Source organism: Acipenser ruthenus, chromosome 32 (assembly GCF_902713425.1).
Source record: "Acipenser ruthenus chromosome 32, fAciRut3.2 maternal haplotype, whole genome shotgun sequence".
In the NCBI taxonomy this organism is placed as follows: Eukaryota; Metazoa; Chordata; class Actinopteri; order Acipenseriformes; family Acipenseridae; genus Acipenser; species Acipenser ruthenus.
Window position 1 is genome coordinate 3,906,192 of NC_081220.1, and position 71,385 is coordinate 3,977,576.

At 41.9% G+C, this 71,385-nt stretch overlaps 2 protein-coding genes across 4 annotated transcripts in view; one reads left to right on the plus strand and one right to left on the minus strand.

Moving 5' to 3' along the window:
• The window catches only part of LOC117395175 (ankyrin repeat and death domain-containing protein 1A-like), a 44,296-nt gene extending 38,730 nt beyond the window's left edge, over positions 1-5,566 (plus strand). Inside the window, exons 11-15 of the mRNA XM_059006195.1 lie at positions 1,351-1,449; positions 1,855-1,950; positions 2,471-2,663; positions 3,586-3,717; positions 5,208-5,566. Coding sequence (XP_058862178.1) covers positions 1,351-1,449; positions 1,855-1,950; positions 2,471-2,663; positions 3,586-3,717; positions 5,208-5,266 — 579 coding nt within the window. The 3' untranslated portion in view covers positions 5,267-5,566. The remainder of the gene's footprint in view (positions 1-1,350; positions 1,450-1,854; positions 1,951-2,470; positions 2,664-3,585; positions 3,718-5,207) is intronic.
• Positions 5,567-30,521: 24,955 nt separating this feature from the next.
• On the minus strand, positions 30,522-57,077 carry LOC117971916 (acidic leucine-rich nuclear phosphoprotein 32 family member E-like). 3 transcript variants are annotated; one of them, XR_009309682.1, is made up of 8 exons: positions 56,431-56,636; positions 52,845-52,994; positions 49,909-50,031; positions 45,603-45,777; positions 44,767-44,927; positions 32,410-32,470; positions 31,767-32,127; positions 30,522-31,671 (listed from the first exon to the last, which is right to left on the minus strand). XR_009309682.1 is itself a non-coding variant. In XM_059006053.1 (7 exons), the coding sequence occupies exons 1-7, from the start codon at positions 57,060-57,062 to the stop codon at positions 32,048-32,050; spliced, it is 756 nt and encodes a 251-aa protein (XP_058862036.1). In that variant the 5' UTR covers positions 57,063-57,077; the 3' UTR covers positions 30,522-32,047. The 3 variants fall into 3 exon arrangements, 2 of the variants coding, with proteins under 2 accessions (XP_058862036.1, XP_058862035.1); XM_059006053.1 differs by lacking the exon at positions 56,431-56,636 and adding an exon at positions 57,057-57,077 and having other exon boundaries at positions 30,522-32,127; XM_059006052.1 differs by having other exon boundaries at positions 30,522-32,127.
• Between the last annotated feature and the right edge of the window lie 14,308 nt (positions 57,078-71,385).

Here is a 71,385-nt window from a genome sequence, read left to right on the forward strand (position 1 = left end):
GGCCGCTAGAATGGCCACTGCCACCACCGCTGATGCCGGAGTGGCTGGAGCCGTTGCCACTGGAGAAGCTGGAACTGCCGTTGCCGGAGTGGCCGCCGTCTCCGCCTGCTGTTCCTGAGGGTCTGCCTGCTGTTTCAGAGGGTCTGCCTTCTCCACCTGCTGTTCCCGTGGGTCCGCCTGCTGTCCCTGAGGGTCCGCCATCTCCGCCTGCTGTCCCCGAGGGTCAGCCGTCTCCGCCTGCTGTTTCCGAGGGTCTGCCTGCTGTTTCAGAGGGTCTGCCGTCTCCACCTGCTGTTCCCGTGGGTCTGCCTGCTGTCCCCGAGGGTCCGCCATCTCCGCCTGCTGTCCCCGAGGGTCAGCCGTCTCCGCCTGCTGTTTCCGAGGGTCTGCCTGCTGTTCCCGAGGGTCCGCCATCTCTGCCTGCTGTTCCTGAGGGTCTGCCGTTCCCGCCTCCGCCACCAGAGGGAGATGGGCCGTCGTTCCCGCCTCCGCCACCAGAGGTGCCACCAGCGCTGCTCCTGCTGGAGGGTCCAGGTTCCCTGCCAGCGTTCGCGTGCTTTGAAGGTCCGGGGCCCCCGCCATTGAAGAAAGCTTGGGGGATCCAACATCAACCCCGCTCACCACCGCCCGCTGAAATAGCCCACCTAAGGGACATAAGGGGACTCTCGGGGGGGGGGGGGGGGGGGGGGGGAGGGCTTGGGTTCAAAGGGGGAGGGGGGGAGTTTGGCCGATTGCGGCCTGCATACTTTGTACATGGGGTGAGGTGTGTGGTAGAGCAGTGCTGGGATATTGGCAGGGATGGGGTTAAATTCTCCTCCCTGCCCTGATTTATTGTGTCAGGTGGGAGTAATTAACAATCAATTAGGACCCAGCCACCTGACATAAAAGGAGGCCTCAGCTCCTCAGGAGAGACAGGTAGCTGAGGAAGCAAGTGTGGGTTTTTTTTTTTGTAGATTTTGCAATCCAGTGAAGGCAAAGCTCAGCCTGGAAGCCTTTTTTCTGTAAGTTTTTACTTTATGTTTATTGTTTGTGTTTAAGAACCTTTTTGTTTTGCCCTTGTGCCTGTTTATTTTGTGTTTTCTATTTAATAAAAGTATTTTTATTTGAACTGCAGTCTGCCTCTGGGCCTCATCCCTGGTGCCACCCTGTCACACTCCTCTAATCAGTACTTTCTGTTTTCTACATGTTAACCACTCCCTAATCCATGTGCATGCATTTCCTTGAATCCCTACTGCGTTCAGTGTACATTTTAGTTGTTTCATTGTTTTGCAATGTGCTGTTCTGCCTGTAAGTTCGATTTGACTTGAGTAACGCTGTGTTCTCTGTGTGAATGTTGGAAATGCCCCTCAGAATGAGCAGACTGCCCTGCACATAGCGGTAGAGATGAGAAGACTGGTGATAGTAGAGCTGCTTTTGGTAGCCAATGTCAACATATATCTAAAAGACAAGGTAAGCCTCTTTACCTGGAAATATATACACAGATAAACCCATCCTCCGACTATCACTGTGAAGATAGTGCAACACTGCAGAGCGCTCTCGTAGTATAGGAAAGAACTCCCCTCTCAACACTGCAGAGCGCTCTAGTAGTATAGGAAAGAGAACTCCATTCAAAAAGTGGTATCTTGATCCACTGCAAAACACTGTAATTGAAAACTGTGTGTAAAAACTGTACACTTTGAAACAGACTTTGAAAATGTTTAGTTTACCCAGACAAAGTAAAAAAAAAAGTAATCTATTAAGCGTAGATTTACAGTATTTTTATTTGCGAAATGTACAAGCTTACAAAAATACAATACAAGAAGTACACTCACACAGTTCCTCTCATCTTCTTGTCCCACCATGTCTGCTCATCAGCAAAACAAGACGCCCTTGGATGTGGCGGTCAGAGGATACTACGCTAACATCGTGGACATGATCATTAAAGCCGAACGCTTCTACAGATGGCGCCAGGTAGGCTGTCTTTGTATCAAGCACTCCATGAGCGGTCAACAGGTAAAATGTATGAAAAAGAAAGTCTGAACCTCAATCAAACAGCTGAGACAAGATCATCTTTAATGTTTCAATGTGAACCAATTGCATCTCCTTCCAGTATCATACCCCTTTTATAAAAGCTTCCCCACAGTAAAATAGTAAATGCATAGTGTAGTGTAATAAAGCATAGTGAAATCGTGGGAAAGCATAGATGAACATTGTAAAGACCAGCGAGGGATGTTAATGCATGTTAATCAACATGGCAAACCAGTGTAAACTATGGTAAATGCATTATATAACAATGGGAAAAACATGGGGGAAAACTGCAAAAATACCGTGGTTAACTTTTATACTGCCTACTGCCTGCAGTGCTGCTTCTATGAGATATGCTGTGTGGATTGCTTTGCTGTTGCTATGCTGCTTGTCTTGTGGATTGCTTTGCATGTGGGTCATGGTGACCTGCTTCTTCATGGATTGGTACACCCTTCTGTGCTTTCAGGATATTGATTCCCAGCAGGCCTCGCAGATAGAGCTGGATTTCACTCTGGATCATGCACAGGAGCCCAAGCATGTGCGCTCAGTGCTGTGGAGACTGGCCACCAAATACCTGCCCCCCGGGGGGTGGAAGAAACTGGCCAATTACTGGCAATTCCCAGCCCAGCATGTCAAAGCAATTGAGGCTCAATGGACAGGTCAGAATTAATACATCATCTTCAGTGGCAGCACAGTACAGTGGTGGTACTACAATGGCAATGCAATGGTTACTGTCTCAAGGGGCAGTGATAGTACAAGGGCAGCAATAATGATATGTTATTGGTAAAATGACACGACAGTGGTAATATATTTATACATCATTTTGTAACCTGTATCAGGATCACTGTGCTATATTTTATTTCAAATCCAGTGTGTTGCCATTTCTATGGTCTGCTTATGGATCACTTTCCTTAACACACTTAACACACATGGTATAAAAAAGGAGCTGGAAAACCAGTTATTTTGTTCTAGTTCCAGCGAGCGTGCAGCCTCACTACTGTGTGTTGAGCCAGGGTGAGTGAATTGTGTAGCTATTAATTTAGGGGATTTTGATCCCACAACAGTTTATTTTAGTGTGTAACGGAGTAGGTTCTGGAGCGGGACATCCCTTTTAGTGGGAGCAGCGCTAAGCCTGTGTTTGGCAAACGTTTGTTTTGAGCTGTTTTCTCACTGTATTTTGTTTAGCATTTTTTGAGTTATTTTGATTACGTCCTCCTGCACTAGGGCTATCATTGCTGGTACCCTAGTAGTGGCTACCTGTCACTGCAACTTTCTGTTTATTTGAATAAAACCTGGACGCCTGAGTGGTGTTGTCAAGTGCATCCCTCTGTCTCTCTCGCTTGCTCATCAGCGGACACCCACAACAAAAATAGACCCCTGTTACAAGCAGGTTTCATGAAGCAAAATTAGTTAATTATATAGTGCGATGCAAAGCCTTTGGCTATAGCTGTACATTTGGATCTTAGCTGACAGTGCCACCAGTGGTCAGATGTGGTAACTGCAAATGACTTCATTCTACATTCACTTCTCAGGAGTCCTATTTCACCTACCGTGTTTATGAATGCTGTTGAATTCCTGCAGGAAACAAAAGCTACAAAGAACATGGCTACCGAATGCTGCTGGTCTGGCTTCATGGGATCAGCGTGGAAGGGAAGCACCCCATCAAGTGTCTGTACGAGAGTCTAGTGGAGACAGGGAACAGGGCGCTGGCAGGTAGGCTGCGCTGTGCTCACTCTCCACACTGTAAGGTAATGGGCTCTGTATCCTGTGATACGATAGTAGATACTGCTCAATATCAAGCATGTTAGTAACATACACCCACTTCCATGACTTACATCCACCATACTGTACATTATAAATCACATGTCACAAATTAACCAATCACAGTGCAGTATTTGCTAAAATTCCAATACCTCTTATGCTGGAGTGTGCACAGATGTCATCCCATGCATAGAACACCACACCTACGTTCAGTGTTCAAAAATACATAAAAAAAGCACACACACATACCCGCTACCTTTTGTAAAAATGGATCATCCTATTAACTGCACTCTTTAAATTTTGATGAACTTTTTTAAAAAACCTTTAAAAAGCCATGTTTCTCCAGCTGCAGTCTTATTTTTTTTTTTATAAATTTAGTCGTCGCCAATTATTTTTACCCCGGTTTTCACCCCAATTTAGCATGCCCAATTATTATCTGTATCCCCGGCTCACCGTTCGCAACCCCCCCGCCGACTCAGGAAACGGAGGCTGAAACACGCGTCCTCCGAAACGTGCTCCTTCCAAGCCGTCATTTTTCGCACTGCAGATCCACAGCAATGCTACCAGACCTATAGTGCCGGAGGACTACACAGATCTGGCGGCTCCGCTGCAGAGCCACAGGCGCCCTATCGGCCACAGGGGTCGCTGATGCGCGGTGAGCCGTGGATTCCCCTGCCGACCTAAGCCCTCCCTACCCGGGCAGCGCTCAGCCAATTGTGCGCCGCCCCCTAGGAACTCTCGGTCACGGTCAGCTGTGACATAGCCTGGATTCGAACCAGCGATCTCCAGGCTATAGGGCACATCCTGCGAGGAGCGCCTTTACTGGATGCACCACTCGGGAGCCCCTTGCAGTCTTATTTTTAATAAGACTGTAAGAGGCACCCTGCACACCACGGATCAACATATAAAGAAATGTAAATGTGACAGACGGAGAGGTTCATCTGCATAGCCACAGATTCTGAAACTCTCAATGAATGGTGGGAAATAATGCCCTCCGAAGAAAGTTTCATCATTGAATTATGTAAGTGTGAAATACATACATATAAAGACACTCTCGATAACTTGTGCTGAAGTTTCATCTCAATTGGATAAATGATTCTGTAGATTGATGACATCAAGAGAAAGACTTGTCAAAGACTGTTATAGTTTCTTTCATTAGTACTACAGAGATGCCTACACTATATTACAGAAATGCATGAAATAAGCCACTGGTTTGTAAGGCCATCCTCAGAGGTGTGGTAAAAGTCAGTATCACACAGCATATAATGTTGTATCTTGAATTAAAGACTACCTGTTTCCTGACTTCACCATTTTCCCATATTAATCCCCCAGTATAAAAGACCACTTTTTAGTGCGGTTTGCAGCTATTAAAAGCAGGTTTGACTATATACTGTATATCTGAGAGTGCAGTTACCAGCTTGATTATCACTGTTTCCCTGCAGAAAAGATGCGCAAGAAAGCAAATGAGGATGAGAGTACCAAGAAGTGCCCCTTGATGTGATCCAGGACCTCTACAGCAGAGAACAGAGCAGTGTGGTCCCCTGTGTCACAGAAAAGGAAGCAGACGCAGCTTGTGGCTTTGCTTAGTTAACCCATTTGATCTGGGACACGACAGCAGGAGTGCCGGAATACAACTCGGGGCATTATCACTTAAGACAGCAGCTGTTTTTGCTGGACTGGTCAGCCATCTGGATAAGGTCTGGTACACCATAATATAATTAGTCAAATGTGTTACCAATTGAAAGGTAAGAAACAGCTCTGTGACATGAATGGGTTTGTTAAATAAACAATGTTACCTTAATCAACTCATTTTTGGAAGTTATTTAACACCTGTGCATGCACATACACAAAATCCTCATTATCAAGACAGGCAGGCAGGCAGGCAGGCAGGCAGACAGGTGGACAGGCAGGTGAATATGGCTCCCTATTTTTTGAGCGAGGACAATGCATTCGTACACACTTGCTCATTCAATTCAACTCATTTTTCAGGAAATGTGACAGAGTGACATTTCTACTGTTGGTTTTTCCTGTTTTTTATTCATATTAACATTCCAATCTAAAATATACATTAAAAGCACATAAAACATAAGGTACGCATATTTTCTGGTCCGAGACTTTTTACAACACCATAAAATCACTGTTGTTCTTTAGCAAACCCTCTGCCTCAGCATCCTCCAGTCTCACTTGAATTATTCTACACATTATCCTATATGTTTAATATCCTCCTTTTGTTTCTCATGCCTGGATATAGAACCCTCTTCTTGAGTGCTGTCAGTAACTCTTAAGTAAAGAATGTGCAGATGTACTTGAAGGTGCTTGGGTGCCTTGTTTATTATTCCATTCATTTGAGCAAAGATGACCTACCCTTCCTCTTTAGGCATTTTTTTTTAATCTCCTCTATGTTGAATTGTCTCCTGTTCTTTTGCTTTTGCTGTAAGTCTTTTGTTAGCATCAGTTTCGTCTCAGCAAACCTCTCCTGTGCTTTCCTCTAAATGTACACTTTGCATGCTTTAGTTACATTTCTCAAGTGCTCTTCTTTTTCTTCACTTATCATGTGGGCCTTCAATCCTGTATTTTTCTTTCGGTTGATGAATTTATCAAACACTTCACTTCTCTTCCTTCGGATATGGTTTTGGAAGTCTGTTGGTGAATCAACAAAATTAGGGTTCAGCTGACAGTTTTCATCAATTGCTTGATAAGAAATAACACTCTTAATAAACTCTGTGAAGCATGAGGTAGCTCTGGCAACTGGTTGACTGATGTTTTCTAATAATCAAATTCATCTTGTTTCTTTAACTCTTTACATAGAGGAGGATACTGAACATGTCCCCAAAGACTAGTTGTTTAAATATACATACAAGCTAATTCAAATTACATCACAATTAAAGTCCTTCAGATGGACTTGCTTAGACAATTGCAATAAGTTACAGATCTGTTAACTGGAAAAGCTTAAGCTAACCAGCTACCGTTACTGTAAAGTAATGAGAAACTACTATGTTGTAAGTTTTACCTTAGAACCTGTGCTTGAGTGTCTGAAGTTATGGATAGTGTGAAACTACAATATTGACCGCTATATATATATATATATATATATATATATATATATATATATATATATATAATTGGCTGCCTATGGTCAGTAAACTTGCTGACGTTTCAAACATTCCTTTCATTCCCTGAACGCAGGTGTAGTCTAGAAGCCAAAGCTATAAAAGTATGAGTTTGTGGTCCTCCTGGATTTTCCCCCCAAAAGTTAGACTAACCTTTATGGATTTCAGACAGTTCGTTGACACCCTCATTGTATACGAGTTAAAGCCAGTAACTGGTACACAGTACAGTACCCTATTAAAGCCAGTAACTGGTACACAGTATAGTACCCTATTATTATTATTTGTTTATTTAGCAGATGCCTTTATCCAAGGCGACTTACAGAGACTAGGGTGTGTGAACTATGCATCAGCAGCAGAGTCACTTACAACTACGTCTCACCCGAAAGACGGAGCACAAGGAGGTTAAGTGACTTGCTCAGGGTCACACAATGAGTCAGTGGCTGAGGTGGGATTTGAACCGGGGACCTTTTAGTTACAAGCCCTTTTCTTTAACCACTGGACCACACAGCCTATTAAAGCCAGTAACTGGTACACAGTACAGTACCCTATTAAAGCCAGTAACTGGTACACAGTACAGTACCCTATTAAAGCCAGTAACTGGTACACAGTACAGTACCCTATTAAAGCCAGTAACTGGTTGTCACAAAGACGGCCGGAGTGGGTGGCGTCAGACCAGATGCAGGAAATAAACAGACAGAGATTTGGGGTTTGGTGAAGCTGAGCGAATGCTTTCGCTCAGCATTTAATAACAGAACAGAAAATAAAAGGTTTGAAACAACAAAACACAGCACACGGCACTTGAGGCCAAAATAAATAGACGAACAAAACGGACTAGACAGACAAACAAACACGGTGAGCAGATAACAATATTTACGTTCTTTTATATTTACTTTACTCCTTCTCTCTCTCCCGTTCTCCACTCACGAACACCGAACCCCGAGTGAAAGAAAAGTGCATCTATATATACTGTTGTGCTGGGATTCAATTACTAATTAATTATTCACTTGAATCCCAGCACGTGAATTAATTCTGTGCAACCCCGTGCTCACATATTACATTTAACCAGCACGTGAAGTGATTTGTGCTCTCCTCGTGCCTAAATACAAATCTACACTTTTTAAATACACGTGAAACACAGACCCGTTTATATCCCGTGTACCAATGACTATACACCAACATTAACACACGCACGCAACATACAACACATAATAAGCACACAGGGGCGGGGCACATTGCCATATATACCCCCCCCCTGTGCAAAGCACAGATGGCCTCAACGGCCACCTCCCCCCTTAAAAACCCAGCAGTCCAGGACAAAGTCTCGGGCTGGGAAGGGAGGCTTCCAGGGGCCCACAGGTGGCAATGTTGCCAGTAGCCAGGCTGCTACTGGCCATGCTGTCAGCAGACGTGCTGACAGCTCCCAGACTGATTCCTTCAGCCGGGGCAGTCCTGGCAGCGGAAAGGCTGCTTGGGGGATGGTCTCCTGACCTCCCCTCTTCTTCGTAGCTGGCAGCTCCCTCTTCCGGGGCTCCGGCCACAGTCTCTTCTGCAGCACAAGTGCTGCAGTGGGAGCAGGTCTCCGGACCTCCCCCACGATCTCCGGCAGCGAAACTGCTGCAGTGGGAGCAGGTCTCCGGACCTCCCCCACGATCTCCGGTAGCGAAACTGCTGCTGGGGTTGGTGGTCTCCAGACCTCCTCCCCCTTCTTCGTGGCCGACAGCTCCCCTTTCTGGGGCTCCGGCCACCGTACTCCCACCGTTCTGCTTCTGGCAGTGGCGGAGGCAGAGGCAGCTCCTGCTCCTCTGCTCCTGGAAGTGGCAGAGGCAGCTCCTGCTCCTCTGCTCCTGGCGGTGGTGGTGGCGAAGGCAGAGGCAGCTCCTGCTGCTCTGTTCCTTCTGGTGGAGGTGGCGGAGGCAGAGGCAGCTCCTGCTGCTCTGTTCCTGCCGGTGGAAGTGGCGGAGGCAGAGGCAGCTCCGGCTGCTCTGCTCCTGCCGGTGAAGGTGGGAGCAGCGTGTAGTCTCCTGCCGATGGAGGTGGGAGCAGCGTGTAGTCTCCCCCTTTTCCAGGGGACTGGTGCTGCTCTGCCTCTCTTGCAGGGAACTGGTGCGGCTCCGCTTTTGATGGGGAAACCAGCAGGCATTCTCCCTCTGCTGGTGGAGGTGGAACCAGCAGGCATTCTCCCTCTGCTGGCAGCTAGAAGCCCCGACTTCCCTCTCTTCGGGCTGTGGACGCACCGACTCCTCCCTTTTGGGCTGTGGACGCACCGACTCCTCCCTTTTGGGCTGTGGACGCACCGACTCCTCCCTTTTGGGCTGTGGACGCACCGACTCCTCCCTTTTGGGCTGTGGACGCACCGACTCCCCCCTCTTGGGCTGTGGACATTCGGGCTCCCCCCACTCAGGCGTAGGACGTTCGGGCTCCCCCCACTCAGGCGTAGGACGGTCGGGCTCCTCCCACTCAGGCGTAGGACGTTCGGGCTCCTCCCACTTGGGCTGTGGACACTCAGGCTCCTCCCGCTTGGGCTGTGGACACTCAGGCTCCTCCCGCTTGGGCTGTGGACGCTCTGGCTCCTCCCGCTCGGGCTGTGGACGCTCTGGCTCCTCCCGCTCGAGCTGTGGACGCAAAACCAGCAGGCATTTTTCCTCTTCTGGTGGAGACGGGGACAGCAGGCATTCTTCCTCTGCTGGTGGACCTGCTACCTGGGCTGCTGTTCCACTTATAATTGCCTCCAGGTAGCTGAGGACCAACCCCACACCTTCCTCCCAGGTGCTTAGGGTCTGTTCCCTCGCATATGCCTCCCATCGCTCTCTGTCCATAAACCGCAGGAACCGGACGGCTACTGGGATAGACTGGGCCTCCAGCCCAGCATTCTCCAGAATCCAGTCCCGCAGTTTGATGGCGTCTTCTGCCATTTTTTTTTTGTTTGTTTGTTTTGTGTTTTTTTTTTTTTTTTTTTTTTTTTAATCCAAATATGCGGTTCCTGCTCTGGCCTGAGTCCTGGAGGCGCTGTAGATCCCACGCAGGACACCACGTGTCACAAAGACGGCCGGAGTGGGTGGCGTCAGACCAGATGCAGGAAATAAACAGACAGAGATTTGTGGTTTGGTGAAGCTGGTACACTGGTACACCTTACAGAACCCTATTAAAGCCAGTAACTGGTACATAGTACAGTACCCTATTAAAGCCAGTAACTGGTACACAGTACCATACAGCACAGCTGATCACACTGATGTAGACCTTCCATACAGCACAGCTGATCACACTGATGTAGACCTTCCATACAGCACAGCTGATCACACTGATGCAGACCTTCCATACAGCATAGCTGATCACACTGATGCAGACCTTCCATACAGCACAGCTGATCACACTGATGTAGACCTTCCATACAGCACAGCTGATCACACTGATGTAGACCTTCCATACAGCACAGCTGATCACACTGATGCAGACCCTCCATACAGCACAGCTGATCACACTGATGTAGACCTTCCATACAGCACAGCTGATCACACTGATGTAGACCTTCCATACAGCACAGCTGATCACACTGATGTAGACCTTCCATACAGCACAGCTGATCACACTGATGTAGACCTTCCATACAGCACAGCTGATCACACTGATGTAGACCTTCTATACAGCACAGCTGATCGATCATGTATGGATCATTGCATCAGGGTGTGTCTATTCCTAAACGTTCTGGCAACATCTTGGTCTTACACTTTACTGTGCTTTTACTGCAGTACATTTGTAGCGGAGAAGTTCTTAAAATAAATGTTGCCAAAAAAAAAAAAAAAAAGAAGCATTTAACTATGTGCTGGACTACACTATATAATAGATCCATTCACAACTTCAATAACACTCAGATACAAAGTATAATGTAGAAATCTGGCTAGCAGTGTGTATCTGAAACACTCTCTATGACTGTATGTGCTGGCTGATGTAAATCCTCTGACCTGGTGACATGTTACTATCTGTAAATTGCTTCTGGGGTCTTTGATATACCGAGGGTTCCTGAAACACATTAAAAAACATCAACAGTTAGATTATTAAGTATATAGTATAGCAGAACAAACTCCTCAAAACATTCCCAATGCAATGTGCTGTCTGTGTGGTGATTCTGATTTGAATCATGTGGGCTAATGTTGCTCCATTTATTGTACTTTCATTATTTCTGTGCAATTTTAACATTTAATACATGCCATCTGGGGCTGAATGCTGTAATTGCAGTTTCTGATTTCATGACTCGTGAAGAGAAAACCAAACCCAATCCATTTCAAACACATTGATATAGTGACAATAATAAGATTTTAAAAAAATATATTGATCAGCTTTTTTATTTTTGCTTTTGAAATCCTCTTAAACAACTGATGAGACTAATCTTATTGTGTAGTTTTTTTGTGTCCCAAAATATGTCTGGTGAAATATGATTGAAGTCTTTATAGCTATCCTGAGACAAGTCTTGTCAGAAACATTTTACCAACTACAACCTCAAACAGTAATGTAATATCCATTATGAAAGTTTAGCATAGTAAAATCATAGCAAAGTGTACTACAACATTAATGAAAGCCAGGTAGTCTGAGTAAGCATTGTAAATCCCAAAGAGGTATTGTAAAGTATTACAAAACATGGCAAGCCATGGTAAACTATGGTAAATCCACAATATAACCATGGGAAGAACATGGGAACAGTGCTCAATGAATGTGCACATGATTTTGGCTGGTAAACTCTAAAAGCAGTGTGCTGTTCCCCCTGTAACCCTGTAGCACTCCAGTTTCTTACCCTCAGACCCAGCTGGTGCAATGCTGGAGAGGAAGGCTGAGGGGATCCAGCAGGCAGAAGGGAGCCCAGAATCTCTCTCATCAGGAGGTGCTCTCCAGTTTCTTGTTTAGATGTGTGCAGTGCGGCAGATTGAGCTAAACAAAGATACAAAATGGGGGATTCATTTAAAAACAATATATCTGAGCACATCTGAACATATATTTCATTATTCGATTGATATTTGATCATTTGTTAACAGGGTAGGCGTTATATATTGAGATGCTGTGACTGGCTGTTTTTCAAATAAGGTTGGAAACTAGCTGCATTGATTTTGCCATTTTATTGTATCTCTATCTCTACACATCAGTAAATTCTGGAGTTTTCTTGTCACATACATACTAGTATATGGCTTTCCAATGAGAAGAGAGTGGTGTAAGGAGACAATAGCACTGTCATTGAGATACTTTGAATATAAGAACATGAGAAAATGTACAAACGATAGGAGGCCATTCAGCCTATCAGTGCTTGACTGTTCCTAATAGCTGATTGATCTCAAAACTCAGACCTCTGAGACTGATCATGAAGCAAGCATTGTTATTGGTTGATCTAGACGCATTTGTTCATGAAACACCAATCACAATGCATGAGAGATGCTTCTGAATATTGGTTACTGCTTTCTAAATGAACTGCATGATTTGCCTTTCTTTCTGTTACTGCAACACAAGGCCTATGTTTGTATTCTGTAAACAAAGTTGGTTTTGGTTTTACCTTTTCTACGTAGAACTATCACAATATCGGGCAGCTTGTCATCAGACTGGTTCTTAATATACCTATTTGTGTCTACTTTTGTTATCTGGAAGAAAAAACAAAACAGAAAAGAGGTTTGATGCTAATTTATTTGAACAGCAAGGTTGCACAGTCTAAACACAGGATACCGGTGTCCCAGGATATAAGTTGATCAGGAAATAAGTTGATCAAGCTCTAGAATTTAAAGGGAAGGTTCCATTGTTTCTAATGTAAACGAGCCTAGGCTAGGAAATAAGTAGTTCGAGCCAGGAAATAAGTTGATTGGATATATTAATGAACAATAAATAAATTAAAATTAATTTTATAAGTATAATTTATATCAATTAGTAGATCGGATTTATTCTGCAGTATGCTGCTAGATAAGATGATGTGAATATCGCTTTATATCCGATATATTAGCCTAACAATAATTTAAAATGACTTTTCTACGTATAATTTACATTAACATGCAGATCGGAAATATTCGACAGTATTACGCTAGATAAGGGAATGTGAATATCGCTATAATATATATATATATATATATATATATATATATATATATTAGCAGCAAATAAATAATTTAAAATGAATTGTATGATTGTATATTTCTGATTGTGTATTTTTGTTTGTGTAACAAACGTTAACTAGCAAAATGTGTTACATATTAACGTTATTTTGAATTTCTGGTGGTGTTTTTGTTTTGGGAAGCACTACAGTAAAATTAATTAGTTAAAAACTAAAGAGTTAATGTCTTTGCTAAACCTTGGTAAATACGTGTAGTTCAATACCAACCAAGGTAGCTATTGTAAGAAAGAGAGATCATACAGTATATGTAGGCTACTGTAGATCAGCATGATTTTAAAAATGGTAAGGCGTAATGAGCAATCATATCTACCATGGCATACGTTTTTCATTTCTGTATTTGTCCTATCAAGAGGATTTGACAGGGTCCTTTTTTTTAACATAGTACAGATCTTATCCCTCAGTAATACTATATATTACTGCAAGGAATACAATTGTCACGTTTACGAAGAATATGGCATTTATGTTAATGTATTGTGTGCAAACAACATGAGATATTTTTTTAAATTCCCAACCCAATTTAAAAACCACAACCCTAAACCTAGAACCTTTTTTAAATAAATATAATTGTATGTGTAACAATAAATGTTAATGCTTAAGACATGCAGACAAATCAAGGTCCTGTATATACTATTCATTTTTTTTTAACTCTCAGTGTAGGCCTACGTTTTGCCACGTCTAAACTGTAGTAAAGTTACAGCTATACTAATATTAAAATGTAAAAATACAACCTTGTCATACTAATATGATGGATGCAGCATGTCATCAGATTATATTACTGAAACATTTTAATTTCGATTAAAGATTGACAACATTTTGACGTGTAAAATCATTTAATATATAAATAAATCTCCGTGATCACACATAAACTACATCTGATTGACAACGATGTTATAGAAACATAAAAAGACAGGGGTTTAAAACAATTTACCATTGAAACAGTCGTCGATCGCACATTTTAAAGTTCATATGAAAAGACAGTGGCACGAACACGCACCAACATACACAGTCTAGTAAATAAAATGGCCAGATAAAAATAAAAAGTCATGCAGTGAACCTCCCCTTTAATCAAACTGTAGCCCCGCCTTACTTTTGTCTGACTGCGCTTGCACGATCAACTTATTTCCCGGTCAACTTATTTCCTATGACACCGGTATTCCCTGTTTTTACAAAGTCAGATGCTGTTTGTTAACTTTGTATTACAGTGTATGTTATCTTCGATGCAGTCCCCCTTTAATGATTATCAACTCTATTTCATTCCAGGTATTCTTGGATAAGGAAGAACCTGATGATTAAGGACAGGCTGTCAGCCCTCAACCAAAGTGTTCAGCTCTGCTAAACATGACTTGCAACAGGGAGATGCACATCTTTTATATATTACAAAGTTCATATCAGGTATAAAGTATAACCAGTCAAGTCATAGACGTGCAGCTTCTATTGCTGTGCAAATGCATGACTCCTCTGTTGACTGTGTAGCTTTGAGCGTAGGCAAACCACAGTGGTTAACCAACACAACCCCTTTCTATCATCCAATCTGACATGAGGCACACTGGAGTGTTCTTTGTTGCTTAATTTAAGTTTAAAGTGACTGACTCTCAATTGAAAGAAAATGTAACGCATCTGATGTCTGAACAGTGGAATCCGTTTTTTCATACCTTTACTCAATTACACACTTCATGACATGTTTACAGTTTCAAAAGGGACTCATATATAGTACATAGCTATGGATAGCTGTGTACTATATATGTGTACTATGGGGTCTGCTTTCCTGGTATTATTTTCTGAAATTATTTTCATAGTTTTTTGTACTGTAGGAAACTCAAACTAGCCCTGCAGTTAGTCCTGGGTTTAAGAACTTCCTTTGTTTAGTTATTTAAATAAATATGTTCTGCACTGATCACTCATCTCATCACAGCATGAATACATCTCATCTGTGTATGTGGGTTCCCTTTCAATTTGAAGACGACCACCAATGACATTACATATGGGATTTGCCTGCCCATTGGGTAGGTATCGCTGAGCTCTCTATACCAGAGCTGCCGATAAGCCCCATCCTGGGATGATGCACTCGGTCCTGCCCACCGAGGGAATAAAACTGTCATTCTGAGGAATTTTTATTTTTCCTTTTCCTTCTCTGTTGAGCTGAGCGTGTTGATAGAAAAGAGCTTCTCGAGTTGAATAGAGTCTATTGTATTTCCCTTGCATTCATGCTGAAAGCTGGTTCGCCGCTTTCCCGGAATCAACGACTTTGAAAAGACCGAGCCGTTTTTGCCTTTCTGTCTTTTCAGCGGCCTCCTCGCTTGCGTGGTAGGCCGCTCTTTGTTATCTGTCTGTCATGTGTGAGCGACGGCCTGTGCAGTAACCCAGCTGCGTAGACCCGCCCACCTCGGTGAGTTGGGCCTTTTAAACAAACAGTGTGCTCTCCCCTGTACTATCTATTCTACTGTGGTTTTTGCTGTCTGCTTTAACTTGCCGCGGCTTCAGCCCTTGTGTCCCCCTGGTGCACGCTACGTGCTGGCCAGGTGTGTGGGACCATGTGGTTAGGGTAGTCACAATTGTGTAGCGGCCCCCCCAGTGCTTCGGTACCACGGTGCACTCATAGCCCTTGGTACTTAGGTATCTCGGTGCGCAAAGTGCTCATTGCATACGGCACCGGTGCCCAGCGCTACAGCGTCAGTGCACAGTTACAGCGCTGCACAGTACGCACGGTGCTTGGTGCCAACTGCTACAGCGCTAGTGCACAAACGCACGGTGCTGCACGGCAGGCAGTCTTCCCAGCGACAGCGTGTGGAAGCGACATTGTGGGAGAAGTACAGTCGTGGACAAGTACAACACAGTTAGAAGCAGAAAGGAGGAATTGCATCTTTAAATTAAATCTGGAGTTGCTTTAATCAGAAAACATTGCAGCTTAAAGCCTTACAGCTGCGTGTATTTTTCTGATAACAAGCTGAAACTCGGGGCAGCTGATTCAAATTCCGCGGCGTTCTGAGACACGGGGGAGGGGCGGAGCCCGCAGCACAAACACAAACAAACAAAAGGCAGGCAGTCTTCCCAGCGACAGCGCGTGGAAGCGACATCGTGGGAGAAGTACAGTCGTGGACAAGTACAACGCAGTTAGAAGCATTTTGAAAGAAGGTTGACAGCTGCAGAAGCTAAACTAAACTTACACAAAAAGCCAGTAATCTGTGACAACTGCATGATGTGGGAAATCCGGGAAAACCCAACAGAGCTCAACCAAGTTTGTGTAAAGTGCCGTACGATCCAGGACTTGCTCCAACAAGTAAGTCTGCAAGAAAAGGAGCTGGAGGAAATGAGACAGCAACAGGAGTTTGAGGAGCTGACACACCCACAATTCATGGAAGTCTGCACCCCTAGCAGACTGAAAGCCACCACGGAGATTGAAGAGAGTTGAAACAGCTGGGTTCAGATAGGCAGAAGCAGGGAAAAAAAGAAACTTCGTCAAACACAACCACCAGAAATCCAGACATCCAACAAATTTGAGCCACTTCAACATTTAGATGACCAAAACCAACCTCAAGAGAATGAAAGAAACAACATCCAGGACCCTATAAACAGTGCTGACCAGGCAGCAAAAAGAAGGGAGGTCATGATTGTTGGGGACTCCATATAGAGAAACACAGCAAGTTCAATTCGCAGTTTGGACCCCCTTACTACAACAGTGTGCTGCCTTCCAGGAGCCTCTGTCAAGCACATCACTGAGAACATGGACAGGCTCCTAGAACAAACAGGAGACAACCCGGTAGTAGACGTCCACATCGGTACAAACAACATTGGAAGAGACAGACCAAGATCCCTGCAAAACAAATTCAGAGAGCTAGGAAGGAAATTAAAAGACAAGACCAAAACTGTGGTATTTTCTGGGATACTGCCGGCACTTTGCAAAGGACCATATGGACAGCTGGAAATACAAAATCAAAATGCATGGCTGAAATCGTGGTGCACACAGGAAGGCTTCACCTTTCTTCAAAATTGGAGCACGTTCTACAACAAGGACTATCTATACAGGTGGGACGGACTGCACTTAAACAGAAAGGGAACCAATCTACTCGGAGAAAGGATCCTTCAGGAGGTCCAGAAGCATTTAAACTAGAAAGGAAGGGGGGAGAAAACAAAAAAACAGAAGGGAGACCACATCAAAACAAGGGCAACAACTCAGGTAAGACAACTATTAAATGTATTTATCTTAATGCTAGAAGTCTCAGAAACAAAATGTTAGAACTTGAAGCTACTGCACTAACAAGTAACTACGATGTGATAGGTGTTACAGAAACTTGGGTGTCTGAGTGATGGAGACAATTATGTAACATTAGTGGGTACACACTGTATAGGAAAGACAGGCAGGACAGAAGAGGCAGAGGGGTAGCGCTATACATAAGAAATAGTCTTCAAGCCCAGGTGTTAAATCAGGACAAAGAAAACAATGCAGAATCAATATGGGTCAGAATAATGGACAAAAATTCAAAGGGCATAATAATAGGAGCATGCTATAGACCACCAAAATCAGACGCTGAGCAAAATAATCTGTTATACAATGACATTCGTAATGCGTGTAGAAAAGGAGAAGCCATACTAATGGGGGATTTCAACTTCCCCCGTATAAAATGGGAGAACCCGGTGGGGAGTACGAAGGACGAAATTGAAATGGTGGAAATGACAAATGACTGTTTCCTAACGCAATTTGTCAAGGCACCGACTAGAGGGGAGGCATGCCTTGATTTAGTCTTTTCAAATAATGAAGACAGAATAACTAAAACAGAGGTCAGAGAGCCATTGGAAAACTCAGACCACAACATGGTCTCATTTGAAGTATTTTTTAAAACCCCAAAAGTAATGTCTAAAGCTAAGGTTTACAATTTTAGAAAAGCAAACTATGAAGGTATGAAACAGAGACTAACAGAAGTAGATTGGAGTAAAATAGAGAAAACATCCACAGAAAAAGGATGGCTGTTTTTTAAAAATGTAGTACTTGATGCGCAAAACATCTGAAAAGTAGACAAATCTAAATCTAAAACAAAATGGCCAAAATGGTTTAATAGATCAATTAAAAAAAATATTCAGCAAAAAAAGGCACTTTACAGAGCATTTAAAAGGGACCAAAAACAAAGTACACAGAAAGAGTATTTGGAACTGCAAACACAAGTCAAAAAGGAAGTTAGAAAGGCCAAGAGAGAGATAGAAATCAATATTGCTAACGGGGCTAAAACCAATTCCAAAATATTTTTCCAATTTTATAACAGCAAGAGAACATTCAAAGAGGAGGTTAAATGTCTAAGAGACACAAATGGCAAAATCATAGATGAAGAAAAAAAAAATAGCAAATATATTAAATGATTACTTTTCCCAGGTTTTTACAAAGGTGGACACGGACAACATGCCCCACATGTCGAACTGTTCCTATCCAATTTTAAATAACTTCAGCATAACAGAGGCAGATGTGTTAAAGGGACTAGGAGCTCTTAAAATAAACAAATCCCCTGGGCCGGATGAGATCCTCCCAATAGTACTCAAAGAAATGAAAGAAGTTATTTATAAACCGCTAACCAAGATCATGCAACAGTCTCTTGACACAGGGGTTGTACCTACAGACTGGAAAATAGCAAACGTAATACCGATCCACAAAAAGGAAGACAAAACCGAATCAGGTAACTACAGACCAATAAGCCTGACTTCTATTATATGTAAACTTATGGAAACTATAATAAGATCCAAAATGGAAAATTACCTATATGGTAACAATATCCTGGGAGCGTCAGCATGGTTTTAGGAAAGGGAGATCCTGTCTAACTAACCTACTAGACTTTTTTGAGGATGCAACAATGAAAATGGATAATTGCAAAGCATACGACATGGTTTATTTAGATTTCCAGAAAGCTTTTGACAAAGTCCGGCATAAAAGATTAATTCTCAAACTGAACTGAGTATTAGGTCCTCTGCTACTACCTAATCTACATTAATGACTTAGATTCTGGTATAGTAAGCAAACTCGTTAAATTTACAGACGACACAAAAATAGAAGGACTGGCAAACACTGTTGCAGCAGCAAAGGTCATTTAAAATGATCTAGACAGCATTCAGAACTGGGCAGACACATGGCAAATCACATTTAATAGAGAAAAATGTAAAGTATTGCATGCAGGCAATAAAAATGTGCATTATAAATATCATATGGGAGATACTGAAATTGAAGAAGGGAACTATGAAAAAGACCTAGGATTTTATGTTGACTCAGAAATGTCTTCATCTAGACAATGTGGGGAAGCTATAAAAAAGGCCAACAAGATGCTCAGATATATTGTGAGGAGTGTTGAATTTAAATCAAGGGAAGTAATGTTAAAACTTTACAATGGTGGGCGGGACCGAGTGCATCATCCCAGGAAGGGGCCTATCGGCAGCTCTGGTATAGAGAGCTCAGCGATACCTACCCAATGGGCAGGCATATCCCATACGTAATGTCATTGGTGGTCGAATTCTCTTTCAGGGAAACAGGGTTAGGGTAAGCAACCAACGTTTATTAGTAGGAGTTGTTCATGCAGAAGGAAGGGGAAAACAATCTTTTTAAGATCAAACTCATGGGGTCAATTGCAGTGTACCAGTGATTTAGTCCACATCAAATCCTACAAATCTGTACTAACGTAATCCTGATTGCAGCGTACCAAACAGATGATCCTGGTAATTAGTTTAACTGATCGGAACATGTGGAACAAGTTAGACCGATAATGAGGACTAACCTACAGCTACGGTCAAAGTTTTGCATCACCCTATAAAATTAACACATTTTGCTTCATAAAGTGGAATCAAACCTGCTAAATAATGTTACGTTAACATATTGAATTAAACACCACTTTGCAGTTTTCCATATACCTAATAAAAAACTGACACATTGAAAAATTTGACATTTTGAAAATCTAAAACATGATACTACTATTATGGCTTCCAGTAGACTTTTGCGATATAATTTTGTAGTTTCTTTGATGTTAAATAAAAGATCTAAATTATGTTACGTTTTTTTAATTTTTTTAATGATGTCTAAATCCTAAAATTCTAGGTGGTTTAGCAGATGATCTACCTGTGATGATCAACTTCTGGTACGCTGCAATTGACTCATGGTGCCTGATCATTGAAATAATATATAATTGAAGGGTGATATGTGGATAATACTGTGTCTGCATAATTTCTTGTAATGAAAGCAGACGGAACCGGGAGGAAATTGAAGGAAACTTTCAGAAAGATGTTAGCCAGAATTTCAAAACATTTCAGTAACTTACACAACTGTAAACATTTGATGAAATTCACATTTGAATAAATTATTGTACTGCGATTAACAGGACAAATATCTATCTATCTATCTACAGTGCCGTGAAAAAGTATTTGCCCCCTGTCTGATTTTCTGCATTTTTGCATATTTTTGACACTGAATATTATCAGACCTTCAACCAAAACCTAATATTAGATAAAAGGGACCCTGAGTGTGTTTCGGATCATTGTCTTGCAGCATGACCCAGCTGCGCTTCAGCTTCAACTCACGGACGGATGGCCTGACATTCTCCTGTAGAATTCTCTGATACAGAGCAGAATTCATGGTTCCTTCAATGATGGCAAGGCGTCCAGGTCCTGATGCAGCAAAGCATCCCCAAACCATGACACTACCACCACCATGCTTGACCGTTGGTATGAGGTTCTTACTGTGGAATGCAGTGTTTGGTTTTCGCCAGACAACGGAGCCCACGTTGGCCAAAAACTTCCACTTTTGACTTATCTGTCCATAGAACATTGTTCCAGAACTCTTGAGGATCATTCAGGTGTTTTTTTGGCAAACTTGAGACGAGCATTCATGTTCTTCTTAGTGAGCAATGGTTTCTGCCTTGCTACTCTGCCATGAATCCCATTTTTGCCCAGTGTCTTTCTGATGGTGGAGTCATGAACACTGACCTTAGCCGAGGCGAGAGAGGCCTGCAGATCCCTGGATGTTGTTCTAGGGTTCTTTGTGACTTCCTGGACGATTTTACGGCTTGCTCTTGGAGAGATTTTGGCAGGACGGCCACTCCTGGGAAGATTCACTACTGTCCCAAACGTTCTCCATTTGGACAATATGGCTCTGACTGTGGTTCGGTGGAGCCCCAGAGCCTTAGAAATGGCTTTGTAACCCTTTCCAGACTGATAAGCATCAAAAACTTTTTTCCGGAGGTCTTCAGGAATTTTCTATATACTACTACAACCCACAAAAAAATCTGACCAAATACAATGTGAAACATGTGCAAAAATGCAGAAAATCAGACAGGGGGCAAATACTTTTTCATGGCACTCTATCTATCCATCTATCTATCTATCTATCTATCTATCTATCTATCTATCTATCTATCTATCTAAGTAATCTGACCTCAAGGTTACTATCCGGTATTCTAAAAATAAATAAATAAATGCTCTTACAATCGTGTTATCCATTGTATTCATAGCTGAAAGAGAGTAGACACAATTTACTTGTTTTAATGTTGTGCTTTATGACTTTAAAATATGTGAAATGTGAAACAATTCTAGACCTGCAGCTATGGCCAAAAGGTTTACATCACCTAGAATTTTAGGATTGAGACATAAAAAAATAATAATTTACATGTTTTATTTTACATCATGTAATCACATAAATTATAGAAAGATATTGCAAATGTCTACTGGAAGCCATAATAGTAGTACAGTATTTCATGTTAGATTTCGAAATGTCCAATTTAATGAGATTGTGAATAAAAGTAGAATTACATGTACCTGTTCGTCTCATGTCTGCAGTATTCTGCCTTTGCTTTATCCTATTCATTAAAGCATTAAAACCAAGTGCAAAAAAGAACAAATCCCGAATTAAAGCTGATTTTTTATTCCAAATCAATCTGACATAAATTGTTTCAAAGTGCAGTAAATATTAATCCAACATGCAAGAATCCCAACCTGAGTCTGTATTCCAAATCAACCCAACATGAAAAGTTCATCAGCTCCTCAATATGTATTTTTTTTTATTCAATTTTACTTTGCCGCATGGTTGCTGAACAAGCCAAAAAACAGAATGCTTTTTGACAACCAGTATTCACGACAGAGATATGCCTGCATTACTACTTTTTTCAAACTATAGTTTCCAGCTTTTGTTGCAACATAACATAATTTTCGTTTCGGAGGTTTCTTATCACAAGACTTAACTTCACTGCGGAGTTGGCATCCTGTGCGTACAGACCGGGATGTTGACAGTGTGTGTTGTGTATATTGTAACAAAAATCCTTAACGCTATAAGAATGAGCCTTCAGTCGATTCAGTCCAAACTCGATCTTATTACACTAATAAATGATCAAAGACAATCTGCTAATTGTTAACTAACAATTATAACACGTCGCTGTTGGCCACGACCTAAGCCGCTAAAATGAATTAATTTTTTAAAGGAATCTCAGGGTGGAACTATTCTGTCTCTACTTGTCACTGGTCTTTAGCCCCAGTTAGTCCCGCCTCATCCCACTCCACGGCCAATCACCAGCAGCTCCCCGTGGTCTGTACCTGTCGTCCATAGGCTGTTCGACCGATGTGACACCGCCCCTCCTACTCCAAACGTTCCTGCACTTCACAAAAAACCTCACATACACGGTACAGCGAGGGTGTACTATATGGAAAACTCCAAAGCTGTATCAGGGTTCCCACTCTTTTCAAGAAATAATTTTCCAGGACATTTCCAGGACATTTTCAATGACATTTTACGATAAATAATAGGGAGACATTACTCACTGAGTGGCGAAACACGCAATTACTATCAATGATTGGCTGCCACACAGCCTCAGTAGGTACCTCGTGTGTAAAAACACTGTCATGTCACACCTCTCCTCTGCACTCTCCACTGGCCTCCGGTGGCAGGGTGCATCAGATTCAAGACCCTGGTGCTTGCCTACAGGGCAACTAAGGGAACAGCTCTAGGCTATGGACTGTCCCTACACACACCAGCACCAAGTTGCTGCTAATCAATCTCTAAACCTATCAATGAACCCATTTTCAAACAGCAACATTGACCCTCCCTTTTCTTTACTACTTTAATATCTAAAGATTTACTAATAGGCTTGTGTTCTTCATGTTTTTAAACTTCAATATTGATCATCTTGTTTCTTTATTAGGCTACTTTAATATCTTCCACCCAGACTTTTCATTAGGTTAGTATTCTTCACTTCATGTCTTGAAGAGCTGCAGTGTGTGCAGGCTCTCTATACAGCCCACCATGAACACACCTGATCAATTAATCAGCAAGACGACCTTTGTCACCGAGACAAAATCTTGCACACACTGCACCTCTCCAGAACAAGGAGTGTAGAATAGTAGAAATATGAAAAGCACATCCAATGTCATAACTTGAACTGAAATGAAACAACCAACATAAGTACTTTAGGACAGATATGGAATATTATTTGTTTATTTAGCAGATGCCTTCATCCAAGGCGACTTACAGTGACTAGGCTGTGTGAACTATGCATCAGCTGCAGAGTCACTTACAACTACGTCTCACCCAAAAGACGGAGCACAAGGATGTTAAGTGACTTGCTCACAGGAATACTTTATTCACTTTCAGTCACTCAATATAACATATTTACAGCTATTTCTCGGTCAAAAACAAAAACAAAACACCTTTTAGTCTCTTTACTTCAATTGTTTCACTTTTTGTTTTAACTGTGCAAGACTGGTCCAGAGCTGTCACATCTGACTTCTTCTCTGTGACACTCTTCTGGTAGTCGTTTGACTTCGAGAGTAGTGCGAAACCTTGCTTCTTCTCTGCCTTTTCTGCCATTTCATCCGCCTCTCTCTGCATTACTTCAATGCTGTTGATCATCTTCTCCCTCTTCACTGTCTGGTGTGCTATGTCAGACATTAGCTCCTTTCTTTTCCTGTCATTCTCTGTTGCAACTTTTTTCTTCTTCTCATTCTCTAGGTACTGTACATATCTCATCCTTGCCGCCTTGGCATGTTGAACAAGGACCCTTGGAATGGCATCTTCCATGGGACGTACAGCTAGAGAATCCTGGACCAAGCGGAGTGAAATAAGAGTCCTCTCCTTTAGGTTCTCAACCAGCATGTCTTTGTTAACAGAGTATCCTTTTTCAACTGCTGCTTGCCCATGTGAGAGCGTGAAAAGGCACTTCAGCAAATCCCAGAGATTCTCAAACTCTGCTCTGCCACTTACAAATCTCCCAAGGAATTCATCAACCCTGCAGGAATCACCGTTGTGGACAAAATCCAGAAATTCAGCCTTGTTGTGCTGGATCATCTGTGAGAGGAAGTGTTTGTACTCTGAGAGGAGCAGGTCACACTGTGGAACGGTGCACCATTTTGCATTTAGAAGGAGTTGTAAGAGTTTTTCAAATTTGAATATTGAACTTTTCTCCTCAGTTACCATGGCCACTGGGTCAAGGGAGCTCAGGAGTCTTACCGCAGGATACATCAGAGGGCTTCTCTCCAGCAGCTTTTTGCTGGTTGTCACGAGGAAGGTGATGCATTCCTTCTTGAACTTTTGTCCCCTCAGTGCATTTGCTTGAAGTTTCTGTGATGCTTTATCCAGAGCTTGTTTGGTGGCTAAGCCGATGTCAAGCTGTTTGAGTGGTACATGCAGTGTTTTGTCCAGTGGGTCAAGTTTGAGCATCTGGAGGACTGTCTTTGTATTCTTCAGGATGTCTCTCTTGATGAAGCAAGACAGCAGGCTCATCAGAGCAGACTGCAGCTCTTCTGCCAAAAAGGGCACCATTGGTGCATCTGTCTGAAAGGTTTCCAGAAATGGTTTCAGCTGTCTTGCAACAAATGCAAAAAAAATGCAGTTTTGCTTCAAAGAGTGGGTCAGCAGCTGCCTCTTTCACCAAAGTGTAGGACATTGAGGTTGGAACTTTGCTTTTAGGAAGTTTCTTGTGGCTGTCAATATACTTGAGTACAGCTGGCCATATCTCAATTGCACACTCTGCAACTTGCAGATCTTCCACCCATCTGTGGGCACAAAACTTCGGATGAAAAGTTGATTTTGTCATGTCAGCAAAATCGTCTCTTCTGGCCGGTGTGTCGTGAAAGAGCTGCCACTGGGCTCTCACCGTTTCTCCCAGTTTCTCTTTCTCACCCTGTTGAAAACTGCCATGAACAACATGCAGATGTGGTAGATTTGGGTCCATTTGTCTTCTCTCCTCTTCAAATATTCGCAGAAACTTCCAGTTGATCTTTGGGCCATCTATGGAGATTTGAAGGAGCTTCTTGGGATCAAGAGGAGATAAAATTATTTTGATTTTATCAAGGAGTTGCTCTGCTTGAGTGTGTCCCAAAAACTCTGAGTCAAGATAATGCACCACAACCTTAAACTCTTCCTCACTCCAGTATCGAACGACCACATCCATCTGTTCTGTCTGTGTTACTTTGTTTAAGCATACATCAAAAGAGATAACATAGCACTTTGACAATCTTATGTCCTTGATTAGCTTCTCTTTGAAATACAGTGACAAACCAAAACATACAAGGTAGGCTGCTTTCGTTGCACCACACGGAAATTTCCTTGTCATTTCACTGTCTGGAAACATTTTTCCAAAAATATCAGCCTCATCTGTGCATTGAATTGAATTGAAGGAGTAGTGTGACATCACCATTTTGATAACCTAGCAGATCTCTGCTTCAAGTACAGCTTTGTTCGAAAAAAAAGTTGAAACTGAGGAAGACCGTTGTGGTCCTGAGCTTGTTCCCTCACCGGCACCTGCATTTGATGTTTGTAGTCCTGCTCTGCTTCCTCTCTGACTGACACTTTCCTCCTCTGCATTGGCCATTTGTGGTCCTGTGCTTCCTCCCTGACTGCCACTTGTCTCAACTGCTGCCTCAGATGGCCTTCTCATAAAATGTGTCATGCGAGGCTCGTTTTGTAACTGTCCTGCTACTTTCAGATGTCCTTGGCCTCGTGCATGGCTCTTGAGTGCTGAGATGCCCATATTACCGACATCAAAGGACTTCCTACAAAACTTGAAATATACCCTGTGCACATCTCCTGATACTTCCTCTATCCAGTCCCTGAATAGAGGCTCTTCTTTCTACACCATTTTAAACTTGCACTGCCTTCCTGACATCCTGACCTCCTCACTCATTCCTTTAATAATAAAACACAGCAAAGCATTAAATCACTTTTGCAAATGAGATTGAAAAGTGTCTAATGAATGTAACAATTAGCAAAGAGCCACCATATAGAGCTCTTAATTCATTCCAACTTGGGAGTGAGAGCTCTGTATGATTTTGCTCTGTATGATATCAAATCAATGAAAATTATAATGCACACTCAAAGTTGCCTGCTGAGGGATTTTTATTACTCAAGCTATCATATCAAATGAGGGTTTAGGTTCTAGCTTAATTGAACTACACAGTCAATGTCAGGAGAAGTCAGCTGCACGTGCACACACCCTTCAGTCACATACTGAGAAAAGAGACCAGCCTACCTATGGAGATCCACACACACAACCAAAAGTGCACGCATACGCGTGCACACACACACACACACACACACACACACGCACACACATACAAAGACAGTACAAGCACTTATAGGTGCATTCACACAGAGGTTTGAGTTTTTGAAAAAAGACTACACATAGAGATACACGTTAAGATATGCGTGCGTGCATTCGCGCACACACACACACACAGAAATACAATAACACAAGCACAGTGCACAGACACTCATAGGTGCATTCACACAGAGTTTTGAGTTTTTGATGAGACTTCACACATGTTGATACACGTTGTGTGCGCGCACGCACACACACACGTGTGACTGCAAGTCCGCTCTCATTCTCAATGCATTACCCGAAGTGAGCATAAATCCGTCAATGAGGAAGCACTGCACAACAGCTACTTTCATGTTGCATATTGTTTCCCAACAACAACATTAGCTAGCTACCAGTAGCCTACGTTTCTGAGAAAAGATTACCACAGCATCAGGATCACACTCACGCACCATCTCTCACCCCAACAAGGAGTTGACTAGCTTGGTAGCTTGCAATCGTTACTAAATGTGATTCCAGCTAGATTATAACATACAACAAAGTAATTTCAATTCAACATAACAACCAGTCTCAATGCATAATGTTAGCAACACAAATTGTCTTACTTCTCACCACATCGCAGTTTCTGTCCACAACGAGTTGAACCGAGAGCGCGGTCAAGCGGCGCAGTTATTGATGCTTTCAGTCTGCACTGAATTGACCTTCCCTGGACTCTGATGTTGCCGCCGCGCGCTAATACAAGCTACAGTATGCCCAAACACGTTTTGAATTGATGCAACTGCTCATTCGTTCGAGTTACTACGGCATCTGTAATCTTATTTTCCAGGACACTCAAAGTTTTCCAGGACATTTTATTTTTTTTCTTATTTTCCATGTGTTTTCCAGGCCTGGAAGACTAGTCTTTACTTTTCCAGGTTTTCCAGGACGTGTGGGAACCCTGTGTATGTAATTCAATATGTTAACGTAACATTATTCACCAGGTTTCATTCGACTTTATGAAGTAAAATGTTTTAATTCTATGGTAATGGCCAAGTCAAAATTAAAGCACATCAACAAACGGAAAGGAAAATCAAATGATCATGAATGTAAATTGTGTGGGTCTGGAACCAACTCCCCAGTAATGTCATTGAAGCTGACGTCCTGGGATCCTTCAAGAAGCTGCTTGATGAGATTCTGGGATCAATAAGCTACTGAATGGCCTCCTCTCGTTTGTAAACTTTCTTATGTTTAATGGCCGTTGTAACCAGTTTAGCATGATTGCGTTGCAGCTAGCTGTCAGTTGTTGAATATTTTGAAATACAGTACACCTTCGCTATAACACCCTTCATTATAATGAACCATCGGCTATTACGAACCTGGCCCCTGGACCCCCAAAAAATTAAATAAAAAGATAATATTGTAACATATACTATGTGAGGGGTCTGAGTGCAGGAACGCTTGGAGTAGGATCGGCTGTGTTTCACATCATGGAGGGACAGGCATGGACCACGGGAGCTGCAGGTGATTGGCTGTGAAGTGAGACGAGGCGGGACTAACTGGGTGAGACAGGGGGAGTGTTTGTTTGTTGCTGCTGCGAAACAGAGAGAGAAGCGAATAAGCGGCAGAATAGTTCCACCCTGAGATTCCTTTTAAAAATTAATTCGTTTTAGCGGCGTAGGTCGTGGCCCACAGCAACGTGTTAAGTGTTACTTAACAGTTGGCAGATTATCTTTCATCATTTATTAGTGTAATAAATACCGAGTTTGGCACTGAATCGACTGAAGGCCTATTCTTACAGCGTTAAGGATTTTGGTTACACTATACACACACTGTCAACATCTTGGTCTGTACGCAGGGGATGCCACCTCGCAGTGAAGTCAAGTATATGCTGTGAAATATATCAAATTCTATTTATCGATGTCCTTATTCAGGTTTTGGTTTAGAAAATTAAACGTCGCGTGTATTTATTGCAGGTCATAACAACACATTGTTATCTTTCTATTGCCATCTAATCAAAACATGTTAAATGTACATAAAGACAGATTAGAAAAAAAATACATAAACTATTACCATTTAAACATGTGATATATACACATAATCAGAATTACGGGTATTAAACAAATAATCCATATTATTGTTTATTTTATTTTTCAATGGCGATAACAACCTAATACATTACTTTAAGTTGCTCAGCACACACGGATAGTTTTGTACTTCACTTACTACTACTACTACTACTACTACTACTACTACTACTACTACTACTACTACTAATAATAATAATAATAATAATAATAATAATAATAATAATAATGTGGAGTGGAATGGATGTGGAAGCCAAAGCGCAACATAATGATAGGGATTCATTTAATTATTTTAAAAGCGTCTTTGCCATGCCGAGCACATTACACCACGAAGTGCATAAAACTATCCGGACATTAATTGTAGATAAATGTGTGAATGTACAGATGCATTGAAAAAATAAAAATAAAGTCAACAGCTTACCTATAGCAGCCATAGCCACACCGCTCAGCAAAGTGAGAAGGGTCGCGTTTTTGGGCACCATGTTCGCTTTCGGTCTCTTAGAAAGCCCCGTGTTCATTTTTATATCAAATACTATCTATTCTGCGACATGGCGTCGGTAGGAGTACAGGGGACCTGTGTGGTTGACCGTTGGAAATTGAAGATTCAAACTTCAAATGGAAATCCACAGAGGGCACGTGCGGTTCCCAGGGGCAGCGTGTCTGTCTGATTAAGGGGAAGAGCGGGTTATCGATGTCTGTTTGGACACAGTTTGAATTTTTTTTTCCCCAACTCCCTCTTTTTATTCTCCAACGGTAACATCAACGACACCCCCTCGCGTCAGATTCTGATCTTGTTATCTTACTAGTGTTATTATAACCTGAAAAATATAAAAAATATATTATCAAGGGATAGCGTGGAGAAAAGAGCACGGTACCAACGCAGTAATCATCATTGTGTGCTTGGTGTCAAACAAAACTCGTTTAACCCTAAAATGTATATAAAAAACACTTTATATATGTCCAAAGAAAGGCCCTGTGGCGAGTTTCATAAAGCGCAGTTAGCACTCAGCAGGCTGCTAGCAGCGATCTTATTATTTCGACCCGTTTAAAAAAAAAAACATTTTAATAACGATGAAGTTTAGTAGAAATCCACTCATTAAGTCTAATATGATTATAGAATAAAAACAATGTGTTATTTTAATTGAATTGGATTTAGCAGACTGCTACCTTGGACTGCTTTGTGAACTGCTGTCAGGACGCCTTGAAGAAATCGGCCACTTGGGTTTCCAGACAGTCGTTATGCATGAACATAACGAATATTAAAAGGGTGTATACATCGTTGTAGAATACTTTGACTCGGTTTGCAAATGGAAAACATGAACAAACCTCTGAATTGCAGTCCCTTCCTGACCTAGGAAACAAGTTGTGATGTTCTCAAAAAGCAGCTTTCCTGTGGTAGCTCCTCCAGACAAAGGGGTGAAAGGACATTTTCATGCCAGGAGCCTACCCCCTGGGTCGCATTGTAGTAGTGCAGTGAGACTACAGTCCAGTCTTCAGATCTTGCTCGAAGGCGCAAGATTTGTATCACCTCGAATGTTAGGATTGAGACTAACTATATATAAGACACGTAATCATAGAAACTACAAATTGATATTGCAAGTCTACAGTATTCGATGTTAGATTTGTGTCTGTTTTTTGTTAAGTATATGGAAAACTACAAAGCTGCATGTAATTCAATGTGTTAAGGTAACATTATTCAGCAGGGTGCATTGGACTTGAAGCAACATTCGTTACTTATATAAGGTGATGAAAACCTTTTGGCAGCAGCTGTATGTTTTGTTAGCCGATTAACATGTTAGTGTCATCAGTGGTCTCTTTGCTTGTGCTCAGCACTCCCTGTTCGGCAGCGTGTTGTACTGTTGAGAAGCAGGTTGTCAATTACAAAAGCAATCAATAAACCAGGTGTATTAAACCCATGATATTTTATTTAAAGCCTTTTTTTATTAACTTTTTTTATTATTTAAAAACCCTTAGTTTTACAGCACACAAAAATGCCAAAACATTAAATTCATCTGGAATAACATCCACAGACTTAAAACAAACTAAAGTGAGTGCCACAATCCCCCCACCCCCCAAAAAAAAAATTACTCCATGGCCTGTGCTTTTAATAAAAATACCTAAAAAGCAAGCCAAATTTATTTAAAACAGGATAGCGAAGAGGAGTTGGAATACTATATACATATTGCCAGAAGAACAGTAGAATACAGGGACATGTTGCTCTGTAAAATATAAAACCCTACCCACTGCAATGTGTCCATAGCTAAAAACACATACCCCCAAAAAATATAAACAAACTAAAACTGCAGAACCCGTACATATTGCATCCTTGCTGCCAGAACAAGATGTCACGATAAAGCTGAGGGAACACGAAGCAGTGGCTTGAAACCTGGTTTCACGCAGCTTTGCTGTATCAAACCCCAATTCTCCCCTGGTGTGCCGTGGCCTGAAACCTAGTCTCCTGAAACCAAGTTCCAAGTCACCAAGTGGCTTCGTGTTCCCTCTGCTTTATAGTACTTGTGCCGTCAGAGAAAAAAAAAAAGAACACACAACACACCACACAAAACAACTCAAAAAAGTCAGTCTGGCACCAGAATGTTATCCTGTGATTATATCGAAAGCTGAAACAGATCAGAACTGGCACTGCATCAAAGTCAGCTGTGGTGCGTAGGGTTCAACAATTGTGCAACTCGGATATCAAAAAACACTTTCCTGGTTTAAAGAAAAAAAAAAAAAAAAAAAGTGTTTAGGGACTACTGTTTTTGTTTTTTCAAACCATTGTTTTAAATTTGATATGTGAGTTGCAGGATTTCCTTTATTTTATTCTAAGCAAGTCAACCAGTCTGGAACATTATCATTTGGAGACCCAAAGGCAAATTGTTTTGGGCTGAATAAATTAAATTTGGCCTAGTCAGTGAAACAAGTGGATGTATATTTGTCAAGGGAAAGAAACTGGTAGACTGCCACCTGCTGTCCAATACCCACACTGCAGAATGGAAAGCCAGGGGAACAGAGCCACTTTTTCAGGAACAGCTTGAAAGCTGGTTCCAGGAGACCTAGTTTAAGGCTGCTGTATCAAACCCCAAAGTCTCCCCTGGTGTGCCATACAGCGGTCTGAAACCTAGTCTCCTGAAACCATGTTCCAAGCCACAAAGTGGTTTAGTGTTCCCTCAGCTCAAGAACCACATAACTGGTTGAGATGACCAGGGCTTGCAAAACTGTAACCCCCTTTCTCCAGTCCCAAATGTATGGGACTTGCTGGGAAGCACAAACGACTTGGAATGATTACAAATTAATCTTCATTAAAACCAAAACCTTTCTTTTTATATACATATCAAAAATAATACACACACACACCTAGAGTGCTAGCTATGCTCTACAAAGGAATTCTCTGCAATATCGTCACATGGTTTTGTGGCAGCCGGAAAAGGGCTAGTCATCCTCGTCGTCATCGTCTCCTTCGTCCTCAGGGTCTCGTTTCCGCTTCTCTCCTTGGACCCCCTCCTCGTCATCTGAGCAGAAACACAAACTCCTTACAGCACCGCTTCTCGAACCTGGCTAGCTGGAACCTCTTTAAAAGTGTTTTCTATCTCCTGTGACTCTTGCCTATATATATATATATATATATATATATATATATATATATAAAAATCTAGACTGCATAAACAGAATTCATGAATACAGTAAAATGACACTGGTGTTCCGACTCAATCTGCTTCCTGGTTAACAAAACTACACTGAGGTGTCTGTCGTGCCACAAGGCAGGATCAGGGACCACATTGACAGGGACTTACCGTCATCTACTTCCTCCTCCTCCTCTTCCTCCTCCACATAGTCATCATCATCTTCTTCATCCTGAAACACACACAAGCTTTATTCCTTTGTGCATCACCGGCCCGACTCGAATTGTGCTCGAGTCACGGTGCACTAAAGCTGGATGACGCCACTCTCTGTAGGGGTGTCCTCTCTCTCTCTCAAGGAGCTGTGCTGTCAGTGTCAGCTTACAGCATCAATAAACACAATCACCAGTGGCGGCGCCAGGCTCTCCGCGGTGAGGGAGTGGAGGGGGCTACACTGCACGTTGTGTGGGCACGTACAGCGTCAATGTTCTGATGTCTCACAAAACTTCAGTGTTATGGTGGAATATAATGCAGATTAAGTCCCTGTTATTATTATTATTATTATTATTATTATTATTATTATTATTATTATTAAATAAACAGACGTAGCATAGTTTACAAGTGTTACAGTGCAGTGTGAAGTGCGTGCTGTATAACAGGGCAGAGGTTGGGCGCGAACAGGCTGCCCCACACACCTCGAGAGCGTCCAATCGCTTCCATGTGAATGGGGCCTTAGAGCAAACGGACCAGTATCAAAACAAATAGGTGGCCTCGGCTTGTTTGGGCAAATCGACCCTGGTGCGGATCTATTACGTTTGCCCTGTGTGAATGCTAACCTGTCTGGGGGAGATCGTTTGTAATCACACCAGCCCAGGGCTCACGCAGCGTGTATGACCATATTTATTTAAACACTCTAGTCATCATACACTGTGAAGTTTCTGCTAGCTCCGAAATCAGATCTACTCTAAGGAGTCATTTGGTAATAAGTTTGATACCAACAGTAGTCCCCGTCCTTCATTCAACATTTTTTATTATTATTTTGAATTGAGTTTAAGCACACAGATTTAAAAGCAGACCAAGCAGATTGTAAAAGATACATGTACGCTGTTTGTTTAAGTTTGGTTTGGTACACAGTTATATACAAAGTTGCAATTTTCAACTCTGGTATTCTTGCATAATTGCTCCATTATACTGCTGTCTGTTGCAATTATACAAAAGCGTTTCAAAGTAGTAAAATCCTACAGACAATGTAATGTAACAAAACCGGCCAATTTCTTTGATAGAGAAGTGGCAGAAACACTAGTTTCCTATCTATTTTATTCAATGTTTTACATCTGAAGAACGTCTTGTTAAAGATGTGGTTGCAGGTAGTTTATAAACAGACATTTCACTGCGCAGGGGAAACGTTGTTGGAAGGCAAATACTTTGAGCATCTTTTTTTCTCCTGTACTGAAAAGCTCCTTTTGAACTGTCTCTGTCATATCACTTTTACTGCCCACTTATGTCCCATATTGATACAATGTTGAAATAAAACCTTAAAAACCCAAATGACAGACATAATAAAAAACCAAAAATCCAAAACTTCATTGTTACTTGCCATTATTGACACATCGAAAAACGCAGTGCAGCATAAAAATCAACTGGGCATTCAATACCCCTGTGTGAATGGAAGGGAAACCACAATGCAAGAGAGCCAGGCTCGTTTGCAGTCATAGTTTGAACTTTTAACGTCACCTCTTCTCACCGACACAGGGCAGGACCTGTAACAGCAGTGTATCACACAACACTGCCTGTTACCGTTACACTGTCAAAATAAAGAGTCACGAAATGAACAAACTAACATTTCTAGATTATATTTGCGTTTAAGCAAGGGGTAGAAGTTGAAATTAGAAACGTTAAACAACACTGACTGTTTACAACTGAAAGTAGAAGTAAATATAATGTTTAAAAGTGAACCAATAAGAGTTGCGAAATGTATGTTTTTTTTTTATTATTAGAAACTAGTAGGAACTTTGAAACACTGAAATGGAATCAACACAAGAGATTGTGACAGCATTTCCTGGAGGGAATGTTTAGTAGCAACGCAGTTCCCTCTTCAGCATGAAAGCGAGTAGCTTGTTGTCGGTGCTCACATAGAAAGTGCTCGGTCCCGAGTTCATGTTGAATGTCTGGACTGTATTGTTGGTCCCTGATTAAAGTCGACTGGAATGGTTTTCGATCTTTGAAACAAACATGAAGTCTCCGAAAAGTCTTATACAACTTTAGTCACGTCAATAAATCCTAATTTTTTGGTGGCGGGGCTAAGGTAAACTTTAGGGTGGCTTCAGCCCCTGTAAGCACCCCCTCCCCAAAACTCACAGTACTGAACCACACTGGATACTAGTTTTCACAAGAAGCTTGTTCCTTCTAGATTTGAATAACTATCCAACTCAACCAAGAACTATCTAATTCTGTATGGTGTCTCTTTACCTCTAACCACCACAGTAACACTTGGGAACAAACTTGGCTCCACTCCTTTTCTAAAGAAATGAACTCGTCTACTCAAGCTGATTCAGAGCTACTGTGCAAGGGGGCAGTCTCTCTGGGGACAGCAGTAGCACAGCACTGTAGAGGCCAACGCCTCATGACAGCCGAGCACTGGCATATCCTCATCACTCACGATTTTTAATATTAAATTTAGCCATTTAAAAACAAAACACGCAGTCTGTGGGAACTCCAAGTTGCCCTGCCAAAACTTTGGTGAAATAAAAAGATGTATGCATTATAAAATGGATAAGATTAGAAACTTAACATGGTACAATTATACTTGGGGGTCATTTTTGACCCTAGTTTAACCTTTGAGCCGCATGTTCGGAATATTGCCAAGTTGTCCTTTTTCCATCTAAAGAACACTGCTTGGCTCCGCCCTGTCTTGTCGCTGTCTGCTGCAGAAAAGCTTGTACATGCGTTTGTATCCTCCAGGCTTGACTATTGTAATGCCTTACTTACTGGAGTGTCAAAGAATACCCTTCAAAAGCACCAGTATGTTCAGAATTCTGCAGCTAGGGTGCTGACGAGGTCTCGCTCTGGTGGTCACATAACCCCCATACTGAAATCATTACACTGGTTACCGGTCAAATACCGCATTGACTACAAAGTACTGCTGTTGACTTTTAAAGCCAATAGGGGTATCTCTCCCTCTTACATTTCTGAGTTCGTTACCATCTACACTCCTAGTCGTGCTTTGCGGTCCTCCGATGCCAGCCTTATGGTTGTCCCCCTGACTAAATTGCGTACAGTGGGTGACAGGGCTTTTTCCTCCTATGCTCCTAGGCTTTGGAACACACTTCCTTCTGAGATCCGTGATTCTGAGTCTCTTTCTATTTTTAAATCTCCTCAAAACTCACTTATTTATATTGGCATTCTTATGATTTATTGTCATTGTATTTTTAAATTCTGTTTTAATATATTGTGTTTGTTTTATTTTCTGTTTTTCACTTTTGTCAAGCGCTTTGTGATAGTGATAGAAGGCTGTGTGGTCCAGAGGTTAAAGAAAAGGGCTTGTAACCAGGAGGTCCCCGGTTCAAATCCCACCTCAGCCACTGACTCATTGTGTGACCCTGTGCAAGTCACTTAACCTCCTTGTGCTCCGTCTTTCGGGTGAGACGTAATTGTAAGTGACTCTGCAGCTGATGCATAGTTCACACACCCTAGTCTCCAAGTTGCCTTGGATAAAGGCTTCTGCTAAATAAAACAATATTTATGAAAGGCGCTATATAAAATTAAAGATTATAATTATTATTATAATACATGCATTTGGGGAGGGCGATACACCTCCAAAAATATCATGATATTTTAGATGTGCCACGACAATATATAAAATCACTGTATAGTTAACATTCTGCTCAAGGTTTTTTTTCTGCAATTGTACATTAATATAGAATTAGAAGCACTTTTAAAAGCTGCTTTTATAGAATCAGGGTTTCCCCTGGGTTCTAGATTTTTGTAGTCACTAGTGACTAATACTTTCTAAAAACATTAGTCACTCCAGATATTCAGTAGTCACTACTGGCGCACAGCTCAAGTCTTCAAGGGTGTTATGAGTCCTGATTTTATTTTATACCTTAAATCACTGTATTGACCAAAACAATAATTTAATTTAAACCGTTTTAATAATGCTATAGTTTAAATAAATTGGTAGCAATTCCCATGCTACATAATGTGGGTGTAAGTCTCACCCACCTGTCCCTTTAATTAGGGTCAGTAGCCTGGCCAGGTCAAAACTTCATTTCCCATAGTTCCTTGCAACCACCCTCTGTTCATCCTCTCTCCCCATTGGCTCATTCAGATTTCCACCCCTCCAATCTCAGAGCTCCTTAGTAGCCAGCACTTGTATTAAAGCTGGCTAATCAGGCCTGAGGGAGACTCCCTTTCTCAGAGGATTCCATTTAACTACAGCATTTTCTCTACTTAAATTTCAGTGAATCCATTACCATCCTTAGATAATTCCAGTGCATCCGTTCATTTTCTTTTGTTGCTGCACTTTGTCTAAACTCCTCTTTTTGTTTTCACTGTTACTTGTTTAAGTTTAGCTGTTTTTTCTAGGTCTGTTTAGTGTTTGTTGTTTTATGTGTGACAGCCTCCATTTTTTCCTGATCCTCCTGATTTTTTCCAAACAACTGTTCACCATTCAACTCAACACTACTGGACAGTAGGGATGTGCACGACAAATATTTTGACTATCGATAATTCCACAGCTGTTGAGGTCGACTAATCGAATAGTCGCCCCCCCCCCCTCCCATTCAAAATGAGACGTACATTAAATGCGAAATAATGCAAAGTGACAATTATTGCAATTGCAATAAATTCTGAACTTTATTTTAAAATACTTAGCTAACTTTGTTAAATAAACATTAGGCTATGTAAAAAATACCTTCCTATTAGGAAACATACAGAAATGCCATAACAGCAGCAATAACATAAGCATACCGTCAACTCTCGTGTGAGACTCTCGTATTTTGCAAGCAAGTGTTATTTTTTTTACCGATATTGTCACAAGCTTTTCCGTTAATTACAATTTCAAATGAACTATAAAGGTTGTGACAATTAAAAAAAAAAAAGTATAATTTTTATTCAATTATTAATTTAATTTTCATTCAATAATAGTTTAGCAATGTGAGCTGCGAGGCAAACGCCTTAACATTAGCATCCTTGTGGCAATAATGTTTTCCGGTCATAACAGCGAAATACAAAATGTATTAGACTATCTAGCTAGCTAATTTATACAATCCACTTAACTAAACGATTTACTTTTCCTACGTTTTCAAACCACACACAACATGCAGACTACCGGTCTACGTTAAACCAGATCGGAAACATACCTGTGCGTTCGAGTTCCAGTGAATAAAAAATAAATAGCCTGTATAGGCAACAGCTTGCTATGTATGTAGCTAGCTTAATAATATTAATAAATAAATGAATTAACAAAAAGGCCTGAGTGGCATTAACGCACTAGCCTTCCATGGAAGCAAAAAAAAAATCCTAACTAAAACTTTAGGAATAGTTAGGCTAGCAATGTCCATTATTATCATCATGTTCACTTATTCTTGTTTAAAAAAATCAGCATGTCCATCAGGTCCGGCAATACTGCAGCAGACGGTGCTCAGGCAGAGTTGTTTGTTTTTGTTTCCACTTCAGAGCCTCAGTAGCTATTGCACTGTGATGAAAATGCGACACAAGACGGCTGGCCGCACCGACTACATTATGTATGGCACCAAGTTTAAAGCCATCGTTGATGGCGAGCTGCAGAGTGTGTGCAAAGCACAAATTCGAGACCCATTCAACAAACTCCGAAGATGATGTTGCTGGCATTGTCGTGAACACAGGCAGTGATTTCCCCCCCTAGTTAAACCCGAATGGTCTACAGCGGTGTTAACACATTTGCGAGATTCTCTGCTGTATGCCTCTCTGGCGTGGCGCGAGTCTGTAGAACTACGTTTTTCATTTCCCAATCCTCGATGAAATGACAGGTTATTATGACGTACGACTCGGTATTCAGTGCAGTCCACGCATCTGTAGTAATCACCACCTTCTCAGCCTTTGACAAGTTTCTGCGGACAGACGCTGCGGAATCGGCATGCATTTTTTTCGAGTCGAGTGGTAATTGTTTTAGTGCAGGATTTTTCGTGCATGGATTGTGTATTCAGGTTCCACAAATTTCATCAACTCCCGAAATCCCTCACCTTCAACAAAACGTATGGGAAGCATGTCCTTTGCCACCATATTAGCAATAAGGGCTGATGTTTTTCAGCACGTACGACGTTGTCACACTGACGAGGCCTCACCGCAAAGGATGCAATGGCGGTTTGTTGCGGTCCTCTTTTCTTTTCTGTCGTTGCTAGCGTCACAGAACGGTGTTTGGCTTTTAGGTGGGTTAACATACCAGTTGTAGATTTGTGGTAGTTTAATTGCACTGCACATATTTTACACTTAACAGTGTTTTCATTTACTTTGTCAGAGTATTTCCATGCTGAACTTTTCTGTGAGTAAGCCATCGTTAGCCGAGGTACGTTCTAGTTTAGCCAATCACAGACAAGAAATAACAAATCCCACCCTCCAGTCAATCTTCATTACCGCTACATAGAGAGCCAATCAGCAGTACAGCCTTTAAAATAAAATCAATATATACATTTTTTTTTTTTTTTTAGCTTTCGAATGTTGGATTCACTTGTCGATAGGTGCCATCGTTATCGAATAGTCGAATGTTCGACTATTCGGTCTCACCCCTACTGGACAGTCTCAACAATTTCAACGTACTCAATGTTTTCAACCTTCTACAATCACCATCATTTCGGGACACTTTGCTGGACTGCCTTATTTGTGGGTGAGATCATTTCTTTTTTGTTTGGATTTTTTCTACTTTAATTTGATACTTTGTTTCCTGTATTTTTGTTATTTTGCTACTTTGTATGGATTTCAATTACCCTGCTATTACTGGACTTGTTGGGCCTACCTGTCATTCTCCCACCATCTTTTGTCTATCTGTGTGTGTTGTGTTTGTGAGTGTGGGTTTATTGGAGACCCTCCGGACACTACATTAATTTCTGTTTGGTGATACTGTTCAGCCTTCTGTTTGTCCCTACATCTGTACCAGCTTTATTCTTACCTGTTACCTGCAATTATTTGAATTCCTTTTTTATCATTATTCATTTCATTCATTTTTTCATTTGTTGACATTATTGTTCACAATAATAAACTGATTGTTCGTGAAATTGACACCTCTGACGTCCCTGCTTTTGCTGTCTGTCACTCTTGCTGACTTATTTAGCTATAGGAATAGGGCCAGTAGTCTCTCCTTAGGGAGGACAGTGCAACTGCTTCTCAGTTGTGCAGAGTGATCGTTACAAATGTACAGTTGTAAAGTTTTAGAACATTAAAACTCAAGATCCAGATTTTTTTGCCCTGAAAAGCTACATACAGACACAGAATGCATTATGAATTACTTATACCATGTATGTCTTTTTACAATAAAAAGAAAGAAAAAAAAAACAGTGTTAGAATATTATATACAACCCATGGAAACAGAGTTTTCCAATAAGGCTGAAACTTTGCTGATTGTTTTCTTTTTTGTTATCTGACGCTTGTGAGATTAGTTTGTTCTTTTTTTTCTGCTGTTCCGAATCCAAGTCTTCATTTTCTACAACTTGCTGTTCTGTTTGTTCCGTTTCACTCTGCTGTGGCCGCGCTGAAAAAACGAGTGGGTTTTCTTCTGCGACATTTTACAGTATTGGCTAACAGTTTTGTTTTTTAATTCGCGCGCAGAAGTTTACCGCAATCATGTATTTATAGTGATGATAAAGTTATAGAAAAGAAGGCAAAGTTCACTATCCACGCATCTCTACAGCTGGCCTCAATACGAAAACATATTACTGGCATTTTTTAATTATTGGTGACTAAAACGTACAGTACTGATGCCAATTAAAAAACAACAATAAAACGCTTACCTAGTATCAGTGTGATGGATGTCCCTGCTTGTTACCACACAAATCACTGATAATGGCAGGGAAATTGGAGAGAGCTTCAGTCGCAAGACATTTTTGGCGTTTTTAATCTTTGATGGTATTTCGTCTTGATCGCCATTTGCTAGTAATGTACTGGTATTGAGCAAACAATCCACATTTCTTCACTGGATTGAAAGCTAAAACTACTCACACCAGATGTAACGGCTTGTCAAATTAGACCGCATGACAATACTTTGGTTTCTGATTGGCCATACATTCTGTATTTTGAAATGTAGTACTTAAGTTACAATAAACTTTAATCGGGTCATTGAAAAGAATAAAATATCGATTTGCAGGCACGAACGCACAGGAAATAAAATGAGTTAAAGACTAGGCTTAGTTTTTTAAAATGTCTTTTTTGTATCCCAGACAAACTGCAGTAACCGCCCAACTGTTTATATTACATTTAAACAACAGGGCTTATTTAAAATGTACCTATTTAATATGTAAATTAACCATGTGTGCACTCAACGCTGTCACAGTGCGTCAGTCTGGTGTTAGCGATTAAACGCTGATTACGTGACAAAAGTTTGCAATAGATTGGCAAGTGGTACTAAATAAAATGCGTTGTCTGCCATTTCAGAATTTTTCTCGAGTACCCCAGTTTGAAAACTGCTAGAAGAAACCACATTACCAACAGATACAGTTTAAAAGTAGTAGTATTTAAATGCCGTTGTCCTCACTGGTAAATTCTTCCAGCTTCCCCTTTTATTTTGACAATTTCCATATAAAAAATGACATTTTTATCTTGACATTTTCATTCTTAGCCACCAAGTAAATATTTTGGACAGTTTTCAAAACAATTGTTGCTTTATTTTTACACGTTGGTGTTGATAATATGATAAACGCGTATATCTGCTTCAGGTTAAACGATGGCCCGTGTTACACAGAACACTACAAATAAAATGTCACATATACACTGTGTATTTCGTTGGTTTTGTGGATTTGCTATGTTTTTAACTTATTTTAATACTGCACATAATTATATAGTTTAGTAAATGATACTTACCAAAACCATGCTGCACGTGAACTGTATTACATTAATAATAATTTCCTTTATTCCGATTCCAGTGGTGTTTTCTCAATGCAAGATGTATTGTAGGCATATATACAGTGCCGTATAAAACCACATACACTGTATATATACAATTTTATCATGCTCGATACGCCTACTGGCGAAATGGTCAAGAGACAGTTGGTGCTTAACACATACGGAATAATTTTGGCCCTGAAATTTAGCATTTTTGGTCATAGAAAAAGACACATTTCACATATTTTATAACGTTACCGTAGGCTACTTTTTTTCTTTTTTTAGGTAATGATGCGTGTTCGTTTCACAAATCTTCTGCAGACAGTATTTTTAAGCACAACTATAATAACCTATATTTCAACAGTCCCTGCCGAAGCTTATTACTTATTCTTCCAGAAGTAATGGTCGGGTGTAACAGGGATACAAGGTTATATTTGCACCGGGCTATGTTGTCAACAAGCCTGATGTTGTCGTCCAGGCTTTACTGTGAAACTGACTGTAACCAGGGAGGGTGTGTGATCGCATGCTACTGGACTGGAGAATAAAAACACGGGAGTTTAATTATGAAAACGCAAGTGTAAAGAAACAAGTAAAAAGATTAGCCTGTCGTCAGACATGTCATGGTAATACAAAATGCATTCATTTACTCCGTATCGGTATTGATTACGTCTGGTCAGGGAAGGAGGATGTGTGGTCCAGTGGTTAAAGAAAAGGGCTTGTAACCAGGAGGTCCCCGGTTCAAATCCCACCTCAGCCACTGACTCATTGTGTGACCCTGAGCAAGTCACTTTACCTCCTTGTGCTCCGTCTTTCGGGTGAGACGTAGTTGTAAGTGACTCTGCAGCTGATGCAGAGTTCATACACCCTAGTCTCTGTAAGTCGCCTTGGATAAAGGCGTCTGCTAAATAAACAAAAAAAAAAAAAAAAAAAGAAGGGGGACACACGGGCGCGTTAAGAGAATTTCAGCGCGTTAAGAGAATTTCAGCGGGGCATTTTTTATTTCAGCGGGGCATTGGCGCAATGGCGCTAACACTGCGGATGCAAAGGTTTGAGCAGAACTCTCTGTAATCGTGAAAGCGCAGCAGCAGAAGCTGTCAGGTTGCAAAGAATAATGCGAGGCTGAAAGCTACAGCAGCACCGAGCACAGCCTCATAAAGCGGTATGGTAACTGACACGCAACATGAAACTGAGGCGCTGATTGGCTGACTGCATTTACATCCTCTACCACGGGATGAGAACTTTGCAGAGTCAATGAATCGATGAGGCCGAGGCGCTGATCTGATCAGCAGCAGTAACTATGGTTTAGCGATCCCTTCTTTTGAAGAACGAGACGTTGTGTGTGACTTTAACAAAGAGATTTTTTTTTAATAGTACAAACAGAAACGATCGTCACTAGTGACGATTCCACTTTTTTTTTTGTCGTCACTTTCAAAAAACATTCGCAAATTACGAGAGTGACGAGCGACAGCGAAACCCCTGTATAGAACACAGGCCCAAAACGCTTCCAATACTGTACATTAATAACTTGCAAAACAGAACGTGCTTTCCTTTAAGATTTCATGTATTAAGACCATAAATGAGGGATAATAAATATATATTCTACATTTAAATATATAGCTAGTGTAATGCGACTCACCCTAGTAGGGCAAGAGACAGCGAAACACAGGGCACTGGTCTGTAGGCTACTTTACCACAGTGGAATAGCAACACTAGTTAAAACACAAAGACAGGTGCATTCACATTGTTACTAAAATAAGGTATATGACTTGCCAACAGCAAGGTGAAGCCTGTGACCAAAACACTGGAGTCTATACATCGGACAATTTAAAAGTAACCTTTTAAAAAGTTTAACGTGACACCCGATTGATTACATGGTTGACTTGACATTCAATAAAATAGGAGTTCTGTAACTAAAGAAACTGAACTACACACTCTGTACTACCTAGTGACCTCCCTATGATGTTCAAATGGATCAGTCAAAAGCTTAATGCTCTCGGTTCACGTTACGCACAAGATAAGGGTGGACCAAAAAAATGGAACGATATTATTTGACGATATTTTTATTGTCAATACTATATAGGTGCATCTCCCAACCCTAGCACGCAGAGACTGAAGGGGATATGCATCGCTCCAGCTGAACAGTCTGCACTCACTGATCCCCTGTAAACAGCAGGGTTCTCCTATGAATTTTAAAGCCGCAATAGCACCACCACAGCGGTATATTTTACCTGCGATCTGGTTATTGAAAGGAACATTTCTAACAGGAGCACTTTTGCATTTAATAAGAGAAACCTTGTCTGCGTCGACTCCAGCAGATAACCGTCATAACGAAGGCTGGATTTATTACACAGATTTTACCCATTGCTGTGTAATATGTAGTTAGTTCCCTTTGAAAATACCCCATTTCAATGTCAATAAACATTTACCACATAATAAATCCAGCAAACATTTGCCTGATTGATACACTACAGTCAGGAAGCTGGCAGTGGGGTTAGTTTACTTCCGGTAATGATTGAACACACTGCATAGAACTGCACGATCTTCAATGAGAGAAACACCAGCTGCATCAAACGTGGGAAATATTCCTGCTAAAGATCGCTCTGTTTAGTACATGGGGACATTTCACATTATTTTTATATTTTTGTTTATTAAGTTTGATAATTCACCAATGGTGAAAATAGAATGTCTTTAAAAAGGTGGACATAAGTTGATATTCTACAATTTAGCATTTACATTTTAGGAATATTTGTTGTAAGAATGATCAATTTTGAATTTGACTTTTTCTGCCTTAATAAATAATGCTTAAAATCATGACATTTTCAGACCGTGAAATAAGCCATTTACCGGCAAATACACTGCCCTAGTCATAACCTGAGGCTGCAGATAGAATAAAATGTGTGCCACTCCAAACCACAGCAGAGATTGATGTTTAGTGAGAAACCATTTCACCCGCTCCCAAAAAAAACCACCATTTCCAGCACAGGCCTTACAAAAGAACTTTGAAAAGGCCACCGTGCCCAAGAGTATATCTCCCCCTCCACATTAAAACAATCTCTGGATGCGATGCAGAATTAAATAAATAAAGTAATTTAGAAAAGGGCAAAGGAAGACTAAACAAGTGCTGAGAATATGGGGTCCACTATTACAGGGTCCCAACTGCGTTACAGATTTGAACGCACAGTGTACCCCCCCAGGCATTGCAACTGGGGTAGATGGAACTGTTTAGATGAAATATAAAAAACTAGTGATGCATGAAACAATTATTTGGATACGCACTCCACAGGTGAGGGTAATTGGTGTTTATCGGGCTAATTTACCATTCAGTCTGAAGAAACAGCAATCCACACAAACCCAAGCATCTGTTTCTTCACTTTGGATGTTAAATTAGCCCAGTCAACACCAGCGACCCTCACCTGTGAGAGAGAGAGAGAGGCAATCTGAATAGTATTGTGCAGCTCTCACCTGAATCTCCTCCTTCATGAGGTAGGAAAGGCCAACCTCTTCCACCCCTCCGTCTTCGTCCTCCTCGTCATCCTCCTCCTCCTCCTCGTCATCATCATCATCATCATCGTCATCGAAGACTCCCGTGGGGCCGGCGGACGCACCCTCCTCCTCCTCCTCCTCTGTACAGGTGAGGTGGGGGGGGGGGGGGGGGGGGTTAGTCTCACTTTAACCTCTTCAGGTACACAAGGAAGATGGGCAGCTGTTCAAACAGTTTTCTTAAAACGCATTTGAGTGCAACTCAAGTACCTTGAGAAGACTGGTTGTTTGAAATGACCATATCCAACCGTTAGTACATGTGAAATCCGGTTTGTGCACCTCATTGCAAAAATAAGAAAGTTAGCATCATTTTGTGGTTCACATGTGTGTCACCTGGACCTTACAGGGTTAACTCCCTAAACACTGAATCACATTAACACAAAAGAAGAATGTTTGTAACCAATCAGAAAAGCTGTGGAGAAGCCCCGAGTCACAGCTCCATGAATCACTGCAGCCTGCGTTAGTGTGGAGTGCAGGACTGGTGTGTACAGCATTAGACTGCATGTGGGAAACAGACTGAAGAAATATTCATGAACGTGGCTGAAGACTCTCCCCCTGCTCCATGAAGGCTCAGTGTATCCTCTACGCATTTACAAAATACAGCTTAAAAACAAAATAGCAGGCATCGGCTGTAATTTAACAGCGGCTCGATACATTTGCTGATGGTGGCCTGAACGTGGAAGATGACTTTACATTGCTGTCCTCAGGAGAAGTGTCCTAAAACTGAGGTTTCAATGTTGAGATTCAGAGACCCTCACCGTGATCCTCTGCCTCGCCCCCCTCCTCGGAGTCCGGGGCCTCGCTGTCCTCCTGGTCGAACCCGTCCAGGTAGCTGATCTGGGGCAGCAATTCAAAGACGCTCTCCCGGTACTCCTCCAGGCTGGTGATGTCACAGTTGAACAGATCCAGACTCTTAAGGTTCTTTAGACTGTGCTGCAGAGATGAGCACAGAGGAGAGGTCAGCAAAACAGCCACGAACACACTCACACAACAGCCTACAGCTACAAGCAACACCAAAAACACCGAACACAACCTACAGCTACGAGCAACACCGAACACAACCTGCAGCTACGAGCAACACCGAAAACACCGAACACAACCTACAGCTACGAGGAACACTGAAAACAACCTACAGCTACGAGCAACACCAAAAACACTGAAAACAACCTACAGCTACGAGCAACACCAAAAACACCTTGCACAACCTACAGCTACGAGCAACACCAAAAACACCTTGCACAACCTACAGCTACGAGCAACACCGAAAACACCGAACACAACCTACAGCTACGAGCAACACCGAAAACACCGAACACAACCTACAGCTATGAGGAACACTGAAAACAACCTACAGCTACGAGCAACACCAAAAACACTGAAAACAACCTACAGCTACGAGCAACACCAAAAACACCTTGCACAACCTACAGCTACGAGCAACACCAAAAACACCTTGCACAACCTACAGCTACGAGCAACACCGAAAACACCGAACACAACCTACAGCTACGAGCAACACCGAAAACACCGAACACAACCTACAGCTATGAGGAACACTGAAAACAACCTACAGCTACGAGCAACACCAAAAACACCTTGCACAACCTACAGCTACGAGCAACACCAAAAACACCTTGCACAACCTACAGCTACGAGCAACACCGAAAACACCGAACACAACCTACAGCTACGAGCAACACCGAAAACAACCTACAGCTACGAGCAACACCAAAAACACCGAACACAACCTACAGCTACGAGCAACACCGAAAACACCGAACACAACCTACAGCTACGAGCAACACCGAAAACATCGAACACAACCTACAGCTACGAGCAACACCGAAAACACCGAACACAACCTACAGCTACGAGCAACACCGAAAACACCGAACACAACCTACAGCTATGAGGAACACTGAAAACACCGAACACAACAACCTACAGCTATGAGGAACACTGAAAACACCGAACACAACAACCTACAGCTACGAGCAACACCGAAAACACCGAACACAACCTACAGCTACGAGCAACACCGAAAACACCGAACACAACCTACAGCTACGAGCAACACCAAAAACACCGAACACAACCTACAGCTACGAGCAACACCGAACACAACCTACAGCTACGAGCAACACCAAAAACACCGAACACAACCTACAGCTACAAGCAACACCGAAAACACCGAACACAACCTACAGCTACGAGCAACACCAAAAACACCGAACACAACCTACAGCTACGAGCAACACCAAAAACACCGAACACAACCTACAGCTACGAGCAACACCAAAAACACCGAACACAACCTACAGCTATGAGGAACACTGAAAACAACCTACAGCTACAAGCAACACCAAAAACACCTTACACAACAACCTACAGCTACGAGCAACACCAAAAACACCGAACACAACCTACAGCTACGAGCAACACCAAAAACACCGAACACAACCTACAGCTACGAGCAACACCGAAAACACCGAACACAACCTACAGCTACGAGCAACACCGAAAACACCGAACACAACCTACAGCTACGAGCAACACCGAAAACACCTCACACAACAACCTACAGCTACGAGCAACACCAAAAACACCGAACACAACCTACAGCTACGAGCAACACCAAAAACACCGAACACAACCTACAGCTACGAGCAACATCAAAAACACCGAACACAACCTACAGCTACGAGCAACACCAAAAACACCGAACACAACCTACAGCTACGAGCAACACCAAAAACACCGAACACAACCTACAGCTACGAGCAACACCGAAAACACCGAACACAACCTACAGCTACGAGCAACACCAAAAACACCGAACACAACCTACAGCTACGAGCAACACCAAAAACACCGAACACAACCTACAGCTATGAGGAACACTGAAAACAACCTACAGCTACAAGCAACACCAAAAACACCTTACACAACAACCTACAGCTACGAGCAACACCAAAAACACCTTACACAGCCTACAGCTACGAGCAACACCAAAAACACCGAACACAACCTACAGCTATGAGGAACACCAAAAACACCGAACACAACCTACAGCTACGAGCAACACCAAAAACACCGAACACAACCTACAGCTATGAGGAACACTGAAAACAACCTACAGCTACAAGCAACACCAAAAACACCTTACACAACAACCTACAGCTACGAGCAACACCAAAAACACCTTACACAGCCTACAGCTACGAGCAACACCAAAAACACCGAACACAACCTACAGCTATGAGGAACACTGAAAACACCTCACACAACAACCTACAGCTATGGGCAAACATTCTGCAGCACCGTATAAAATGAACTGATTCTGCTTCATAAAGCAGAATAAAACTTGCTGAATAATGCTACGTTAACATTTAATTACATACCACTTTGGAGTTTTCCCATCTACTTAATGAAAAACTGACAAATTGAAAAATGTGACACTGAAAATTTAACATGAAACACCACACTATGATTATGGCTTCCAGTAGACTTGTGATATCATTTTTGCAGCTTATTTTAATAACTGGTATGTCTCATTCCTACAATTCTAAGTGATGCTGCCCCCAATTTTTTCTTTTTTGCAAGGTTCCAAACTGTCAATTTCCTCCTTGTGATATTTGAGTCACAATGTGTTAAGAAATCGTGCCAATCAAACTGAACCGAGTGGGCATTACCCTTTACACCAGGGCTCCCCAGCCCTGGTCCTGAGGGACCCCCTGTGCCTGCTGGTTCATTTCAACTGAGCTCTCAATTACTTAACTAGACCCTTTAAATTAGAGCTTTGTAATTCTTCTTAACACCTAAAAAGTTGCAGAGTTCAAGTTACTTATAAAATGTTACAACTAACTTGAAATCTGCAACTGTTTAAGAGCTGAAAACAAGTAAAAAGCTCTAATTAAGCAACTTCTTAGTTCAATTAAGGGTTTAGTCAAGTAATTGAGAACTCAGTTGGAATGAAAACCAGAAGACACAGGGGTCCCTGGGACCAGGGTTGGGAAGCCCTGCTTTACACCACTGGCTAATCCACCGGTGTGGAGTTGCAAATCGATTACACTTGACTGCAAGCATAGCCACTTGTATCTGCATGAACACAGATGAGCAGCGCCAATCTCACATTTGTATGCAGTCACCTAAAAGGGTGTTAAAGGCTTCTTTAAATACTGGTTGATGTATCGTTGAAAGCCCTTTTAGGCAGACATGCTAAACCAGGGGTGGGCAATCCTGGTCCTGGAGGGCCAGTGTCCCTCCTGGCTTTTGTTCCAACTGTGCTCAAAATTACTTAATTAGACCAATAATTGGTAATAATCAGTACAATTAAGTAATTTAGAGCACAGTTGGAACAAAAGCCAGGAGGGACACCGGCCCTCCAGGACCAGGATTGCCCACCCCTGTGCTAAACACTAATGTGCATGTGTGCAGCTCTGTCACGTCTGATGAGACACGCCTGGTAAACACCCTTTATGAATACAGCCCGATATCCAAGCCCTTCACAACGCCATGCATTTGCTTTGTTGCAACTTACTATTTTGGGCTGGTCCCTAAATTGTGTTTCAATGTGAATTCGGAACAAAGAGTTTAGGTTACCCCAGTTAGTATAAACCCATATTTCCAAAACCCCAGTCGAGGGGTGTCCAATCAATCTCGGTCCTGGAGGGCCATTCATTCCGCTCCAGGTTTAACAGGTAACATGAGATCATGAACCACTCCAAGGTCTGCATGGAGGTTTAACCAGGGTTGGAACAAAGACCAGGAGTGGACAACCCTACCCTGGTCTCTAGCCCAGGGGTCTCCAACCCTGGCCCTAGAGAACTACAGTTTTCGTTAACCAAGCTCAGCTACTTAATTGAAGCAATTATTGTCCCAATTAGTCAAGATTAATACGTGTTCCAGATCTAGTCTTTTATGATGTTGACACCTATAAAAACCTGCAGGAATGGGGCTCTCCAGGACCAGGGTTGGAAACCCCTGCTGCAGCCAGGAGGTACAGATGTGCCCAGCAGTCAGGGGTCTGTCTGTGACACCACAGCCTCATGCTCTTGTTCTTACCAGCGCCTCCACGGTGCTCAGGTCCTGGATCTTGTTGCCGCTCAGGTTCAGGTATGTCAGGTTGGGACACTTCTCCGAGAGAGCCTCCAACCCGCTGGAAATGCTATTGTCGCTGAGTTCCAACTGCAAGGAGGTAAAAAACACAGCAGGTAGGGCTAGTTAGGGCAGCAGTGTGGAGTAGTGGTTAGGGCTCTGGGCTCTTGACCGGAGGGTCGTGGGTTCAATCCCAGGTGGGGGGGACACTGCTGCTGTACCCTTGAACAAGGTACTTTACCTAGATTGCTCAAGTAAAAACCCAACTGTGTAAGTGGGTAATTGTATGTAAAAATAATGTTTTATCTTGTAACAATTGTACGTCGCCCTGGATAAGGGTGTCTGCTAAGAAATAAACAATAATAATAATAATAATAATAATAATAATAATAATAATAATAATAATAATACTGATTTTCCATGATAGCGGAATCACGGAATTAGGCAATGGGAATGGAATTCTGCTTTGCAACTGCACCTTTAAAAAAAGTCTTATCGCTGTTATTCTCCTATAAAAGATAATGGATTTCTCTGAAAACTACACTAACCTGAAACCCAGGGATGACGCTTGTATAAAACTTTTTTTGTACGTTTATTTGGATCATTGAGTAACGAGAAAATAGGTGGTTTTGTGGACGTTACGCTGATGGACTGTCTGTCTCTGTTGTGGCTGCCTGTGTGCTGTGTGAGTCGAGTAGTTTAAAAAAGCAACTAGCTATTTTGTGAGAGTTTTATTCTGTGCAATCATTTTGGAGCTGTATATACTGAAAAAGTACCTAAAAAAAACCAGATAGTCAACCCCCTCCTCACCCGATTACAAAATAAACCCAAAAATTGAATTTATGTATTCATTTACTTAGTTATCACAAATCTGTTACTCTGTCACCCACTCAACACAAGGAAACAACACGGAGGTTGAGGTGAAACCTTTAGTTTTATAACGTATTATTTCTAATTTATAATTAACTCCTTTAATACTACGTACTCAGAACATAAACAAGTTTACAAATAAGAGGAGGCCATTCAGCCCATCTTGCTCGTTTGATTGTTAGTAGCTTATTGATCCCAGAATCTCATCAAGCAGCTTCTTGAAGGATCCCAGGGTGTCAGTTTCAACAAATTACTGGGGAGTTGGTTCCAGATCCTCAATTCTCTCTGTACAAAAAAGTGCCCCCTATTTTCTGTTCTGAATGCCCCTTTATCTAAATTTCCATTTGTGACCCCTGGTCCTTGTTTCTTTTTTCAGGTCGAAAAAGTCCCCTGGGTCGACATTGTCATTGTGTTGCTGTAACATGGCTCTCTCTACTATAGCTACTGTAGTAACAGAAAATGGTGAAAATTGTAGATTCAACAATGAGTGGACCAATAAATATTTATTTTACCAACTGTATCAAACGCAAAGCCAATGTGTTTACTGTGCAATGAATGTGTGCCAGTAGTTAAGGAACACAATGTGAAAAAACATTTTGAAACCAAACAAGGAGCTTTTGGAAATACATATCCAGAGGGCACAGAAGTTAGAAGCTCAAAAGTAGAAGCGCTGAACCAGAACAGGCATTCACAACCCAAAGAGACGAGAGCAGGAAACCAGAACAGGCATTCACAACCTCTAGAGACGAGAGCAGGAAACCAGAACAGGCATTCACAACCTCTAGAGACGAGAGCAGGAAACCAGAACAGGCATTCACAACCCAAAGAGACAAGAGCAGGAAACCAGAACAGGCATTCACAACCCGAAGAGACGAGAGCAGGAAACCAGAACAGGCATTCACAACCCGAAGAGACGAGAGCAGGAAACCAGAACAGGCATTCACAACACGAAGAGACGAGAGCAGGAAACCAGAACAGGCATTCACAACCCGAAGAGACGAGAGCAGGAAACCAGAACAGGCATTCACAACCTCTAGAGACGAGAGCAGGAAACCAGAACAGGCATTCACAACCCGAAGAGACGAGAGCAGGAAACCAGAACAGGCATTCACAACCTCTAGAGACGAGAGGAGGAAACCAGAACAGGCATTCACAACCTCTAGAGACGAGAGGAGGAAACCAGAACAGGCATTCACAACCTCTAGAGACGAGAGGAGGAAACCAGAACAGGCATTCACAACCCGAAGAGACGAGAGCAGGAAACCAGAACATGCATTCACAACCTGAAGAGACGAGAGGAGAAAACCAGAACAGGCATTCACAACCCGAAGAGACGAGAGCAGGAAACCAGAACATGCATTCACAACCTGAAGAGACGAGAGGAGAAAACCAGAACAGGCATTCACAACCTCTAGAGACGAGAGCAGGAAACCAGAACAGGCATTCACAACCTGAAGAGAAGAGAGCAGGAATACTTGCACTGCCTGGAGCCGCGGTGTGATGTGACTGTTCGGGTGAATCGACACATGCATTTCTAAATCGTGATTAAAATACAAGACACAGGGATGGAAATCAATTCCTGGTTTTACTATGAGTTTAATAAGATGCACCTGAGCTTGTTACCTACAAACCGTGGCTAATTAAGCTTGTTTCAATTATTGGTCTAATTAAGTAATTTAAAGCACAGTTGGAACAAAAGCCAGGCGGGACACCGGCCCTCCAGGACTGGAATTCCGCACCCGTGGTTTAACCCCTACTATCAATCAATCTTTATTTTATATAGCGCATTTCATAGTGGACAACCATCACAAAGCGCTTAAATTAATATAAAGTACTTAGAATAACATGAAAAAAGCAAAGGTTTTTGTTTTGATATGGAAAAGATAGATCCAAAAACAACCCTTCCATCCTCATGTTCTGCTACAAGATTTTCATGGCAATGTTGACAAGCTCTTCCAACATGAACACACTGTACATAACAAAAAACAAATTTAAAATAATAAAAAAGCCTTTAAATCTTCCAGAATGCTTACCTTGCGGAGTTTACTCAAGGTAGGGAGTTTAGCCAGAGACGAGAGCCCTACATTAACCATGCTGAGGAACTCGAGTGCTTTGAAGTCATCCGTCAATCCCTCCACCTCCCCATCACTGGAGCGGCAGTTATCCACCACTAACTCTGTCACCTGCAGAGAAGCACAGCATTGAGATACGAGCCCAGCTTTCAGACACCACAGCGCCGCGCTGCAGCAGGGTTACTTCTGCTACTGCAGGGATGTTAGTTAAGAATGCTTCCCAAGTGTTAAAACATTTAGAACACCTGCCAAACATTTAACCATCGTCAAATAGGAGGTCAACTGTAATGTACATCCCGTCGGTCACGATATTCAATTTTTACAAATGTTAAAGCAGTGTGTGTGAACTCTATGGAGTTCAAGAAGTTGCCCTGCCTTACCTTTGAAAAAACATATAGGAAACAAAACGTGGTACAATGATGCTCACAGTGACTGATGGGGTTACACAGGAGGAGAGATGTACTGTTTACATGTTGAGGACATTTAACAAAATCCAACATCTCCACCCTATTAGCAGGGGAGGTAAGTTGTCCCTTGAAAGTGATGCAGATGCCATTTTACACGAGCGTTACTTTCAGACACTTCCTCCATGCAAGGCTCCGATAGATGGACAGATGTGCAGACAGACAGCCACCTCCACACATCCCTCTCTGACACTCTCAATAACAAATGTTCATACCAAGTCCCATGACAACTGGACAAGCAGCTCTCCACATAAAGTGAGACATGCGTCTGTCTGTACGCCAGACCGCCTCCACTACACCCCCTTTGAGGGGGATAAAAACAAAGAGAAACATTAAAAACATGCAAAATCAGCCATCAAGAACGAATCATTAAGTGTAAAACACACCGACAAAAAGGGGAGCTTACCGAGAACCCAGCACCTACCCCCAGAGCGCTACATTGCCTCCTCTGTGACACAGCTAATAACAGGACCATCTGTACAAGCAGACATTGCTTACTGCGTTCGTTTACATTTATTATAAAACATGTACTGCAAGTTTCAATTTTATATCCTTAAGAGGCTGCAAAAGTGTAACTAAAGTTAAACTGAAGTTTGCATTTTAAATGCTTTACCTCAAATATACCACAAAGACTTTACATTCATCACCTAAAAAATCCGGAATCACTATAAACCACTACTGAATACATCGGAAAATTAACCAAAGACTTAATAGGACCAATAACTTAACAGTCTTGATTTAATAATTGAAAATGGTTAAGATACTTAACAATAAAAGAAAAAAAATGTAATCCCATCACTTACATTTAGCCCAATTCTCATTTTCAGAAGAAAACACACACACACTATATCTATATATCTATATATATCTATATATATATATATATTACACACACACATATATATATGCATATATAATAAATATATAAATATACATATAGACAGCATATACAGCATAGACAGCAGGGAGGGGGTTAAATCCTCCCTGCAGAAAAACATGTGCGTAGGCATATTTTTGGTTTGTTTTGTTAATTGTTTTATTGTTAGTTATCACCTGCACCTTGCTATTGAAAATTCGAGCCAGGTGCAGGGTATTTAAAGAGTGCAGTCAGTCTGCTCGGGGTGCAGGGTATTTAAAGAGTGCAGTCAGTCTGCTCGGGGTGCAGGGTATTTAAAGAGTGCAGTCAGTCTGCTCGGGGTGCAGGGTATTTAAAGAGTGCAGTCAGTCTGCTCGGGGTGCAGGGTATTTAAAGAGTGCAGTCAGTCTGCTCGGGGTGCAGGGTATTTAAAGAGTGCAGTCAGTCTGCTCGGGGTGCAGGGTATTTAAAGAGTGCAGTCAGTCTGCTCAGGGCTGCTGATGTGTGTAGAAGCCCGACTGTGCTGCTGTGTGGGTACAGCCGCAAACAAAAAAAGAAAAGGTAGTGTGAAGTCTTTTGGTGTGTGTTGTTTTGTTTATTTTGATACAGGTTAGCTGTCCTGTCTTTTAGTTTAGGTTACTGCTTTGTTTAGTTAGTGCTCATAAAAGAGCTAGGTGTTTGTTTTGTTTATTTTTGATTTTGCATTGTTCATTAAAGATAGCGCAACCGCGCTTTAAAAATCCATTTCTGGTGTCCTGGGTCAGTGTTTTTAAAGGGGCCAAGCATTTGTGTTTGCACCTGATCAACTTAACCACTTCCTGTGTCAGACTGGGAGGCGGGTATCGCACCAGTTGAGAGCGCATCGAAGCTTCATTTGCATTGTTAATGTTCGTGTTTAAAATTCCTTTAAAAAGAAGTGTAAAGAAAAGCGCCGTCCGTCAATTAAGCGACGGGCAGGAGTGTGATTAAGATTTTATTTTTTAAACGGGGGAGGTTGAGGAGGCGGGAGAAGATTAAGCCTCTGCCATCTGTCATAGTACTTAAATCAACATTAGAGCCGACGATATCTTAAGAGCGGTACACATTTATTTATATATCCGATTTAGTAACTTACACAAAAATAAAAACGTAGTGTCCGCTGTAACAACCTGTGAGCACTGTGCGTATTTACATACTGTGCGTATTTAGGAGTACACGGCGAGTCCCGGGGTAGAAAACACACACACGTTTAGAAACGAGAAGGGGATATTACTGGCGAGTAGAAATACAGCAAGCAAACGATGAAATAATCCACGCAGCTCATCAGTATTGCAGTACTACGATACACACAGTGCTTCGGGTCTGTAGCGCTCCGGCACACCATGGCCGCACTCGTGTCCAGCGCCCTCCTCAGATCACATGGATGTGTTTGTTGTGCCTCCACTTGAATAGCGCCACGCGTGGAACCTGCCCCGCCGCCGGACACAGGGCTGGACTTAATGAACCACGCCACTATGCAACATCCCACGGGACACACGAGTGTGTGTGTGTGTGTGTACGGGAACACCGACCAGTGCTTCAGATTACAAAACTCTAATCTGGATTAATAAAGAGTCATAATAGTGTAGAAAAATACCGTAAATTGAATCGCAAGGTTTGTGTGTCATACACAAATGCTGCTCCCTGCCCTCGTTGTGTATAGACAGTATGATCGATAGGAGTCTTTCTTGCTTGAACGTGTAGTTGCAACGTCACTCTGCATTTTAAATACGAGCGCGGCGGGAGTTGAAAAAAAACAAAACCGACACGAAAGTGTATATTTTTACTTTCAAAAGTTTATTCAACATAAGACACAATGTTTGGTTTATTCTAGACAAGGATTTGTGTACATGTTTGTTCACCGCAGTACCAAGCGCTTTCTTATTAAGCGCACAACACGACGGACCCGGCGCTGCTATTAATATTATTAACAATGCGTGACATTGTTAAACTAACGACACACAAGCAAGCAAGCAAGGCCACCATAGCGAGAGACACAAGCAACGAGATCCCTTTAAAACAGCAACGCGGCGAACAACAACAACTGTCGCTGCTGTCCACAAGCTCCCAACTCGAAACCTCATATTCACAGGCATCCTTCGCTACAGTCCGCAGAACGCATGAGGTCCCGTTAACTCCTATTTCAGACACCTCGTATTTCTTCACAAATATAAATAAATAAATCAATAAATCAAACCCAACTCCATACCTCCAGCGGGGTCCTGTTCCGCAGCTCCAAGCTGATCCTCTTTTTCATATCCATGTCTAAAATTAAAATATATAACTCGCAGTTTATACAATTAAGAGGAGGGGGGCAAAAAATATATAAATTAAAAAAAAAAATTTCCCAGCTCTTCCCGACAGCTCTGCTTTCATCAATGGCTGCTGCAGTCTTACTGAGCCTCCATGACACCAAGCACCCAACCCCCTCGTGCAAGCCCCGCCCTCCCCGGCGCCGGATTGGTGTGTTCTAACCCCTTTCATCTTCCTACTGGAGCGGGGACCAGCCACTCAAAGAAACGATCCCTCCTGAGCGCTTCTCGGCCTGACGGATGAAACTATTGGTCGGAAATGCGCGCGCAGTAAAATACGATTGGCCGGCGCGGCTGTCGATCAGCTGCGTTTACACTCCAGGCCGGCCCCGTCTGTGTTGTTATGGCGCCTTTGAAAAGCCCCGCACTTGAGGTCGAGCGCGCTTGAGTCCGCCCCGCACGGTTTAAGGTTAAAATGTTAACTAATACAGCCAGCGAGAGGAACAATCAGAGAGTTAAACCTTAATTAAACATTTTTAGTTTGTATTGCAGCATTTTATGTAGCATGTCTAGAAAACGTTACCTCCATTGTTCTCCTTGTAACCCATGCTGACACAATGGCCGCCCCGTGAAAGACCTTCTTAAAAGGAGGGCGCACCACCTGTGCTTTGAATGCAATGCACAGCCGGTTTGTCTTTGAGAGGGTTTCGGATGTCACTCGCCTGCTCGCCTGTGGAGAGTGTAAGCTGTTGCTTGCATACTGTTATTTGGTTGTCGTATCCAGTTTTATGTATTAAACCCACAGTTAAAGAGTTTGCCTGCTTCTCACACAGCCTGTAGAGTAAATAAACAGGACAGCCAACCAGGTCTGGTTTCTGAAGGATGTGTGTGTGGATATAAACAATGGCTGATTCACACTGTAACAATAAAGAAGGGTGCAAAAAAAGAGCCTGCCACATGTAGCACACCCTTGTATAAATGGCCCCCACATTATAGATGTATTTATTATGCAGGTAATGTAAGTATCACCACTGATCTCAGTGTCATTCACAGGAAAAGCACCGGCATGCCTGCGGTAGCCATCCATCAGGTTGACAGTGGCAGGGGTAGGGCATGTTTAATACAGGCATCTTTGTTACAGTTTTACTAATTCTAAAATAAGAAAAAAATGAAGACCCAATATTTCCACTTTTTGACTGCCTATTGCCCCCTACCGCCCCCTGGTGGATGGTAAGTGTAATGACTAGGTATATTACAAATACTAGTCGAAAGTACTTCACGCTGCGTAGGGGTGATTTGATGAATCAAAAGTCACGTCTGTACTTTCTAAGGCATTTGTTTTTAGATCTTCAAGGTTGTATTTAAAAAATATATCCTGAAATTAAGTATACAAAACATGCAGTAAATATCTCATGCACAAGAAAAGAGGGGTCAGTGGTAATGTACAATGCTAACAAGAGGTAAGACATTTACAGCTAGACAGGCACTTCTGTCAATTACAATATTTCTGACAAAATTATTTTGCTGTAATTGCATCTACAATTCCATTTGTTGCCGTGTAAAAGCTGAATAATGTATGAGAATTGCTGAAGGTTAGTGCACTTCACCAATTGAATCACTAGAGGGAGCACGTGTGCCACAATTCAATCGTGCTTTAACTTAACTAACTAATTAATTATGGCTGATCACACAAAGTGTCTCCTTTGCATTAGTATTTTCAATACTCGTTTCTCATTGTAATTCATGTCAATATGCACGAGAATTAATTCAACTTCCCATTCAGAATGGAATCCAACATTCCAGTACCTAATTTAGCAAATTAGTTTTACCATGTTAATTTAGTTTAGACGTGACGTACCAAACTAATAATATGTTATCAATCTCAATTGATTATATATTCAAATTAACTCAGAAATGGATAATGATCAAATTCTCTGCATTTACGAGGCAACTCCTTTGAGTTGCACATTTCAACAAACAAAATACATTTCTTACACACTCTAAAACAGGAAGTTATATTCTATTCCTAGAACAGTTTATCCACTAACTTGGTGGCATTAACTACAGTTAATTTCTCCAGTCATAAAGTATTTAATATGCTTAAGAAGTAGTCAATCTTTGTTGGTGAACGCTGCAGCTTCTCTCTCTGGATCTGAAGTTCCAATGAAAGAAGACAGTACTTTGCTTTAAGTATGCATTGTATTGCATCGGCTTGCAATAAACCAATAGTTCTTTTCAAATGGAGATCAGCTTGTTGATTTCCAAGTCTTGAGGCATTATCGTTGTTTTCGGCAGTTTTCCAACTGGAAATAGTTCAGTTGATCAGACGTAACTCAGTTCAGATAACGCTTTGCAATTGAAAAATTATGTAGTTCGTAAAAGTGTTCTCATTGCAATTTTTCTGTTCGGCTAGTACATGACCTTAGGCCCAGCTGCTGGTTATGCTTTAGTCTGTTTCGTGGATCGACGTGGAAACCAAGACCCGCTTTCAGATCGAGGCAGTGTCCCGTTTACTGTTTCAGTCTCTTGTAGGAAAAAGAGCTAGCTCAGAACATGATTTTAGCGGTTTTCAGAACATTGGTTCTTCCTTGCCTTCCGTGAATTCAAGCACTTATGCTCCCATGACTTCAGAAACTTTCTTCAGAGCAGTTCAGCTTTAATTTCATTTCAGACCTCCCACTTCCCTTCAGAAGCACTTCTCGTGACTGTCTAAGTTCAGAGACTTGGTTCTCTGTATGGAGTCTTCGGTCTCATCTCTCACTTCTCTTCAGAAGCACTTCTCGTGACTGTCTAAGTTCAGAGACTTGGTTCTCTGTATGGAGTCTTCGGTCTCATCTCTCACTTCTCTTCAGAAGCACTTCTCGTGACTGTCTAAGTTCAGAGACTTGGTTCTCTGTGTGGAGTCTTCAGTCTCATCTCCCACTTCCCTTCAGAAGCACTTCTCGTGACTGTCTAAGTTCAGAGACTTGGTTCTCTGTATGGAGTCTTCGGTCTCATCTCTCACTTCCCTTCAGAAGCACTTCTCGTGACTGTCTAAGTTCAGAGACTTGGTTCTCTGTATGGAGTCTTTGTTCTCATCTCTCACTTCCCTTCAGAAGCACTTTTCATGGCTCTCTAAGTTCAGAGACTTGGTTCTCTGTATGGAGTCTTCGTATACATCTCTCACTTCCCTTCAGAAGCACTTCTCGTGACTGTCTAAGTTCAGAGACTTGGTTCTCTGTGTGGAGTCTTAGCTCTCATGTTGGGAGACTGTTTCTCTTGTGTGGAACGCGCGCTCCGTTTCCTGCCTGGAGCTTTCTTGTGGGAATCGCGTTGTTTGAAAGTCGCGCGGCTGCTTTTGTCGTTCTCTCTTCAACCCTGTCATTGGTTAGTTTGTTTATTTTGGGCTGTGCCCGAGTCATGGGGGTATTTCTCATTGGTTGTTCTCTTTCCAAGACGGCCCATTGTTCTCAATTGGTCTGCTGTTTCGCCCCCTGTCAACTGAATTTATGAGATGGACTGTTTTCTGTCCAAGGTGTCAAAGCACCCAAAACTGTCTGGCTTGCCTTCTGCAAGATATTGCCAACGCCAAAGGATTCATTCAGTGATGGGGGAAGATAAAGCCCTTGTCCAGCAGTTAGTTTATGACTCTTTTTAAAAGCATTCTTTGTGAGTGGGGGAGTTTGTGACCAGAAACCAAGTAGACACAGAGAATGGCTTTATCTATATATTTCAGTTCTGGTAATTTCATACACAGAATGATATTATGACCCACTCTGAAGCTACACACATTACTAGACCAGTTTTTAGCTGGTGGTGTCACAAGTTCAAACAACACCTTAGTTTGTGGCTGATGACAAATGCATATTAGATGTTATCATTGGATATAAACCTATGTTCATAGAAGATGGTTGGTTTGGAAAGTACCGGGACTTAAGGTGGATTTGTTATTTTCAGCCAGCAGAGACCTCTAGAGACTGCTAGCTAAAAAGTACAGGGCAGAAAGTTCAGATGGCATGCAAGCTCATGTAACACTATTAATAAGTATCAATAATAACAACACAACAAACTAGCAGGCTTAATATTCACAGCCAGATACTGGACCGGATCCTGCTTTTGCTGTAGCTGAGACAAATAAAAGTTAATAAAAAGTTTCAGACACACTAGTTCATAAAAAGGTCAATGTGGAATTCTTTGTAAGTCAATGTAAAGCTACACAAAGTAAAAAATGTTTAAATGCGGGCAAGCAAGCTCTCTTTCTTCGGGTCAAGAGGAAACCCATCTTTTTCTGATCTCCTTTTGCTTCAGATCCCTTCTTCTCCCCCTCGAACAGCACAACCTGTCCCCCTGTAATGCACCAAAACTTCTTCTGTGTTCTCCCCATACTTTATGCACAACTGAATTAGACAAAGATCCTGCCTGAAAACCTGTGCTTATTCTGCATATTTTCCACATCAGGCCAGGCCTAAGGAGCTTAACTAGCCTTGTGACAAAACACAAAGCCATTTTTCAGGAACAGTGGCTTGTAACCTGGTTCCAGGACTCCAGGACACTTAGAACATAAGAACATAAGAACATAATGGGAGACCACATCAAGACAAGGGCAACAACTCAGGTAAGACCACTATTAAATGTATTTATCTTAATGCTCAGAAACAAAATGTTAGAACTTGAAGCTACTGCACTAACAAGTAACTACGATGTGATAGGTGTTACAGAAACTTGGTTGTCTGAGAGTGATGGAGACAAATATAATATTAGTGAGTACACACTGTATAGGAAAGACAGGCAGGACAGAAGAGGCGGAGGGGTAGCGCTATACATAAGAAATAGTCTTGAAGCCCAGGTGTTAAATCTGGACAAAGAAAACAATGCAGAATCAATATGGATCAGAATAATGGACACAAATTCAAAGGGCATAATAATAGGAGCATGCTATAGACCGCCAAATTCAGACGCTGAGCAAAATAATCTGTTATACAATGACATTCGAAATGCATGTAGAAAAGGAGAAGCCATACTAATGGGGGATTTCAACTTCCACTGTATAAAATGGGAAAACCCGATGGGGGGCACGACGGACGAAATTGAAATGGTGGAAATGACAAATGACTGTTTCCTAACGCAATTTGTCAAGGCACCGACTAGAGGGGAGGCATGCCTTGACTTAGTCTTTTCAAATAATGAAGACAGAATAACTAAAACAGAGGTCAGAGAGCCATTGGCAAACTCAGACCACAACATGGTCTCATTTGAAATATTTTTTAAAACCCCAAAAGTAATGACTAAAGCTAAGGTTTAAAATTTTAGAAAAGCAAACTATGAAGGTATGAAACAGAGACTAACAGAAGTAGATTGGAGTAAAATAGAGAAAACATCCACAGAAAAAGGATGGCTGTTTTTTAAAAATGTAGTACGAGAGGCACAAAACAATTACATCCCAAAAGTAGACACATCTAAATCTAAAACAAAATGGCCAAAATGGTTTAATAGATCAATTTAAAAAAATATTCAACGAAATAAGGCACTTTACAGAGCGTTTAAAAGGGACCAAAAACAAAAGTACACAGAAAGAGTACTTGGAACTGCAAACACAAGTCAAAAAGGAAGTTAGAAAGGCCAAGAGAGAGATAGAAATCAATATTGCTAACGGGGCTAAAACCAATTCCAAAATATTTTTCCAATTTTATAACAGCAAGAGAACATTCAAAGAGGAGGTTAAATGTCTAAGAGACACAAATGGCAAAATCATAGATGAAGAAAAAAAAAATAGCAAATATATTAAATGATTACTTTTCACAGGTTTTTACAAAGGAGGACACGGACAACATGCCCCACATGTCGAACTGTTCCTATCCAATTTTAAATAACTTTAGCATAACAGAGGCAGAAGTGTTAAAGGGACTAGGAACTCTTAAAATAAACAAATCCCCTGGGCCAGATGAGATCCTCCCAATAGTACTCAAAGAAATGAAAGAAGTTATTTACAAACCGCTAACCAAGATCATGCAACAGTCTCTTGACACAGGGGTTGTACCGACAGACTGGAAAATAGCAAACGTAATACCGATCCACAAAAAGGGAGACAAACCCTAACCAGGTAACTACAGACCAATAAGCCTGACTTCTATTATATGGAAACTATAATAAGATCCAAAATGGAAAATTACCTATATGGTAACAATATCCTGGGAGACAGCCAGCATGGTTTTAGGAAAGGGAGATCGTGTCTAACCTGCTTGACTTTTTTGAGGTTGCAACATTGAAAATGGATAATTGCAAAGTATACGACATGGTTTATTTAGATTTTAAGAAAGCTTTTGACAAAGTCCCGCATAAAAGGTTAATTCTCAAACTGAACGCAGTAGGGATTCAAGGAAATTCATGCACATGGATTAGGGAGTGGTTAACATGTAGAAAACAGAAAGTACTGATTAGAGGAGAAACCTCAAAATGGAGCGAGGTAACCAGTGGTGTACCACAGGGATCAGTATTAGGTCCTCTGCTATTCCTAATCTACATTAATGATTTAGATTCTGGTATAGTAAGCAGACTCGTTAAATTTGCAGACGACACAAAAATAGGAGGAGTGGCAAACACTGTTGCAGCAGCAAAGGTCATTCAAAATGATCTAGACAGCATTCAGAACTGGACAGACACATAGCAAATGAAATTTAATAGAGAAAAGTGTAAAGTATTGCATGCAGGCAATAAAAATGTGCATTATAAATATCATATGGGAGATACTGAAATTGAAGAAGGGAACTATGAAAAAGACCTAGGAGTTTATGTTGACTCAGAAATGTCTTCATCTAGACAATGTGGGGAAGCTATAAAAAAGGCCAACAAGATGCTCGGCTATATTGTGAGAAGTTTTGAATTTAAATCAAGGGAAGTAATGTTAAAACTTTACAATGCATTAGTAAGACCTCACCTAGAATATTGTGTTCAGTTCTGGTCACCTCGTTACAAAAAGGATATTGCTGCTCTAGAAAGAATGCAAAGAAGAGCAACCAGAATTATCCCGGGTTTAAAAGGCATGTTGTATGCAGACAAGCTAAAAGAATTGAATCTATTCAGTCTTGAACAAAGAAGACTATGCGGTGATCTGATTCAAACATTCAAAATCCTAAAAGGTATAGACAATGTCAACCCAGGGGACTTCTTTGACCTGAAAAAAGAAACAAGGACCAGGGGTCACAAGTGGAGATTAGATAAAGGGGCATTCAGAACAGAAAATAGGAGGCACTTTTTTACACAGAGAATTGTGAGGGTCTGGAACCAACTCCCCAGTAATGTTGTTGAAGCTGACACCCTGGGATCCTTCAAGAAGCTGCTTGATGAGATTCTGGGATCAATAAGCTACTAATAACCAAACGAGCAAGATGGTCTGAATGGTCTCCTCTCATTTGTAAACTTTCTTATGTTCTTATGTTCTTATTTAATCTGAAATCATGTGAACCACTTTTATTGCACACAGATGGACTCCATTTAACTTATTGTGTGAATTCTGAAGGCAATTGGTTGCACCTGAGCTTATTTAGGAGTGTCATAGCAAAGGGGTGAATACTTATCTAATGAAGACTTTTCAGGTTTTTATTTTTAATTGATTTGTTTTTTCACCCCCCTCTCCCATTTTTTCACACAGTGAAAGTGTTGAGTAGGTTTGTGTAAATCAAAGGAAAAACAATCCCATTTAAATGCATCAAGATTTCAGGTTGTAACACAACAAACTGTGAAAACGTCCAAGGGGGTGAATACTTCCTATAGGCACTGTACATCCAGTTCTAATTTTAAACCGGAAAGCATGTTTCTTGAGATGTAGTACGGGGGATGTTTTTGGCTGACGTCCCTGAGATCTGGGAATTCCACTGGCTTTTCCACGCTCTAACCTCCTCTTTCCCACTTCTATGAAGTCTGTATTCCAGCTGCAGCCATGCCCAGGAGGAAAGACTCAGTGAGAGACTCCAGTGAGGTGAATGGCAGGAAGGAGCTGATTAAATACATGTGAGTCACAGCACTGATGCAACAGCGCTGCTCGGAGACACACAAATAAAACAGCTGTGGCCAAGCGTTTTGTATCACTGACAATTTTAGGATTGAGACAGTAATACAAAAGAATATATATATGAACAGAATTTAGATATTTTTATAACATCATGTAGTCAAAGAAACTACAAAATGATATCGCAAAAGTCTGCCAGAAGGAAGCCATAATAGCAGTACAGTATTTCATGTTAGACTTCGAAATGTCACATTTTTCAATTAGTCAGTTTTTTGTAAATATATGGAAAACCACAATAATTCAATATGTTAACGTAACATTATTCAGCAGTTTCCATTCGACTTTATGAAACAAAATGTGTTACTTCTATAGAGTGATGCAAAACCTTTGGCTGTAGTTTTTTTTTTAAGCTTCAAATTTATTATAATATTTTTTTCTTGTCCTTTTACTTTATGTTGATATCTCTCGGTTTCTGTTGAAAAACTCAGAGATTGTTATTTTTGCTAAGCATGTGGGGAGTCGTGCGTGATTTTCAGTGGTATGATATAACAATACCTTAGAAAACAATATCAACTGTTATGTGGACTTTGTGGTGTTTACAGCTATGGCCAAAAGTGCTGCAGAACCTTGTAGAATTAACTCATTTTACTTCATAAAGTCAAATGAAACCTGCTGAATAATTTTAATTACTGAATTACATACCGCTTTGGAGTTTTCCATATACTGCCAAGAATTGAAAAATGTGACATTTCGAAATCTAGCATGAAATACTGTACTACTGTTATGGATTCTGGTGCACTTTTGCGATATCATTTGGTATTTTCTTTGATTACATGATGTTGAATAAAATATCTAAATGATGTTCCTATAGTTCTTTTTTTAAATAGTATGTCTCAATCCTAAAATTCTAGGTGATGCAACTCTTTAGCCATAGCTGTAGGTGTTGGGGCCAATGAAGGTTAAACTAATGTCAGGAGCACACTGCAGACACTGTGGCTCAAGCACAGCTGCAACCAACAGAGGAACAAGGGATTGATAAAGTGGGGTACATTGACCTCGTGTAGAAGAGCGGAATGCTCTGTGTCTGGAACAACATCGTAACTCAACTTTTGCAAGACATTGAGTGTTTAGATATTATTAGGAAAGCAGCGTGTAAGCAGAGTTCACAGAGTTCATCTTCACACACACGCAGTAAGGTAAGATATATAAGACAGGCACTCATTAGTGCGAGTGAGGAAAGCTCCCCGAATCCTCTCCTGAAGACAGACCGTCTCCGTACCTGAGCTTTCTCCCAGAGCATCAGGTAACCGATCATCATCTGATTTCTGTTTATAACTAGGCGCCACATTGTTGTGTCTCGCTCTATGTGTTTAAATGAAAACTCACTGACATGGCAATTGGTCGCTGCTTTTCAGACATCAGATTTGTTTCCTTACATAGGGGATAGGGTTATAGAAATGATATATGATACAGTGTAAATAGCTCAGTGTGAACGGGAGAGAAGGAATCTGAGCTGCAAATCTACCTTCCGACCAGGAAGGGCGCTGTGCAAGGTGGTACACCTTCACAGGGATGGGCCGACTCGATGGTAATATGGAACCAGAAGTAGGCCATCTAGGGGAAAGGGTGTAGCTGTAAGACTGCTGAACAGCTGCATTGTGATCCTCTGTGTGGTGTGCGGTGATTGGATAGAGCGCGGCGCCACACTGATCTCAGGGAGGAGTTCAGCAGTACAAAGGGGACGCAGCTACAGGAGTACAGCCTCTTACACTGACACGCTGACGAGCCGGAGCGCTGCTGAACAGCTGCATTGTGATCCTCTGTGTGGTGTGCGGTGATTGGATAGAGCGCGGCGCCACACTGATCTCAGGGAGGAGTTCAGCAGTACAAAGGGGACGCAGCTACGGGAGTACAGCCTCTTACACTGACACTCTGATGAGCCGGAGCGCTGCTGAACAGCTGCATTGTGATCCTCTGTGTGGTGTGCGGTGATTGGATAGAGCGCGGCGCCACACTGATCTCAGGGAGGAGTTCAGCAGTACAAAGGGGACGCAGCTACGGGAGTACAGCCTCTTACACTGACACGCTGACGAGCCGGAGCGCTGCTGAACAGCTGCATTGTGATCCTCTGTGTGGTGTGCGGTGATTGGATAGAGCGCGGCGCCACACTGATCTCAGGGAGGAGTTCAGCAGTACAAAGGGGACGCAGCTACGGGAGTACAGCCTCTTACACTGACACGCTGACGAGCCGGAGTGCTGCTGAACAGCTGCATTGTGATCCGCTGTGTGGTGTGCGGTGATTGGATAGAGCGCGGCGCCACACTGATCTCAGGGAGGAGTTCAGCAGTACAAAGGGGATGCAGCTACGGGAGTACAGCCTCTTACACTGACACGCTGACGAGCCGGAGCGCTGCTTGTTTATTGTGTTTGTTGTATTTTGGCAGACAGAGACCATGGGAGCTGAAGCTGCTGAGCTAGCACTACCACCCAGAGCACCTGCACTATCACAGCACTACAAACAGATTACAGCACCACAGAGCACCCCGCCTGCACCCTGGACCTGGATTTATTGTGTTTTGCTTTATTATTGTTTGAGACCCACCGTTGGATTCCCCAATGACATTGATGGTAGAGGGGATCATTTGTAAATAAAAAGGGGACTCTGTAAATACACCCTCTGTTGTGAACACTGCTTAATTCCTACACCACTCATATCCTTACACTCAGGCACAGAGCCAACCATTGTTCAGTGTTCAAGCTTTGAAACATTTGGCCTCAATACATTTAGTAGGCCAGTTATTTTACCCAGGCGTCTCTCCCCAGTTCACAATGTCCCTCACCACAGCTCCTGAGAGGAGAGTGGCTGACAACATTCTCGACAAATAACATTGTTTCATCTCTGGCTTGCAACTTGTTAAATATAGAGATATATTCATGTATTTTTGTTTATGACTGTAAGTCGCCCTGGATAAGGGCGTCTGCTAAGAAATAAATAATAATAATGTATGAATCGGTCTATCTATCTATCTATCTATCTATCTATCTATCTATCTATCTATCTATCTATCTGTCTATCTATCTATCTATTTAGTATGTGTTTACTTATTGGTTTGTTTATTTTCAATATTCAGCTCTTTGTTAGAGGTTGTTTGCTTGTTAGATTCTATGGCTGGGGTGGGTGTGATGAAGGGTGGAATTGAATGAAAGTGGAGTCCTCACTGCGGGCTGTCAGGGTGCGGAATCCTCCGCCCCGGGACTCTGATTCCTGGCAGCAGCAGCCCTGGCAGGTGCCTCGATCCTGAATGGATTTCCTGTTTCCTCCTGACTCTGCCAGGCTTGCTACAGCATTCAGCCCCTTGGGGGGAGGGTTTGTCCTGTGAGGTGCTGCACTGGCTCTCTCCCCTGCATGATAATAATGTGCTGTTGTTGTCTCTATCTGAGCAATGATCTCATACAAAGTGCTGCTTGAAATGAACCCCCCGTGAAAAGCTGATCCTACTGATCTGGAACGGACCACTTCAGAGGGGATGACTGCTGCTGCCACACATTGGTTTTAACTAACAGAACAAGCATGGCAGTAACATACACCCCCCGCTGTAAACTCAGAATCAGAGCTATCAGTATGATGAAAAGGTTCACGACCATGACGTTTATCAACAGTATGTAGAGTATAATATATACTATAGAACAACAATGACCAAGTATAATATATAATATAGAACAACAATTACCAAGTTTTATGGCCTTTTGACCAGCGATTATCCAGATGTATGCCAAAATGTATGTGTGATGTACAAATGGGCAGACACCCCCATAGTAATGTTGTTGAAGCTGAAACCCTGGGATCCTTCAAGAAGCTGCTTGATGAGATTCTGGGATCAATAAGCTACTAACAACCAAACGAGCAAGATGGGCTGAATGGCCTCCTCTCGTTTGTAAACTTTCTTATGTTCTTCTTATGTTCTTATATTACCCCAGAATCTGATATTCTCAGCAGCTTGTGTTAAATAATGCTGATACCAAGTGTCATGATAACTGGATAAGTGGTTCTCCAGATATGTACCAACATGTAAGTGTGACAGACAGACAGACAGACAGACACACAGACATACAGACACACAGACAGATAGACAGACAGACACACAGACAGACACACAGACACACATACACACAGACAGACAGACAGACAGACAGACAGACAGACAGACACACACACAGACAGACACACACACAGACAGGCAGACATCTGCTTTAAATTTTGTTATTAAGTATGCATTTTCATTTGAAAACATATCTGGTACTACATAGGTTAAAGAAATCTCTGTTTGCAAGCCATGCTTTCAGACAGGGTCGCACTTCCTAGGTCACCTGGAGAGTGAAATTGTCCCCGCCCCTTCAACAGCTTCTTACCTGTCATTAACCAACCAGGTCCCTCCCCTATTAACTGACACGCCAGTAACATGACCCAGAAGATGTAGGTGTAACATATTTCCTGAGAGTAAGCTATCACGAGTTCAACTGCACAGACCGCTGTAGATAAATGCAAAGCAAGATGTATAGAATGATAGCTGCAGTCACTGTAAAGATCATTCGGTATACTAAACAAACAAAGACATTGAAAGTAGGGGCTGCTGACAAAATATTCCAAATATATATTGCCCTGATTCTGTAGGTCTCAGATTTCCCTATATGAAAGACGCACACATTATGGTAAAGGTGAATTTGATTTCTTAATGGCAATGTGTTTGAAGCTGTTGGTGAAGAATATTTAATGGAACGCTCCTTGCAGAAACCTCCCTGCTGCTCTTCCGGTCGGCTTGGTAAAGTCGCATGAGAGGATTAGCATTGAAAACACATCAGGCACAGGAAATACAGCGATCTTTTCAAAATGCGCTCAGTCATAGTCTAAAAAAACCCAAAATATTCAAAATCGAGAAAAGAGCGCAAGAGATGTTGGCATAACGTCTTTTAAGGACATTTAACGAGACGTGTGCGTCTTTCACAGAGGATCATGTGGGGCTAATGCATACTAGGTGCTTTGTTGGCTATATGTACTTTAACTGCAGCACTGAATCTGAAACAAACCAGAAAATGACATGAAGGAAACTCTCAGTGTTATGTTTCCTATCCATCTTCATTGCAGACAGCCTGCTTGGGCAAGTTCCACTTGAGGAATGAGAACTTGGCTCCTTTCCAAAATCTCAGTGTCTGCCAAGAAATTATTTATTGTCAGCAAGTTCCCCCAGGTACTCTTTTTTTCAGATCCAGTTCTCCCTGGGGTAAACACACGATGGGTTGGGCCTCAGTGTGTGGGATAACGCTTACCAGCTGAAGAATTGAAGACACACAGACCTCTTAAAGCCCTTGATAGTAATAGTAGGTGGTGTGTACAGGGAGGTATGAGGAGGGTTGTGCCAGAAATCCTTTCATAGACAGCTGATCACAACCTCTTCCCTTCTTAGTGACAGCCATGGTCAGAGTTGCACTTACAAAATCTATCAGAAGACATTGAAACATTTGACTAGGGCGACTCTTATTACAGTTTCCCTGAGCAAAAGCACAGCAAAGTGTAATTAAAACATGGCAAACTATGTTACATGCATAGTATAATAAAAGCACAAGAAAACTGCAAAATGACCGTGCAGAGGCACTGTGATAAACATGTAGAAGGGATTATTCAACTCTACAGTGGCCCTGGTTCTGTGCCGTGCAGAGGCACTGTGATAAACATGTAGAAGGGATTATTCAACTCTACAGTGACCCTGGTTCTGTGCCGTGCAGATGCACTGTGATAAACATGTAGAAGGGATTATTCAACTCTACAGTGGCCCTGGTTCTGTGCCGTGCAAGAGGCAATGCTGCACCATTACATAAACCAGCTGATCCAGTTCCAGAATGTGATGACCAGTACATACTGGTGCAGATGTACACACAACCCGAAACTGAACGCAAAACAAAGCAGACAGAGGGGACGGAATTGAAGAAATTGACAATGTTAACACTAGCCAAACTTCAAAAGCAGCACAGAAACCAGGACCAGAGGACAGGAGACACTTCTTTACACAGACAGTGATGAGGGGACAGGAGACGCTTCTTTATACAGAGTGATGAGGGGACAGGAGACACTTCTTTACACAGACAGTGATGAGGGGACAGGAGACGCTTCTTTACACAGACAGTGATGAGGGGACAGGAGACGCTTCTTTACACAGACAGTGATGAGGGGACAGGAGACGCTTCTTTACACAGACAGTGATGAGGGGACAGGAGACGCTTCTCTACACAGACAGTGATGAGGGGACAGGAGACACTTCTTTACACAGACAGTGATGAGGGGACAGGAGATGCTTCTTTACACAGACAGTGTGGTGAGGGGACAGGAGACGCTTCTTTACACAGACAGTGATGAGGGGACAGGAGACACTTCTTTACACAGACAGTGATGAGGGGACAGGAGACGCTTCTTTACACAGACAGTGGTGAAGGGACAGGAGACACTTCTTTGCACAGGCAGTGATGAGGGGACAGGAGACGCTTCTTTACACAGACAGTGATGAGGGGACAGGAGACGCTTCTTTATACAGACAGTGATGAGGGGACAGGAGACACTTCTTTGCACAGGCAGTGATGAGGGGACAGGAGACGCTTCTTTACACAGACAGTGATGAGGGGACAGGAGACACTTCTTTGCACAGGCAGTGATGAGGGGACAGGAGACACTTCTTTACACAGACAGTGGTGAGGGGACAGGAGACACTTCTTTACACAGACAGTGGTGAAGGGACAGGAGACGCTTCTTTACACAGACAGTGGTGAAGGGATGGAATGGGTTACACTGCACTAATGGCATACCTAGCCATGTTGTTGATGCTGAATCATTGAGTTTTGAGATTGATCAGCAACTGGGAACTGGATGAGCACTGAGGTG

What these genes read in the sequence shown, in the direction of transcription:
- LOC117971916 (XM_059006052.1), bottom strand. Translation starts at nt 56,484, where the DNA reads ATGGATATGAAAAAGAGGATCAGCTTGGAGCTGCGGAACAGGACCCCG. An exon ending in TCATGAAGGAGGAGATTCAG is followed by an intron (nt 32,471 to 44,766) that starts GTGAGAGCTGCA and finishes TGTGTGTTTCAG; the next exon opens with GATGAAGAAGATGATGATGA. An exon ending in GGAGGAGGAAGTAGATGACG is followed by an intron (nt 32,128 to 32,409) that starts GTAAGTCCCTGT and finishes GTTTCTGCTCAG; the next exon opens with ATGACGAGGAGGGGGTCCAA.